General features: G+C 36.6%; 3 protein-coding genes across 3 annotated transcripts; 2 read left to right on the top strand and 1 right to left on the bottom strand.

Moving 5' to 3' along the window:
• The first annotated feature begins 10,412 nt into the window (after positions 1-10,412).
• On the top strand, positions 10,413-19,690 carry LOC107791624 (protein disulfide-isomerase 5-1). The gene is made up of 5 exons (XM_016613716.2): positions 10,413-10,669; positions 12,101-12,159; positions 14,585-14,760; positions 19,041-19,146; positions 19,362-19,690. The coding sequence occupies exons 1-4, from the start codon at positions 10,550-10,552 to the stop codon at positions 19,133-19,135; spliced, it is 450 nt and encodes a 149-aa protein (XP_016469202.1). The 5' UTR covers positions 10,413-10,549; the 3' UTR covers positions 19,136-19,146; positions 19,362-19,690.
• Positions 19,691-25,116: 5,426 nt separating this feature from the next.
• Positions 25,117-27,780, top strand: LOC107791623 (elongation factor 1-alpha-like). The gene is made up of 3 exons (XM_016613715.2): positions 25,117-25,273; positions 26,039-26,517; positions 26,596-27,780. Exons 2-3 carry the CDS (start codon positions 26,056-26,058, stop codon positions 27,475-27,477), a joined length of 1,344 nt encoding a protein of 447 aa, XP_016469201.1. The 5' UTR covers positions 25,117-25,273; positions 26,039-26,055; the 3' UTR covers positions 27,478-27,780.
• Positions 27,781-30,069: 2,289 nt separating this feature from the next.
• Positions 30,070-40,227, bottom strand: LOC107791621 (ABC transporter G family member 3). Its single transcript, XM_016613714.2, has 12 exons — positions 40,068-40,227; positions 38,169-38,794; positions 37,996-38,075; positions 36,983-37,269; positions 35,120-35,291; positions 34,287-34,400; positions 33,849-33,977; positions 33,267-33,458; positions 32,834-32,920; positions 30,870-31,142; positions 30,458-30,565; positions 30,070-30,357 (listed from the first exon to the last, which is right to left on the bottom strand). Exons 2-12 carry the CDS (start codon positions 38,638-38,640, stop codon positions 30,100-30,102), a joined length of 2,172 nt encoding a protein of 723 aa, XP_016469200.1. The 5' UTR covers positions 38,641-38,794; positions 40,068-40,227; the 3' UTR covers positions 30,070-30,099.
• Between the last annotated feature and the right edge of the window lie 20,721 nt (positions 40,228-60,948).

The following is a 60,948-nucleotide window of genomic DNA, read 5'->3' as shown; positions in this document are numbered from 1 at the left end:
CACCGACAATGCCACCAATCTCAACAGTGATATGATGAAGGCTATATGTGAGACTTTCAAGATCAAGCATAAGAATTCCACAGCATACATGCCGCAAATGAATGGAGCTGTAGAAGCCGCCAACAAAAACATCAAGAAGATATTGAGGAAAATGGTAGATAATTACAAACAATGGCACGAGAAGCTACCATTTGCTTTGCTTGGATATCGTACCACGGTTCGCACATAAACTGGGGCAACTCCCTACTTATTGGTCTACGGTACATAAGTGGTTATTCCTGCCGAAGTAGAAATCCCTTCTCTAAGAATCATACAAGAAGCTGAGCTCAGCGACGCAGAATGGGTACAAAGTCGCTATGAACAACTGGCCCTCATTGATGGAAAGAGAATGAATGCAGTATGTCATGGTCAACTCTACCATAACAGAATGGCAAGAGCTTTCAACAAAAAGGTCAGACCAAGGTAATTTACACTAGGGCAGTTGGTGCTAAAGTGAATTTTCCCGCATCAAGATGAAGCTAAAGGGAAATTTTCACACAGTTGGCAAGGTCCCTACATGGTTCATCGAGTATTAACATGAGGAGCACTTATACATGCAGAAATGGACGGGGAGATTTGGCCAAAACCTATCAACTCAGACGCAGTCAAGAGATATTATGTTTAGGATTGTTTACATTTCTTCATTTGATATAACTAAACTACGCTTGACCTGATTCCCTTTTAAGAGGGGATACGTAGGCAGCCCTGTGGGTTCGGTCACATATTAATAAAATCTTCACTTTGCCATGATCAGAAACTGAGGCAGAATTTTGAGGAGGGCCCTCAAAATTCTAAAGCAAGTCCAGCCAACTTCGTCATATGCGAAATAGCCAAAGTATTGTCAAAAGTATTGCATTTAAACTGGGGCAGAGTTTTGAGGGTCATCTCTAAAATATGTCATAGTCATCGGTTCATCTAAATTACTTGATATCGCATACTACTACATTTTCAAATAACTATATTTATCAAATGCATGCATATTATTTTTCGAAAAATTTATTTCTATGACAACCAGATGTTAACTAGGGTAACTCAAACAGGATCTCAAGGCAGAAGCAAATATAGAGCAAGAAAACAAAAGCACGAACCAACCTTCCCCACAGAACTCATAATTTTTCTTTGGATGCAAGCACGATAAGACAACATTATCCGCAGATACATCAAGTCACTACCTTCATGACGACAAATTACCTAGCGCAAACACCTCCAGCTAAGAAATACTTTAGTTTCTCACTGTCACTCATCGTTTTCTTGCATAAGGCTAAGCGTTGCCTTTCTTCGCATGAGACTAAGCATTGTCTCTTCTTCTTGCATGAGGCTAAGCATTGCCTCCCCAATTGCATAAGGCTAAGCAATGTATTTTCCTGCATGCGACTAAGCATTGTCTCCTTTTCTTGCATGAGGCTAAGCATTGCCTCCCTAATTACATAAGGCTAAGAACTGCCTTTCCTGCATAAGACTAAGCATTGCCTCCTCTCCTTGCATGAGGCTAAGCATTGCCTCCCTAATTGCATAAGGCTAAGCACTGCCTTTCCTGCATGAGACTAAGCATTGTATCCTCTTCTTGCATGAGACTAAGCATTGCATCCTCTTCTTGCATAAGGCTAAGCACTATCTTTCCTGCATGAGACTAAGCGTTGTCTCCTCTTCTTGCATAAGGCTAAGCATTGCCTCCCTAATTGCATAAGGCTAAGCATTGCCTTTCCCTGCATGAGACTAATCATTGTCTTCTCTTCTTGCATGAGGCTAAGCATTGCCTCCCTAATTGCATAAGGCTAAGCACTGCCTTTCCATGTATGAGACTAAGCATTGTCTCCTCGTCTTGCATAAGGCTAAGCATTACCTCCCTAATTGCATAAGACCAAGTATTGCCTTTCCCTGCACGAGACTAAGCATTGGTCCCCCCCCCCTTGGCATAAGGTTAAGCATCGCCTTTTCCTTGCATAAGATTGAATACTATCTCTACTATGCTACCTAAGACCTAGCACTATCCCTCTCTTCACCTAGGGCTAAGCACTGCCCTCATCTTACACAAGACTAAGCCTTGTTTTGTCTCACATTCGCATGTGACCAAGCGTCATATTTTTGCATTTCATGGGCTGAAACATTGCCATTTTATCCAAAGGCATCATCCTCATAGCCGGGAGACACCATGCCATGGCCTGAGGATCTCTCAATATTGCACATCATTATTCAAAGGTGTCATCGTCCAGAGGCACCATCCTCATAGCTCGAGGACACCATTTCATGGCATGCGAATCCCTTGTCATACACTTCATGGCTCAGGACATCATGGTCTGAGGACGTCATTCTCACCGTCCAAAGACAACCTTCATGGTCCAAAGGGAATTTTCATCACGTTTATATTGTCGCAATAACCCATATATATTCGCATGCGCCGTGTTTTAAGTTTTGCAGGTAACCCAGGAAGTAATCGTTCTTCGAACAGGAGCAATCTTCGCTTCGGTTTCCGTTCATAACGTTCACATCCTGCAATTGGTTCAACCATAACTGACCACCATCAATTACCTGCCTTTTACTATATGACCGTTCAGATATTTGCTCGGTGATACATCCGTAACGTTTCAAATTCACATTCATGACTCCGCAAAAAATTATTTGATACTATCCTACCCAAAAGAACCCTTTCCGAAACATACGACAATTCCTATAGCAACTCTATCGGTTTCACTCACCGTTGGATCCAGAACTACACACGATCTGATTCCCGTAACACCAGGGATATGTAGGCAACTCAAGAACCAGGGTTCGTCCCCCAATTTTTAAAATCACATCATTCTTCACTCAATTCGGCCAAAATTGGTCATCATTTTCTTTACCTGATAACTCTTTCATCATTCCCGGGTAAAGAGGGGCAGCTGTTAATACCCAATTTTGCCCTTGTATTTTCTCAAATAATATATATACTTTCAAAACATCATTTTTTGTATCATTATTTAACTTACAAATCTATACCAGCATTTTGTTTTTATAATTTTTCATAATTTTTAGAGCTTTTAAATTAATTTTTCTGTACTTAAATTACTTGAATAATTATTAATTACTCGTTCAGATTATTTTGTGATGACCTAGTTACCTAAAATTATTATTTTGCACCTATAATACACGTTTCATATATTTTTACTTCATTATATATAATTACATTGGCATTTTTAAGCTATTTGCATAATTTTATAGTAATAGCCTATACTCATCCATAATTGCTTTTATTATGTTATTTGTGTCAAAATAGCATTTTTATATTTTTATAACGCTAAATTATTATTTATAATTATTTTAGTGCATAAATAGTATTTTTATCTATTAATCATTTTTTATAAATTATTTTTAATAAATTTTGCATATTTAAATAGTAGCCCAGATTTAAACCAATTTTTTCGGACCAAAATGGCCCAGCACCTTAGCCCAATAAACCCAAAGCCCAAACCAGGCGACCCTTGTACCCAACCTGGTCGTGACCCACTTAATAACCCGCCCTACTTCCCCGTTTGATCTTGGCTGTTGATCATAAATGATCAACGGCCATAATTAACTTACTCGTTCCTTTATATTACCCCTTACCCAAAACCCTAACCCATTTTTACTAACTCGCCACCCCTAAACACTCAATCTCCCCTTCACTCTTCTGAAAAACCCTAGCTGCCTCCCCTTAATTCCCTCTCCTAATCCCAGTGATAATGGGATTCCCCCATTATTTACTTACCATATCAATGTTCCTTTGTTACTAGGTGTTTATTCATGGTGTTACATAAGTACTTGCTCTATTTTGTCAAGTGTAAACCTCCAAATCAAGGGAGATTAGCTTCACCCTTCAATATCTAGATTTTATTCCGTCTATATACATTCATGGCAAGGCGATATAAAGCCGATTCACCAACTCGATTCCTTGATTTTTGTCGAATTAGGGTTCAGAATTTTTCACTTTTCCTTTTACCCATTCCATTACTGATAGCATGTGGTACTTTCTTTTATATTTACACTTGATTGATTGTTTCCTTGTTTACTTGTTCGATTTTTGTCACTATATAAACCCCTCCCTATTCCCCTTTGAGAGGGAGCCGAATCGCTAGATTTTTACTAAAAATTGGAGCTATCACTTTATTGTTCTCTCGTTCTCTTGTTCTATACCTTGATTCTTGGCCGGCTGAAAGCTAAGGCCCCCCGAATTCGACTTTTCAACCTTTTCTTGGTGCGAGCACTGCCCGGGGTTCCTTTGAAGCCCTTGGGAACTTTGACGCATTGAGATTATGGGTTTTTGTTCTTTGTTGATACTCAGAAACATTGTGAAATTTGTTCTTTCTTATTGTCCGTTTAACTGGTAAGTCACTTGGCTTTGCAATTTCGTTCTTATGTGTTTATGATTGCACATTCTTACCTCTGAAATTCATGGCTTAATGTGTTTTTGGGCTACTTTTGTGTGCAACTTTGATTAGTTTTGCATTTGTTTTGAACCTCTTTAGCATTTAATTTTACCTGATGCTGCCAATTCTGATACATGTTTATGCTTAATCTGAATAATTTGAACCCTCTCAAGTGCATTAGTCTACTATGTCAATACCTGAATGCCTATGTTTGCTGTTTGACACGAGCTTGCTTTCCCACTCTGTTCTGAATCTCTGTAATGACAGACTTGCACATGTAATGTGTTCTAATCTATGTTAAGACCTTTTCTATCAACTATGATATGCTCCCCTGTTGATGTGTCTCACGGCATGTCTCTGTTTTGCTTAATCCTATATCCTTAGTAACTGTTTGAAACCTTTAGAATGGTTATATTAGTTTGCGTTTCCATACCATGTTTGATACTTTTCTGCTTCATGATATAAGTTAACATGGTTGTCTTATGATATTGTGATGAATCCTTAGCATAATTTGGACCTTTAAGCTTTAAACCTTTTAAGTTAGTGCCCCACTTAGACTTGTTTGATAATATGCACCTTAGTATGATAATCTAATTGATCTTGTAATCTCAAGGAACTTGATTCTCCTCCAACTTCCAATGTGCTTTTTGCCAATATGTTATTTTTGCTAAGTGTTGCACCTGCTTCTAAATCTTCTTGACCTTTTTGATTAACTGTTTTGTGTTCTCAACTTTGCTATGTCTGCTTTCTAAACTATAAGTGTATTTCCTCAACTTCTGTCCCTTCACCACTGTCCATTCCCTCTTATTTGTTACATGTGCTATTCTGAACCTATAAATCTTGACCGGATGAAAGCCAAAGCCACCAAGACTCTTACTACTGACCTCCCTAGTGTGAGCACTGCTCGGGGTCTATTTGAGACCCTTGTGAACTCTGACACATTAGGATTTGGGGTCTTTTAGCCACTCTCTTTACTACTAAGACCTGAGCTATCTCTGACACTCAGCTATTTCTTCATACTATCTACTGAATATGTAAACTGGTTGGTTTAAGTGATTCAATGTCTGGGTAATATTGGTCAATCTATGGCTGTTTGGTTTGGCATGAGTTCTCCTATGGCTTATGGGTTGTGCTGATGAATATAGTTCCCTGTTGGGAATCTGGGTATGCTATGTGAGAGTTGTTGAAGGCCCAGACAATGCTGGGTATTTCCTTTTGGGCCCGCTATGGCCTACTATCATTGCTTGTATAATATTTTGTAATTACGTTTATCACTGGGTTTGTAATAACTCTGTAATGAACAATTGGGGTGATAGTGAAACTAGGGAACGAGTATACTTTGATATTCGTATGCAAAGATAGAAAATATGCCCATAGGATTCATGTGATTTACTTGTTATCCGACTTGTTGTATATGCAATTTAACTTCCACTAGTAGAAATCATGCCTTTAAGAAACTCACACACTTACATAACTTGTCTACCATCAAAGCACGGGTGCAAACCCTCTATTTATTCTACTGCTATGTGCTACTAGACAACATACATGAAATAAATGCCAGTGAACTTTCTTTAGATTTGTATGATTATAGCATATTCATTAGATACCCTGCCTATAGGATCTCACTAGCTTATGTTCTATTTTCACTTAGAAATCATGCCTATAGGACCTTTACTAGTCAATTATCTACTGTTATTGTTATTGCTCCGCCTAGATAACCTGCTCATGGAGGTAAAGTGTTATAAAATCAAGGTTTGATTGTCAATTGTTAGAGATCTTGCCTATAGGACACTGCCATTCGCTTAATATTATTTATCCCCTTGTCAAGGCTGGGTTCCCAGAACTATTTTCATTTGCTTAACTATGCCAATATTAGATATCATGTCTGTAGGACAATGTCACCTTTCTAAAATTGGTATCTAAAACCATCGTTAACAACAAATGGTTTACTGCTTCCTCGTCTAAGCCACTAGAAGTAGTAATGTCATATATGCGCGTTTGAATCTAAGGTCACATAGAAACCATGTCTATAGGGCTTAATGGTTTCTAATTGGCTTCAGTTCTGAAACTGTCCAATGCTCAATGTGAGAACCTATTTTACGTGCATTTGTTGTCTAAGTGTGAAGGCTAAGTTGAGCCTTTAACTGCTCTCATTTGAAGTCCAATTTGTTTTGTATGTCGCCTAGTTTTATCATTTTGAGCAGCCTAAGTTAAGTCTAGAACCACCCTAAATAGAGGTCCAATACCTCATGGACCATAGGTATGTGACGAGTAGTGCACGCATTGGGCACGACTTAGAATTGAATTAGAGCGCTTAGGTAAACAACTTTAATATAGTAATCGGGTAGTAGGAGATGATAGTCTGTGCCCGCTGAATAATATGAGTAATTTCCTACCTCAAGGGAGTTACGAAGTATTATTTATGTTGTATGGGGTAATCCTTTAGGCTAAAAAACTTAAGACCCCCTTCTCTTCTTTATTCGTTTAACATATAATATAGGTTTAATAGTTATATCCTTGTAATCCTTACTTCTCATTGTGTTAGTAAATTCATTTGACCCGTACTCTCTTTGTTTGTCTTGCCTAATTATAATCCACATAGTTTTAAGTTCGGCCGGGACCCACAGTTGTGGACCTCAAAGAGTGCCTAACACCTTCTCTTTGAGGTAATTTGAGCCCTTACCCAATCTTTGGTGGCGTTGACTAGTCAAACATAGTTATTTGCATAATAGGTGCCCAAACGCACCTCAAAATCGTTAGGTGGCGACTTTTCTCTTTAACACTCTATCTTTCATTTAAAAGTGTTGTCGCACGTCGAAAACCCACTTTCGTGAGAAAACAGAGCGCGACAACCTACAAATAAAGAAAAGTAAGTGAAACTTATGCGTGAAAAAATGCTTGAACGGTAAGCAAATCGGTGAGCCAAGAAGACGGTTTACCATGAGTACGAGCCTCCCACCGGCCCTTTGACAAATCGCGCCATGCGCGCTCGGCATATGTTGACATTGAAACCAGACTCCTGACCCAGTTCTCGAGATGGGGAACCGTACCCGGCATCCAAGCAGCGGTTGCATCAAGAAAAACAGCGATAAGAAAGAATGAAGAAGTAAAAACAACAAAAACTAAAAACAGGATCACACTTACGGTTCATATTCCATTTATCGGGAAATGGCATACTCTCAGCCGGGATTAGGTCCGAGGTCTTCACTTGAACGAACCGGTCCATCCAACCTCGATCTTTGTCTTCATCTATGCTCGAGGCTAACGCCTTGGTGGCCCGGCGTTGAAGCTTTATCTTCCCACCTCGGTAAAGTCGAGGGCTATATAATCTTACGAGGTGGTCGAGGGTGAAGGGAAGCCCGTCGATTTTGCTCACAAAGAAACAAAGTAGTTTTACAATCCTCCAGAAAGAAGGGTGAATTTGACCGAGGGTCACCTGGTATTTCTTGCAAAAATCGACGATGACTGAATCGAGGGGACCCAGCATGAAAGGATAAGTGTAAACTCTCAGGTCCCTTCCACGTGGGTAGTGATCGCCTCCTCCAGTGCCGGTATCACAACCTCTTTATTTTTCTAATGGCAGTCTTTTTTCACCAGGTCAAGAAGGCTTTTTGGTATCGAGCATATATATCTCGATACCGGCTCGCATCGACCAGCAACCGAGGAGGGTTTCTCGACCATAAAATCGGAATCAATAACGCACTCCCCGGGAACAAGCTCTTCAAGGCGTTGCTCCACCACTGTTTTCTCGCCGGCCGGCCGAGATGAGGAAGCAACCTCTTTCTGCTGAACAGTTTTAGATATTTTTGCCATCTAAATTTTTATGAACAAAGAAGAAGGGAGAGTGAAGTATTTGGTGTTTTGAGAAGAACAAGCGAAGAAATTCCAAAGCCTGAAAATAGAGAGCTTTGGGGAAGGCGAAGAACTGTGAAGATTGGAATGAAAAGAGATTTGAAGGTAAAAGTTTAAAATAATGAAGAAGGGGGCTATTTATAGATTTCATAGTGACGGTTCAAAATTGACAGTGGCCGACCATCGACTGACGTGCATTTAATGCCTTGGTAACTGGACCGACGAGACATTTGTCACATACATCACATTCGGGCTCGTTGCAGACGTCAATATGTATCTAGTCAGAGGTTGAAAAATTATATCGTTTCTCGCCACCTTCTTTCCGAGAAACGAGGGGACTATCTGTATACGGTCAAAACCGAGTTTGCCCTTCGTGCGACTAATCAAGATTGGAGCATGATGGACCGAAATTCGTCATTATAATATCGAGTTGTGATGTGAAGTTGGAAGGTCGAGTTCGAGACCCAGAAACCGATCAGTACCGAGATCGAGTCAAGTTCGAGCTCGAGACCCATAGACCGATCAAATACCGAGATCGAGTCAAGGTCGAGCTCGAGATCCAGAGACCGATCAAATACCGAGATCAAGTCAAGGTCGAGCTCGAGACCCAGAGACCGACCAAGATCGAGACCGAGCCAAGGAATAACAAAGCCGTTATAGCCGCACTTGGGAGAGAGAATCTCGACTGAAATCACGACTTGAATCAAAGGAAAAGCCAATTAATTAATCTATTGTGGGATCTCCACTATGTGCTTTTAATTATATCCAAAGTAGAATTCCTCCACTATATTAGGAGTGGCTAACATTTGTAAAGGGGAGATTGATATACATTCACACATTCTCACATTCAGAGATTATTGAGATTTACATAACATCTAGCAAATATTATCCTTTTTTGGGCTTTTGATATTGATTCATCTTGTTCATTTATCAATCATTCTCTACTCAATTAGGTCTTTGTATTCATTCCTTTTTACAGTCAATATTCAACATATCCCTACTTATTTTTTCAATTTGTACCAAGTTATACCACGTATTCTTAGAATTACGTATAATTTCAACTATATCTGTTTTTCGGATAAACATACTGAAATAAGTTATGTCAAATAAGTTGAGATTGGCTATATACATCATCACTATTCATATTTCTTCATTTATATATCGCGGTGCACCAATCAATGAGATATGTTGTTGCTTTTCTTTACATTTTGCTCATTGATTCTTGCATTTGTTTCATTTATTACGATTTAATTTTAACATTGTATGTGTCTATTTAACTGGATATTTTACCATCCACAAGAATCATTCTCAAGTTTTTGGGCATTTTTCAACTTGTATATAATTGAACATTCAAACTCTTTCAAGCAGTTAATGATTATTATATTAAGAATTTATTTTATATTCACTACTGATAGTACTTTTACACAATTAGTGTATTTTAAAATACTATAAAAAGTACTTTGACTTAATTTTAATATACTATATATATATATATATATATATATATATATATATATATATATATATATATAGTTATAGTTATAGTTTATTACCTTTAAAGCACATAATAACTAACAACTTATTTGGATGGTTGTACATGTTATATTATATTGTATTGTATTGTTATTTTAAATACGATATTTGTTTTGATTGTTACTTAAATTTGATTGTATTGTATCATTAAATCCATCGTTACGTAACAACGAAAAAGTGTCACTTTATGTAACGACCTATTTGGTGCGGTCACATCATTACCTTATTTTTTTCTCTCATCTTGCCATTTCTTATAATTAAATAATTAAATTTTATCCTTTATCCTACCTTTTTATATAATAAATTTATCTTGTACCTTATTTTTCTTTATAATATTGCAAGTTTATTCTTCATTTGATGACGCATGACGTCACAAAACGACAATAAATAATACAATCTATCCAAAAATTATATATATTAAAACGATACAAATACAATATGATATAATACATTAAGAAACGATACATAACAACCGTCCAAAGAAGTTGTAAAAGACAAATAATTTATTTATACTTTTTTTCATTAGTCAAAACTTAAAGGGATCAAACTCGAAAGTGAAGTTCACCCACAAAAGAAACAGTATAATTAAAATGGCCCATAACCTTTTGGAAATATTCCCAAACATCCTTCCCTTCCATTCTTTTTCCCATTTCTCCTTTTAATTCCTCATTCCCCAGCAATAAGTTGGAAGATTTTCAGCTAAACAGAAATTTCGATTTTTAGAATCAAACTCTGGTGCTACGATGAAACGCTGTACGCACCCATTTGTCTCTATCTTATTGTGTTGCTTCTTTTTGTTAAGTTCGATATTTATCGCCAGAGCTGAAGTCATTACCCTCACAGCCGATACGTTTAATGACAAGGTAAATAAACTTTTTTTTTTTTTGCTTCTGATAAAGCTGCTTAGTTTCTTGTTCTTAGATCAGAGATCAGATTTGCCTTCTAGAAAACTACTAGGGTTTATACGACCTGTAACATGTACATTAGAGTTTTCAAGTAATTATTGTTCTTATTTTACTGTTTGTGTTTTAGTTTGGAGATGATATTTCATTGGTTATTGAGTAGTGGTATCTAACTTTGATTTGGTTTATTGTTAATTTTTATAGTTTGTTTGATTTTTTGGTTATTTTTGCCAAAGTAGGAAATTGAATGTTTCCATATTGGGTAACCGGTTATTTGATCTAAATTTTAAGAAAAAAAATTCGTGAAAGAATTAGGAGCATCATAGGGACATTTGCGTCTCATACTATCTCAGCCAACAACAACAACAACTACGCCTCAATCCCAAGCTAGTTGGGGCCGGCAGTATGAATATCAATCTCATACGTATTTTTCTTTGTGTAATATGATTAGAAGTTGGTAACAACAACAACAACGACGCGTCAATCCCAAGCTAGTTGGGACTGACTGTATGAATCCTCAACACTCAATATCATAAATGCTTTGTTTGGTTCAATAATATTTCAATATTGCGTACTTAAGAATTATCTAACACTAGGGATTCACTAATATACTCCAGTCGTTATATCACTAATATACTAAGAGTCTTCTAGTAAGCACAAGTGTTCTAGTTGCTATCACCTTTATGGATTTTCAACTTCCATTATTATCTATCTTTTGCTAGATCTACCTGGAGTCTCAGATATTCTAAATCTTTTGAGACAACTTCTTTCCATGTGATTTTAGGTCTCTCTTCATCTTTTTAACACCTTCAATCATCATGTTTTCACATCTAAAAACCATCTGAAGGCCTATGTAACACGTGGGTGGCTAAACCATTTCAGCAGCAGGAGTTAGTAACTCAAAAGAAAAATAAATGAAATAGGAAAAAGAAAACCTTTTTCACTTCCGGTCTGGTTGATGATTATGATATTGGTTATGTAACACGTGGGTGGCTAAACCATTTCAGCAGCAGGAGTTAGTAACTCAAAAGAAAAATAAATGAAATAGGAAAAAGAAAACCTTTTTCACTTCCGGTCTGGTTGATGATTATGATATTGGTGGTTTGCACGTGGTAGGTAATCTGTAATCTCTGTTCATCCTGTTGCCGTTGATCTGGTTTAGAAGAGTGATTATCCATTGGTGGACGTAGAGTACATGTAGCTAATTTAATCAGCCACATAATTAAATATTTAAGTTTTCTTTATATATTCTGTTGATTTCTTTTACATCAAGTAGTATTCAACATTGAATTGAACAATAGTTGCAGTCTTGAGTTAGCTGGTGGTGGTTTTGTGCAACTTTTTGAATGGTGTCCATAGCCATACTCACATGTTCTTTTGGGTTTCATTTAGATAAATGAGAAGGACACTGCATGGTTTGTCAAATTTTGTGTACCGTGGTGTAAGCACTGGTAAGTCTTTCAAAACTAGTCTGCTTTAGTTTTTAATGTTTTCCCTTTTCCTCTTGTAGAAATGGTTGGCTAGTCTGAATTCTCAACTCAATTTCCAGTTGTGCCTGCTAGCTACTTTTTTGGTTCTTTAATGTGAGGAAAATTTAGGAAGTTCTCGGTAATTTTGGTGTCCAAACTGCCATTGTGAATGCGTAAAGCCTTCTCTATTAGTAGCGTAGATAGATACTCTGTGATATCCATGAAGGATCTCATTTTCCAAATTCAAATTGCTAAAGGTGCCATGATGCTTTGAGAATCTTGTAGTGCATGAATGTGGCTTGCCTCTTCACTGCAAGTTCAAGCATATTCTGTAAATAGGTGGGCCTGATTATATCTGTGGCCACAGGGAAGAGCTATGTTAAAATGATCCAATATTCTATCATTTCATTGTCAAGATTAGCTAATATGGAATCCCATTTACACTATCATCTAGTAGTACAAGGAAAGGAAATTTCCAAGATTAATGAACATTCCACGTTTCTCAAAAAGAAAAAAAGAAAAAAAATGCTAAGCCAAAGTCTCTTGAAGGAGACAATTTCATGCTGAGAGGTAAAATAAATCACCTATAATGCTTTGGCTCTGAAGACTACATTAGAAAGTTACTGTTGATGTATTTGATATGACTAAAATCCACATAGTGATAGGAATGCCATGTGAAGAAGCTTGTTTGATATTTTCATATTGGATAAAATTGAATCAGTATTTTCCCCATTTTAAAGATTATACATGTCACGAATTTGAACTTAAAGATAGTTTAGAGGGCTACTCTCACTCTATGGTCTTCTTGTGACCCATTTTCGATGACATATGCCTATCAGGATATGAATGAAATTAAAGGGTTGGGGGAAGGGGGCTTAAGTGTCACTGAACCACATAAAGGGTCAGTGTTAAGTGGAGGGTGGTTCACTGAAATATCCCTTATTCTAATTATTTACTCTTATGGATCAAATTGAGAATTTAAATTCTCTATTTTGTTCTTCTCGTTCAATGACTATTGCCGAGGTCGCTCGAACAGTGGTGCCACTGGTCAAGGAAAGGGCACCAATGAATGTTGGTTGTTTGGTGGGAAAGAGATTTGGTCGTTTGCAGATTTGTTTGGGTCAACTCAGAGGATGGTAATTGCATTAGTGACTCATGTCAGCATGCTGATACTATTCAACCAATAATTTTACCTTCTAAAGCATCCAGATGCGGGAAGCGCGGCTTAGGTGGTTTGGTTATGTGAGGAGGAGGAGCACAGACGCCTCGGTGAGGAGGTGTGAGAGGTTGACATTGGAGGGCCTACAGAGAGGTAGAGGTAGGCCAAAGAAGAGGTGGGGAGAGGTGATTAGGCAAGACATGGAGCAACTTCAACTGACCGAGGACATGACCCTTGATAGGAAGGTATGTAGGTCGAGTATTAGGGTAGTAGAGTAGGTACTCTAGAATGCTCATAACAGTAGTATTGGCACGCAGTCTCGCTTTCTGTTGGTAGTACGTTTTTATGACTAACCGTTGTTTTCTTTCATTGTTGATCACCTTACTGTCTTGTTGTTTTTATTCTGCTTTTATATGTCTTTTTGGTACTGTCCCTTCTTATCTATATTTTCATTAGTGTGGTGCTTATGCTTTCCTGAGCCAAGGGTCTATTGGAAACAACCTCTCTATCCTTGCAAGGTAGGGGTAAGGTCTGCGTAAACACTACCCTCCCCAGACCCCACGGTGTGGGATAACACTGGGTATGTTGTTGTTGTTGTAAAGCATCCAGGCCAGTGTGAGATAGGGACACTTCACGGTGCTGCTTCAGAGCGACCTGAGTGGTGAAGTACCTCTGGAACCACTGTTAACTCAAACTTTTGCGATGTCTTTAGTGTTATTACATCAAAAATACAAATTAGTTAGATCTTCATTATTCTTAGAACTGATGATAATGAAATGCTGAAAAATCTAGCAGTTTTATATCTAGTATTTTACATACTGACACTCTTCTTTAGTTAAAATTTTCACATGTAGCTTTTGGCATTTTGACTTGTAGCTAACTAATATTTTTGGTTATATATGGCAACTGGTAAGAGAATTAACTGGATGATAGACCTAATAGTCCCAAGTGCCAGTACCATACTTTTCAAGAGAACAGGCTAGTCTTATGTTCATAATCATAGATGTCCAAGGACTTTAAAACATACTTACTAGTCCATCACAAGGCATATACCTGTCTGTGACTGGCTTAGTTAACTGAAAAAACATGATTCCGCAGCCAATATGTATTTGGTAAGATAATGTTGAGTTGGGTTCATTTTATTTTTTAAATTTTGTTATATATCACAAAATTAGTCCTTGATATTTCCATTGCTGTATTGTCCTAAGAAGGTTCTTTCGTTTTGCTAATTCTGAAACCTTTTCTCAGCAAGAACCTGGGAACACTTTGGGATGATTTAGGGAGAGCGATGGAAGGGGAGGATGAGATAGAGGTGGGACAAGTTGATTGTGGTACACACAAACCAGTGTGTAACAAAGTTGATATCCATTCATATCCTACATTCAAACTCTTCTACAATGGAGAAGAAGTTGCAAAGTACCAAGGTAGGAGTTTTTTCTTTGAAACATCTCTTAACTATCTCATAGTCGTTTTAAAATTTTAAGTTACAAGGATGCATAATTTAGATTTCTTTTGCTACTCCCAATTGTATCTGCTTTTCTAAATTGACCTGTGATTATATCAGTGCCCGTAGAATTTCTTATTAAAAAAATCAGTCTGTGTAGAAGAAATATTAAAGTTAGTGTGATAATATAAGGATTACATCATACTTTAAATTTGGTTTGTTCAGTGAATGAATTTTTGAACAATGTGAAATTATTAGGATAATAGTGAAGCTGTGTCAACTCTAAAACATATTTGGGGTGGAGGCAAGTGACGAGCGCAAAACACAACACGAAATTGATGTTCGCTAGTCAAAGATAGTATAGTTTAATTATCGTCTCCTCAAGGATTGGATTTAAACAACGTTCAAGTAATTTCTAGCTTAACGCTATTCAGGATGATTAACACTTTGGTTGGGATGATTAATAACTAAAATTAAACTAAAACAATTAACAATTGATCACAGAAAGACAAGAATTGAGCAACACCGAAATAATTAATAGGAGAAATAAGGGTCGTGACAGGATATGTGCAAGATGGCTATTCGGGATCTAACTCTAGTTCAATTCACTCTAATGTTCTAATGATTTTCACGAATTCACTCGATGATTAGTTCAAACGTGTAGCCAAGACTCCTCTCTCTTTAAATCTTAACTCTACGAGGTGAACTAATATAAGGCACTGTGAAACATGCAAGAACGCGTTAATGGATTAGTCTTTAGGGAAATGTCTCTCGAATATTCTCCTAACTTGATTTAATTAACAATTCAACAAGCTCTTCCGATTACTTAAAAGAGTCACTGACTTAAACCAAACAAAATAATGCAAAGATAATAACCAAAATATTTCTCTTTCGATTAAATAAACCGGTGAATAAAGTTGCAATCAATTCAAAACTCAGTGAAGCAGGCACTCGTCGCTTTTTGTCGCCTCTTGCTATTCAAAACACTGTCTCAAACAAGTTATTTTTATTTACATGTAGAGAGGTACAACCATATCATGGCATTCAACAAAGCAAAACTATGGTTGCTACTTCTTCAAATTATGCCGAGATAATAGCCATTCGTGATGCAAGTCGAGAATGCATTTGGTTGGGATCAATAACTCAATACATCCAGGAAACATGTGGTCTTCCTTTCAAAAGGAATATCGAACTACATTGTATGAAGATAATGCTGCATGCATAGCTCAACTAAAAGGAGGATGAGATAGAATAAAACATATTTCACCAAAATTCTTTTTTACTCATGATCTTCAAAGGAATGGTGAAATTGATGTTCTACTTTTCAAATGATAATTTGACGGATATGTTCATTAAAGAATTGTCAATCTCAACATTTGAAAAGCTGATATACAAGATTGGAATGCATATCTTTAAGACAATCAGTAATGTTTACCCCTTTACTATCGAAAATAAGTTATATATACCCTCTGTTTCACTTTCTTAATATTCATACCCCTACCCGTTACACTTCAACAACAACAACAACAACAACCCAGTGGAATCTCATAAGTGGGGTTTGGGGAGGGTAGTGTGTACGGAGATCTTACTCCTACCTATGAAGGTAGAGAGACTTTTTCCGAAAGACCCTCTGCTCAAGAACGTAAAAAAAATGGAGTAATAAATAAACAATAGCAACAACAATGTAATAAGATAGTGTAAGCAAATAATACAACGAATAATGATGGAGATCCAAGGAAATGAAACAATAAGAATAGTGCCAATCTCACTGCTAATACTGACATACCGTATATAAACAAGGGACTAGGAATAGGAAGGTACCTGGCTAGTACAACTACTACTAGTAAGACAAGGCAAACTCTAGACTGTCTATCAACCCACCACCCTAATTTTCGACCTCCACACCTTTCTATCGAGGGTCATGTCCTCGGTAAGCCCTCACCCATTAAATCCCCTCACCCGTTAAATCCCCTCCACACCTTTCTACACCTGTGGGTTCAAAATACCCCTCACCCGTTAAATCCCTCTCCAAAACTTAAAAACGACATGTGGCACGCCCTGGTTGCACTAAAATAACCTGCAACATTTTTTATTCTATTTTATAAACCCCACCCGACCCAACTTCTTTACTCACCTCCATCCGAATCCCCCTTATTGCAGCAGATGATGCCTTTGTTTTGGGAGAAAAAGAAATTGGAAGTAATTTGTTGTATTTCAAAATACTAATACTTCAACTTATTCACAAAAAAAAAAGAAAAAAAAAGAAAGAACTTAAACTTATCCCAAAGAATGATGGATGAGAAATATGAGAATTAAACTACACAAGAACTTCGCTTACAAACTGATAATTTCATAAGTAGAAATTTATAAAACTTATTTTCATATTTTTCTTGAATTAAAAAAAATTTAAATCCAACAACGAAAAATATATCTAGATTCAAATTTCTGAAGTCTTTCTTCCTTTGAAGGTATCGTAAAACATTCCACATTAGAGCATCACAAACCCAAAAAAGCATTGTGGAATTTCTTGTCATCAAAAGGAGAATACCAAGGCTTTAACAAGAGTACTAATGGGTAGTGAAAACAAAGAAGAGGAAAATCAAGAGAATCTTCTTTATCATCAGCAGCAGAAGAAGAGTTCATTAAGGAGTAAACAACACACTTTGTATCAAATGTTGCTACTGTTATTCTGAATCATCACTGAAATAAAACAAAGATAATAAGGGGGTGAGAATGATTTAAGTACGGGGGATTCGGGCTGGGGTTTGCCTCTTTTTCATCTCTTTGTGCCAATGGTCTTTCGGAAACAGCCTCTCTACCCCGGGGTATGGGTAAGGTCTGCGTACACACTATCCTCCCCAGACCCCACACGTGGGATATTACTGGGTTGTTGTTGTTGATTCGGACGGGGGTGGCCGGGTGGGTAAATAAGTTGGATCAGGTGGGGTTTAATAAAAAATAGGGCGGGTTATTTTAGTGCAACCAGGGCGTGCCACATGTCATTTTTAAGTTTTGAGGGATTTAACGGGCGAGGGGTATCTTGAACCCACAAGTATAACGGTAGGGATATGGATACTAAGAAAGTGAAACGGAGGGTATATATAACTTATTTTGATAGTAAAGGGATATATATGACCCTTTTCCGTTGAGTTTTTCTGGTAAGGTTTTTAATGAAGCAACATGCAATGTATATTACTAATAACTATGTAGTATTACTTTTCTTTTACTAGAATATTTTTGCAGTGGGTTTTTTTCCTAGTATGGTCTTAACGAGGCATATCTTTCTTTTTCTACATGGCCATTCAAGGAGGAGTGTTGTAAATAATTTATGGATGGATTCCCATGCTATATGTCCATCCTTGTCACTGTGCGATGGTGATTCTTACAAGCTATCTTTCACCTTTCTTTCCTATAAAAGGCCTGATAATTGAGATAGGCAGAACACACATTTGAAAGAAGAAAAGTTACTTTTTTGTGCTCTTACTAGTATTTATTCTCTTTATTTTTTAAATTTTTGTTAATTGCTTAGTTCTTGTAATGTTACTATTGTTTCACAACAATGTGGATGTGTAAGCTTAGTCGTCAAAAAGAAAACATGATAGATGGAGATGTGACATAGACTTAATAATATGGTTGAAATGGAAGAGTGCTATACGATAAAAAGCTAACTTAAAAAGTGAATGACAACAACAACAACAACAAACCCAGTGCAATCCACACAGTGGGGTCTGGGGAGGGTAGTGTGTTCGCAGACCTTACCCCTGCCTTATGAAGGAATAGAGGCTGTTTCCGAAAGACAAGTTCTATAAAAAGGTAGTGAGAATATCAACGTTATACGGGAATGAAAGTTGGGCGTATAAGGCTCAACATATCAACAAGATTAGTGTTGTAGAATTACGGAGGTTAAGATTGTTATGTGGTCACACAAGATTGGAAAATGTTAGAAATAAGCACATAGGGCGACTTAAGATGGTTTGATCATGTCTTATACTGAAGCTGACTAAAAGGACCCAAGGATCTTTTAATATCAATGAATATTTTGCTAAGTACTCACTGCTACTTCATCAAAAAGCTGTAAATATAGGTAAGACAATTGTTAACATATATCCCACTTGTATCAAAACATCCTTTTAGCTCCTTTAGCATCTATCATAACGTTAAGACAGTAATACCATAAAATGCGATAAGCTGGTCTCGCCACTGCATGCCCATTAACTTGTATTTGACCTGAAATCCTGTATTTTACATCTGTTGCTGTAGGACCAAGAGACATTGAATCGCTGAAAATTTTTGCATTAGAAGAAGCAGAGAAAGCCGCCACAAAAGCTGAGGCTGGTGATGATAAAGAGTTATAACTTACTGTCAGGTAAACTCTAAAAGACGGAAAGCTCTAAATGCCTCCGTCTTCTGTATGGCTAGATGCAGGATCTCCTTTTTATCTGCATTTCCATCTCAAAACGTTTGTTATCAGTGGAAAAGCCATGTATACCATCCTCCTCCCTTGTGGAGTTTCTCTTGTAATATTATTTTATTTATACACATTTGCAAGCTTCCCACTGAAGTTTGGTTTAATACTGATAGGTAAAGGTGCAGCTTTTCCATGTTTCACCAGGACTGTTCCCTAAGCAAAATCCAGAAAACGCTAGAATGGATGAAGATTGACAGCGAGTCTTCTTTTATAGTGGCACTGGATTGGTGATTCCTTCTTATTCTCCTAGTTTTTGTTGTCTAGGATTTTGTTAATCTGATTAGGCTGACATTGGCTTGACGAAGAAGGAGCTAATTTGTTAAAATGATTACTGTAAACTCTAAAGATACTCGAAAGAAAAAGGAGATTACGCGGAGATATTAGACATGAAATTTTGTTATTCTCATTTTTTGCAATGAGCAAAGAAGTCATTTTTAGCTAATGTAGTGGTAATGACAAGCCCACAATATAATGCTCTCTTTGCGTCCAGGAACAACATCAAGGGGATAAAATTGTCACAGGACGAAATACAGAAGAAAATGACAAGTAAATATTAACACAATATGTGTTTCAAGATATTATTCTGAAAATTTCATTTTCCATCTCCTTTTTTCCATATAAAAGTGAGGGATAACTTGCTGTAGTTAGACCAAAACTAATAATGTTGGTGTCTGCTCGTCTCCTCAGCATCCAAACCCAAATCCCTTAAATCTCTCCTTTTGATGGCCTTGACTTAGCAACTGCTATTTGTTCTGCGATTTGTTTCCTTAAAACAAAAGCCCTCCTGTAACATTTTTGCCCACTACTTAAGAAAGATACTTAACAGATAATAAGAGTATTTGTCCGATTATCATTTATCTCTCTTTAAACATTTCACTTAATTAACACTTCACTAGTTGAAACAACAATGGTAGTTTTGAAGAAAAAAAGACAATAATAAATGATTTTTTGTTTTTCTAAAACGTCAAATATTTTAAACAAATTCAGTTTGTCAAAATTACTAATATTTAAAATAGAGAAGAGCAGCATTTTTTAGTCAAGCATAGAGTACATATTTAAATTTCTTGGTTAAGGATCAATGTGTAAGCAACCGAGCATTCTTGTCTCACATGAGCAGACATTAATAGCTACATATTGTTTGCTTAAGATACACGCATGTCACTAGGAACTGTAGGAAGTAACAATAAAGATCAAAATGTTTTGCTTGGGTTTGCTTAACTTTTACGTTTGATACAGACCTCATTTAGGGGAAGTGAGTGATTAGCAGAGAAACAAGGAAACATTCTAGGAATAAAACTGCGGGATCTCAGGGTTTTGTTCTAATTAAGCACAGATTAAGAGCCCTGGACATAAGAGATTTTTCCTTCTTTTTTTCACTTTTTTTTTCTTTTTTCGAAATCAGTATTTATTCATAAAATTTTCAATTTTCACTTGAATATGCATTTTGAAAATTTTAAAAACTCCAAAATGTTGTTTTTCAAAATTTTCACTCAAATCACTCACAAAACTTCAAAAATAACCCAAAATTATATTCATGTCCAGACACAACTTTAAATTTCAAATACCATTTTCGCTTAATTTTTTTTTTTTTCCTATTTTGGAATTTTATAATTGTTATGTCCAAACCCCGCATTAAGTCTTTCATTGCAAATGTTGCTGACAAATGAAACATTACCTACAATCTCATGCCTGCCAAACATGATGTGTCTTTACCGAATCTTGAGCACTAATTTGATTAAGACTGTAATGTCTGTTTATTCTGTGTATATTTGTTGGCTATTGGAAGAGCCGACCAAGTTTACCGTCCTTTAAATTACTAATTCTTGCTTATCTTTTTCTGTATTATAGTTGTCCTTTTTTTAACAGAAAGAATATAAAAAAAGAAAAGAAAAGGATCAGTCTGCTTGATTATTCATTTTATTTCACAATTAAATAAATTAAAATGGGGGACGTGCTGCTTTCCACTTAAGATTCCAGCTCCTCCATTTTAGAAAGAAAATTGCCATTTCAAACTCTCCATAGATTACAATGTGAACTCTTCAATGACCTATTGACCTACTCTTTGTATATTTTGTAGAATTTGGTTTGGTTATATCTTTTCTTACCTTACTATCATACACATGCTAATGGTATGCTCTAAGCGGCTAATAAATTAGGAGGAGAACGATAAGGTCTCAGGTTGATTTTAACGGAGATAAAAATATTAAATAATCTTTTTTCATTTACAATTAAGTTTTGATGGACAGAATTATCTCGCAATTTATTAGTGGGAGATAGCACGTACCTCACGAAATAGTCAAGCGATCTTTATACTGATAGAAAGTAATAATCAAAGTGTGTGCATACTGACTCGAATAACATTGTCTTACGAAAATTGTCCCTAGCTAAGGGATAGTTCAAGAGAAAGTATTTCTAGTTGCAGCACGAATTTGAATTTTGATAATCTCTTGATTGTTATTATCCGATGGATATATTATTATGTTTACAAAAATATCTTATCTTATGTTTGCAATAATATATTTGTAGTACAAAATTGTCAGAAGATGTCGACATCATAATGGCATGAAAAGCAAAATGTGGACATAGAATATATTGCTACGACGCAATGTTTTGGCTTGGAGGCCAAGCAAATTTGATCAATTGCGTTCAAGACCTGATGCTGGAAGGGTCAATAGTCCACCTGATATATATTAAAAAGAAAAAAATTATATTTTTTAATATATATACATTGAAAATTTCTCGGCCAAAAAAGTGAGAATAATTAAAAAGAAATCATTCTTTTTGAAAGAAACTTAAAAAAAAATTACATGCCATTGGAACAGATGGAGTAATAAATAAGTACGAGTAGCACATGAAGTAAGTAACTTAGAAAAAGAACTTGTAATTTATTGAAGTGGTACACGAGTAAATTATATTTTTACATAGTAATTTAATTATGTAAATAAACATTTTTTAGTGGTTTAGAAAATGTGAAACAATCTATATACTACTATATTAAAAGCACGAAGACACTTGACGAAATGTCGTTCACCTTTATTGTCATTTAAAGATAGATTTTACACTAGACAAAAATAGTAATTTAATATAGTTAGGTCTTTTTATTTTCCTAATATTTAGGACTTTGAAATCAACTAAAATTATAGTTATAAAATATTTCCTTATTTGAACTATTTAGAAAGTCCTAATATTTAAGAATTTAAATCAAGTAAGCTTTTATTTATGTAAATTCTTTCCTTGTTTGTATCGAATAAAATAAGTACTAACATATAATTATAAGTATGATTCTTCCATATAGATTAAATAATCCTAATTCCACTCAAAGAACGTTTGTACAAAATTAACTTTGTAATTATGAGTATGTTTCTTTCTCTAGATACAAACGAACCAAAACATTCTTATAAATAATGAAGCTTAAAATAAAATAACAAGCCAAATATTGTATTTATCGAAAACAACGAAGGTTTTGGCTTTAAAAAAATTAGTTAGTGTTAGTTGGAAGAATTATTTTGAAAACTAACATTTTGGTTAGTTGTCATGTTTTGAATTTAAAAATAAATATTCTGAAAGGATAAAAAGTAATTGCTCATGTTCAAGAAAATTAACATAACAATAAGTATAAGTATTTAAAATACCTAATAACCTAAAATTTTAAAGAGAGAATTATATAGAGTTAACTGTCACATAGTGAAAATTGATCTATATACCAACTTTTATACCTTTTGAAAAACTAATTTTTTTCTTCAATAAGTAAATCCACGTTTAAAATATTTGTCTAACTTGTAGAACTAAACCTTATTTTAATTTTAACATGTATTTTATATTTTTACTGCTTCTAGAATAGTATTAGCATAGTCTTTTGGGAACCCGTGAATTGCATATAATTTTATTACAATCATAGACGCTAGGTTCTTTACTAATTTATTGAAAACAATTAATATATTTTTTCTTATTAATTAAAGTATATAGCACAATTTGTATTTGCGAGAAAAAAGGCATATTTTGTCAGTTAGTTAAATTATTTGTCTTTTTTATAATGAACTTAAGAATACATAACTTTTCAAATAAATTTTACATAATAATTTAAATGCTCAAGGATTAATGTGTTCTTGCTAAAACTAAAAACGAAGAATGATAACTTGTGAAATTAATGTAATCATATTATAAAAATTTTAAGTTGAATATATTGACTGACATGATTGAGGGCTTATATGGGGTATAGTTTCTTTGCTTATTGTGTTAACTAGATAGGTTCAACAATTACTATTGTTAAGAACTTATATTTTTCTACAACATTTATTTTATCACTCAAACATAATTTTTAATAGAATAATTATGTAATATTTTAATAGTTTATACTCATCTAGATAGCGTTCACGCGCAATGGTTCGTATTTTTACCCTTTAATACTAGCTTTCACGTTGGACAAAATAATAGTTTAAGTTATTTTCCTAAATTGTAGGAAACGCCATTTAATTATTTTTCTAATATTTAAGAATAATCGCTTAATTATTTTTCTAACTCTTAGGACTTTGATCTAAAAAATCATGTTGTTTAATTGGAGTCCTTCATATATAAACTCTATTTAGATTTAAGGTATTGAATTCTAATCATTTCGCGAGTATTTTTTTATATTGGGTTTACGAGTATTTTTTTTGTTATAAAAATTTATGTTTGGTAGTCCTTATTTTCTTTTTCTTGGTGTATGTGTCCTTATTTCCTCTCTTTTCCCCAAAGTTTTAGGAGTACTTGTTAAAGATGTACGAGTAATTCTTTTAAATAATAAAATGCTCATTGAATTATTTTCCCCGTAGTTAGAATTTTAACATATATCCACTAAACTCTTGTTATTAAATATACTTGGGAGTAAGAATAAATATCTAGCAATCACAAACATAGTAATCTCAATCAGTTCTAATTTTTTTAAAATTGAAGTATCGAGCTTAAATAAGAAAATATTTTAATTTTAAGAAAATAAAAGAAAGAGAAGTGTTGGTTATAAAGTCCAAAAGTGATGTCATAGCGATTTTTTATTACACTGAATGTAGAATTCTTATTGGATAAAAATTATAATTACAGTTTTATATTTTAAACTTTGGATGAGCTAATATTAATATTTCAATCAACAAAAAAAAAGTATTCTCTTTAACGTTAAAAACAATCCTAATTAACCAAAAAGTCTTTGATTTAATTAATTTGCGTTCTTTTCAAAATTTATTATAAAATCGATTATAATTTAGCAGTAATAGTCAAACTGTAAACAATGCAAACGTTAAAAACAACAAAGATAAACCATTAGAAGACAAAATACATTCTAAGTGAGTTGCCATTAATTAATTTTCTTTCTTTTTATATTCATTTAAATAAGTGACAACTCCCTATGCTTTTCTAGGTATAAAGTTACTTATTTTAAAATATTAACTTATTGTCACATTTTAAAACTTAGCATTTGATAACTCGATTTACATGTTACTCGTATAATCATATTTTATTGATTGACGCTAAGCACACGTGTAATGCACGTACACTAAAGCTAGTAATATTCAAAAGTATGGATTTAGTGATCAATAAAATCAATACAGTAAAAGGATAATCATAAAGTCTCAGGTTAAAAAGTTTCAACAAAAATAAAAAAAAAAATTGGTGATTTTTTCTTATCCGATTAAATAAAAATAGGTAAATTAACATGTGTTAGCGGGAGAAAACAACTAACGAAGTAACTATTGGAATAGTTGAGGTGGCGAAAACACGACATGTAAAAAAATTTGAAAAAAGAAAAAGAAAATGTGGAAACAAAAAACATAGGTTAAAAAAAAAGACGCCGCCGTTGATCATTTAGGTATAAGAAAGAAAAAAGATCTGAGGGGTAATTAGGTAAACCGACTAAACTGCGGCACTAAGAGAAGCCCTAGCTCCACTCATCCTTCGCCTATAAATAGTCCCCAATACCAACCCTGAAACCCTAATTCTCTCATTCATTTTCGCCATCTTTCTGCTGTGCGGCAACAGATCTATATTTGCTTTTAAGGCTAGATCTAATCCTCTTTCGTTTCTCTTTAGTTTATATAGACTTGTTGTTAGCTTTGATTAATCTGATTCATTCATATCTGTTTGATGATATCTTCATATGTATGTTTTATACGATTGTTAGTTTAATTTTAAAAAAATATGCGTGTTGTATGATTGGTGTGGTAAATTGATTACATCTAGACTTTTAAGTTCTTTGAGTTTGATGTGTTGTGCATTATCAGATTCTATAATTCGTTGATTAGATAGTAAGTTTTGATTTTTAGTAGGCTGTTGTGGTTGATTGTTTCTCCATGAATCAACTCGATAATTGAAATGGCTCTATCGGACTTTGAAACTGGCTTGATTTTGATACTTATTAGTAATATCTGTCTAGATTTTTCATGCTTTGCTGTGCACGTATGATCTGTTTATGATTCGTGGATTAAAAGTTACTCACCTGTTTTTTACACCAATCCAATGACATGACATGTTTCTTCACATACACTTTTTTCACTTAACCGTAGTTGATAAATACACATGATTACCATAATTTTTTACCTTAATTTATTCCTTGTCAATTTTTACATATTTTTACAATTTTTACTAATAAATTTTTTACTCAACATCCTATGTTAGTTATTCTTGTTTCCTGAAATGTATGTTTGCTATATTCTGTGTGATTTGTTATATTGTTGTGGACACACATCACCCATTATATTGTGGCTGCTTTGGACACATTATACCTGTGTGTATTAACTTGGAGAGCTTGTGTTTATTTTTGCAGTCCTTTTTTCAATTAACATGGGTAAAGAGAAGGTTCACATCAACATTGTGGTCATTGGCCACGTCGACTCTGGTAAGTCGACTACCACTGGTCACTTGATCTACAAGCTTGGTGGTATTGACAAGCGTGTCATTGAGAGGTTTGAGAAAGAAGCTGCTGAGATGAACAAGAGGTCATTCAAGTATGCCTGGGTGCTTGACAAACTAAAGGCTGAGCGTGAGCGTGGTATCACTATTGATATCGCCTTGTGGAAGTTTGAGACCACCAAGTACTACTGCACTGTGATTGATGCTCCTGGACACAGGGATTTCATCAAGAATATGATTACTGGTACCTCCCAAGCTGACTGTGCTGTCCTGATTATTGACTCCACCACTGGTGGTTTTGAAGCTGGTATCTCCAAGGATGGACAGACCCGTGAACACGCACTGCTTGCTTTCACCCTTGGTGTCAAACAAATGATTTGCTGCTGCAACAAGGTTTGCTTTTATTTGTAGTGGCTTTGTAATTGAAGAATGATGTTGTGTGTTTGCTGATCAGCTTTATTCCTTATGCAGATGGATGCTACCACCCCCAAGTATTCCAAGGCTAGGTACGATGAAATCGTGAAGGAGGTTTCTTCCTACCTCAAGAAGGTAGGATACAACCCTGACAAGATCCCCTTTGTCCCCATCTCTGGTTTTGAAGGTGACAACATGATCGAAAGATCAACAAACCTTGACTGGTACAAGGGCCCAACACTTCTTGATGCTCTTGACCAGATTAATGAGCCCAAGAGGCCCACAGACAAGCCTCTCAGGCTCCCACTTCAGGATGTTTACAAGATTGGTGGAATTGGTACTGTCCCTGTTGGTCGTGTGGAAACTGGTGTCCTCAAGCCTGGTATGGTTGTTACTTTTGGTCCCACTGGTCTGACCACTGAAGTTAAATCTGTTGAGATGCACCACGAAGCTCTTCAGGAGGCACTTCCTGGTGACAATGTTGGATTTAATGTCAAGAATGTTGCGGTTAAGGATCTCAAGCGTGGGTTTGTTGCTTCCAACTCCAAGGATGACCCAGCTAAGGGTGCTTCCAGCTTTACCTCCCAAGTCATCATCATGAACCATCCAGGACAGATTGGAAATGGATATGCTCCAGTTCTTGACTGCCACACCTCCCACATTGCTGTCAAGTTTGCAGAAATTTTGACCAAGATTGACAGGCGTTCTGGTAAGGAGATTGAGAAGGAGCCCAAGTTCTTGAAGAATGGTGATGCCGGTATGGTTAAGATGATTCCCACCAAGCCCATGGTTGTTGAGACCTTCTCTGAGTACCCACCATTGGGACGTTTTGCTGTGAGGGACATGCGTCAAACTGTTGCTGTTGGTGTTATCAAGAACGTTGACAAGAAGGACCCAACTGGTGCTAAGGTCACCAAGGCTGCTCAGAAGAAGAAATGAACGTTGCAGTTCAATTCTGGTGTTACTCGTGATATCTACTACAATAAAGTGTGTTTTGGAGACATTGTTTTCTCTGCTTGTGGTGTTTTTGTACGGTCTTTAATGTGGTTCTTAGGTTCTTGTTTTCTGCTGTGTATGTCTGGAACCAGCTCTCAGAGCTGGGTGCTTGACAGGCGGTGGCGAGGAAAACTTTGTTGGCTGTCTGTATTTTCTTTTGAGGTACCTTGGTTATCCAAGGTGGCTCGGAAGTTTTGTTTGTTATGTTGCTTAAGATACTGAATTCGAACTTATTTTTGTGTTGAATATGTTTTTCTATTCCTTTTTTCTGGTAGTTGTATACCTATAGCTTTAAAGGACCTTGCTTTCTCCATGATCTTGGTTTAAACTACTTGTTACCTTAGTGTGTGTTTGTAATTTCAACCTCTGCTAGAAGAAATGGTATCTGTTAAAGGGATCGTATTTATAATGGATTGGAACTCTAGTCCCAAGTGTTGATGCTCTCCATTGAGTAGGGTTTATTTCTCCATTATCTTTTGTGTGCATCGCCTTACTGAAAAGGTAAATTAGTTGTCCCTTGTTCTTTTTTCTTTTGCTAATTTGTCTTTCTCGTTTTCCTTCTCTTATCCGAATATATGTTCCAGATATCTTCATTGCTAAATAGAAAAAGCCTAGAATATTTGATCCGTCTTCTGTTTCATTGTTCAAGGTCAGGCAATTGTATTTGTGCTAATGTTGTCCGAATCGTTGGATATGCATTTGCTGTTTCAGTTAACAGTGGCTCAAATATCATTGTACGATGCAATCGAGAATAGGAAATACCTGCATGGATTCTATGTTGATTTGAAATGTTCATGAATATATTGCTATATTTGGTTGAATAAATTTTTCGGTTCGACCAAAAAAAAAGATCATGAACATATACTTTGAAATTGAAGAGGATTTCCCATAAACTTAGCCTTGAAGTGACCAGTGCCGTACAACTCTTTCATTTGATCTAAGAGAGCCATATATATTTCTGTTTACAACACGTTTAGCAAAGGAGGATCTTGGAGAAAACCAGATTAAGAGCATAAATTCTGGAGATGTTATGAACTCTATTTCTTTAGCACAGTCCAATGCTGAACGTATATGTGGCTCGAGCATCTTTTCTGGGTTTTGATTTGAGGCTATTATTGCCCTATATAAAGTGTGCCTCAAGAATGATACAAGATGATTTTTACTCCAAATGAAAGTTGAAACTGGATGGTAAAGTACAAAGAAAGTGATGGTCTGGGAATTAAGGAGCCAACTTTTAAACTTTCGGAAGGGTACGACGAAAGTGATGGCCTCATTCTAGGATGTTAGTCTTTCACCATCTAACCTGTTTAGTCTCAAACTATAAGTGATTGTTTGACCCACGTACTAGTAATGCAGGGAATTTTTGTTATTTACATAGTGAAGTTCCTTCTATTTTTTTCCCTTTCTTAATTTTTTTTTTTTTTTTGGGGGGGGGGGGGGGGTTCTCTAGTTATTCTTATCTAGGGTCGTTATATAATACATGTATTCTTATTCTTACATAATTTATGCAGTTATAAGCAATATGGAGTTCAGAATGAGGCCAGCCACACGATATACTAAGTTACGCGACAATTGTTTTTTCTTGTACGACCAACTAAACATCGTAAAACTTATGTGGAATTTCATGCTAAGATATTTCTTTAATGCGGTAAATCAATCGACCCCTAGAAGTTGCAGTTGAGTACTATCCTGAATATCTTGTTGATGTTATAAGCAAAATTAAATTATGGTAGATGTCTACTCTTCACCATTATCTCCATAACTCAGTCTCACACTACGCTAATACTTGTGGAGTTATGATTGTAACTCCATAACCTCCCCAATGATCTTCCTCTCAAATGCTTAATGACATGTTCAATGACATATTTTACAATAGTGATTCTTCACTTTTCATGCCTATATAAAGGCCTTGCAATAGATAGGAAAAGACACACAACTGAAGAAGAAATAAGAATCTCTATCTCTTTCTCCTATATCTCTTAGTTTGTTTTTTCTTGTTATATATTGTTACTTTGAGATATATTTTATAACAGTTAGAGAGAATGTATTCATGTAGCCAGATTGCAACAAACCTGGTCCAACTACAAGCCCAGGCAATCCCATTGATCATTTTCTCACATGTTAGAGCCCCATGAGTCGAGTAACAAAAAAATTCAACCTTAGTATCAAGATAGTTTTTGTTCTTAGATCAGAGCACAATAATTATGCGCGAACTGTTTAGGAGTGAATGGTTAATCAGTTTAACAAATTGGGTTTTCCCAAAGTAGCAGGCTACAGCCTAACAGGTAGTCACAACTAAGTATGATTTTTGAGTTCTGGGGGCAGAACTAGGTAGGAAAACTTCTTAGTGGAAATGAAGAGAAATTATTCTGACTGTTCCTCATCCCTACAAGTATATGCTTAATAATTCTAAATCCGGGCACGAGCTCAAAGTTAACAACAAGGCATTACTGACTGGTTGAATGCACAGGAGAACCAAGGGATATGGTGAACAATTATTTACTTCAACATTGTATAAGCTATGAAACAACAAACTGAAGCCAATAGTTGGGAGCAGTATAGTATTTATCTTGGATTCCTTGTGTTTTGCTTACATAGAAAAAGTTTGCGGACAAAGATGTTTTTCCTCACACAAAACTTGAGCAAAACAAAAACAACAACTCTGTATGCGACGGCCATAAGAAACAATACTAACAAATTTTTCCACTTAGAGTTGTTGTCAGTAGATATGTCATATACATTTTGCAAAGCCTGATTTCCAGATATGGTCCTCACCTGACCAACTGCGAAAGAGGTTTCAATGTACTCGTTCTCCAAGAGTCCCTGAAACAAAGATACAGATCTTAGATATACAAAAGAGATGACCAACTGACATGCATTTGAAAGAATTTATAGCCAACTATTCAGCCGATATCAAACTTACCTGGATAGAGTAAGTATGAAAAGCTAAATAAGAAATGGGGTACATCCAAACTGGTCCAGGCAAAGCACTTCTGATTCTTAAAAAGCCAGCGGAAAGAATCATTATCACCTGAAATAAAGAACACCAGAGCCGTTTGAAAGAAGCCAGATGTGAAATCAAATAAATCCTAGACAGGGAAAGATCTCTCTTTGACAGATGAAAAAAAGGAAAGATCTCAAGTATAAGAACCCTATACATCAGTAAACTTGAAAGCAATAACTTCAGATAGAATCCAACTCCCCTGATTCCCTTGTCAGGACTAGAACCTTATAAAGTAGTAGAAACTCATACAGCCTCCATCACTGAAATATGTAAACTTCATTCCAGGTAAATAGTATCTCTTCAATATATTAAGTTTTAAGATGGAACTCACATGTATGGACACCAAAGTTAAGATGCTCCAGAAGATATCTTGCCAAATGGAAGTAACAGCCAGTACCAATCCTTCATTTACCAATAGACATGTGAAGAAATTCAGCACGAAATACATCAGCAAGCTGAACACATCCCGCAGCCCAACAAGAAAATAGAAGACGAGACTTGATGAAATGGAGATGAGAAACAAGAAAGGAATGCTGGCAAAAAGTTGCCCAAGTAGGAAAAGAAATGCCCCAGAATGCTGGTTTGATTCTTCGCAGGCATACATCTGCATGTAATGGAAACAACTTGATTAGCTTTTTGCTTTTTTCATTTCTTTAGAGCCTGATGGCCAAAGTACAAACTGCCATACATCAGGATGAACAACAAAACCAAACTTATACAAATCAAGTAAAAAGTGATTAGTTCAATTGAAGGACAGGTTAGATACGCACTTTACTAATTATCCTGCCTCCAGGGAAAATAATTAAGACCTTAATGCCACAAGGCCTTCGGCCTTACCAATTGAGCTCAGTCTCATTAGTATGTGATTAGATTATTAATCCACACAATGCATGTGTGATACAACTCACATAAAAGCAATGTTTCCATGAATGTACTACATGGAAATGAAGGTATAGTATTCAGGGGCGAAGGCACGTTGAGCCAAGTGGTGTCAACCAACACTGTTTGGCCGGAATTTTTATTCATTTATATACATGTAAATAATCTGCAAAAGGAAATACTTCTAAATATAACTAAATACCACCACATAACATAAGAGCTATGTTGGCCCGCTGGTGAAATGCTCCAATTTCTACTTGTGGGTCAAGCGTCCGAATCCCCGCTAGGTTAACGATTTTCTTTTCTTAATTTTTTAGCATTCTTCTGGAAAAATATAGGAAAAACCAGCAGGCAGCAGGCCTTGAACCTTCAACAGCTTACCAAAAAATTATTAACTAGACCAACCTAGCCACCATCCATTATGTGCATGTCACTGCCAGGAATAAACAAAATCTACCAATTTCTTACCTAAAAAGGAGTAACTGAACAAACTGAGAGGCCATGAAATTGAACAAAGCAAGACTTATGGAATCGAATGGATGATGAGGAGTGTATGTTTGGTGTCTTTTACAGAAAAAAAATTTTTTAGTGATATTTCTACTGAATCTATGGATACATTTCAAAAAGTAAAAGCTCGTCACGGAGAATTGAGTAGTGTATTTGAATTGTATTTTTCTAAAATATGATCTTGTTAAAGTGATCTATTCATTTGCACTCTTTAAATTTCGACAGCGGTTACAAAAAATCCTGCGTACGACCTGATAGTATTGTTCTTGAGTACCATACTGTTCTAGCTGCTTTAAGGATGCAAGTTCAAAAGCATTCTTGTTTGGCCTGATGAATTTTAGCCAGGAAATTGACTTAAAGCAACATACCGGGAAAGTTTATATTGTTAGAAGAATATATGGAGATACTTCACCAGGCGGAGAATCCTAGTTCTGAAATTTTTAGTCGAAAACCTTCGAGCAAATATTTCTTGATATTATTCCCCCAAATCTTATACAAGTATATCACTGGAGCTCATAACTTCACAACTTTAAGCGATCATTTAGTTTGCATAAAGATGATAGAAACGGTGGAAAATAACCTCTAGCATTTCGAATACAGAGATTGAAACACAGAAATAAAAGAAAACTATAGTGTTGGGTCTGTAATATTGAACTTGATAGTCCAGGGAATTAAAGAAGGAACCAGATTAAAAATTACTTGTCTTGACGAGAATGGCAATGGCCTACTAAGCGACCACAAGAGGATTATTACACTCTACAGTTTCCCTATCATGCAGCCCCTTATGTTCTGAGGACATGCATTTCTCGTATACATTTCCAACAAGAAATCAGTATATGTGCAATAAGTTCTATAAGTATCCTGGTGTGCTATCCACCAAAAGAAACACGGAAAAGTTATTGGAATCACCTTGATTTCCTTCATTTGTGCAGGTACACCGGCAATGCTCAATAGAGAGGTGAATGAAACAAATACAAAAACTGCAGCTACTCTTGTCTGCATGGCAATAAAGAGGTCAAAGTTTAAATTAGAAAAATAAGAAAGATGAATAGCAAAAAGTTATCATGAGCAGAACATCTAACAGCATAACGGAGAAGCACAGTCCATAAATGAACAAGTAATCGTGGTTTTGGAGAAATACATGCATTTCTTGGACTACATAAGATTATATGTTTCAATAAGACATAGTAATGGAAGTTGCATTGGCAAACAAAACGTAATATTTTAGGTAGCCAAACTTCTTGGAAGATGACATGCCCATATATCATACAACGCACCACTGAAGCAGGAAAAACAAAAGGAGAAAAGGACATATCTAATGTTTTGAATATTATTAGCTTACCACAACAGATGATAAGGAATGCCCCAATCCAGAAAATACAGTGCCAATGCAAAGTGCGAGAAGCATATAGAGAATCAACCTAAGCCAATAATATTTCCACTCCCTTGACATAATCAATAAGGATCTCCAAGTCAACACAGCAACTCGCATTATGTTGCCTACCCTTCCCTTGCTTTTGAGAGATGGACCTTCCTGTGCAACAATAGCAAGAAATCAGAGAGTATATTGAAGTTCAGGCGCTAAACCTGCGATGTCATTTGTGTGGCTATAAAAGCATGCCATTATGAAGAGGGAAAAAAAAAAAAAAAAAAAAAAAAAAATGCCATTATGGGTAAGATGGAAAATTTACACTTAGATTGTTTCTAGATATAGAAAGGTGCCATACTTTTTGGAGTGGACTAATAAGGAAATATATGAAACAAAAGGAGTAACTGTTTTACATAATGTGCATAATTTCATTGTCAACTGAATGAGTTACATATGTTAGCTTTCCAGATATGTATTTATACTTCATAAGTAGAAGTATTAAAATTTTGAGCGAAGTTCATAGTGACAGATATCAGATCTCCTGTAAAATCATACCTTCTCAGTGAGCTTCACTATCATTGTCTCGAGAGCAGCAGCATCTGTCGATGATCTATAGGTTGCTTCAAGGGTACGTATAGCAACAGCAGTATCCATGTTCACAGCTGACATGTCTCCATGGTCATCCTGTCCAGACAACAAGTGCAACAAACTTAAAGGAAGACTAGAAATTCTTTTTCTTTTCTTTTTCTTGAGGGCTGGTTGGACACTCTTATGGTAGCTTGCCTGAAATCATGACCTTTTTTGAAGAATTGACTCTAAAACAACAGACAGCAGCATGAGTGAGTCTTGAAGAATGATGATAGTTAACTCCACAAAAGTAGAACGGTAAAACTGTTCTATTTGATATTATTAGTTAACAAACCAACAACAACCAGTATGATTGAGTTTCTAAAGCAACAAAGTAGAAAAGTTCAAATAGTTTTATGCAATTACCTGCCAACTTTTGCACATTGCAATAATCCTGTCGAACTCTGTGTTTATGGCACGCAAGAAATGATCCGAAGGACTTTGCATGATTGGGCAAGGAAAACCAGCATTTGAAAAGTGCTTCATTAATAAATAATATGTCAGTCTCTGAAAGTTATCCGTACCGAGAAAATAATGCTGATTAAGGAAACACAGCTTCCCCACCCACTCCCACACCCTTTATTTTATAAACGCATTTGCTTCTTTTCCCCAAAGCCCTGTGATTCTGAAATATAAGCCCTTGGGAAAGTCTGGCCCCAATATTTCAAACATATTCTTTCCTCCTATTGATAATGAAACTGTATAATGAGCCATAGAAAGCTTTAACTGGCAGATGCTTGTATGCGAGCCACTTTTGGACTACTAAAATCCAGATGCTCAGTGTTACAAAATAAGTTCAGCAGAGACAACATTGCATCCACAGCTCAATAGTAAGAGAAGCATGCAACAAGAAGGTAACCACCCTAGCTATGAGTACCTTTGTACTTCAAATAATTAGCACCCTTAAATGAATGGTAATCCATAAAGCATTTATGCCTCAACTACAGGGCCACTTTTATCCTATAGTAGAGGATGCCATCTGAATTAAACATTTGGCTTCTTTGTTTTCAATAAGCCACACCCCTCAACTGTCTGGGAGTATTACATACAAGAAAAGAGCAACCAAAGCCCATCACAGCACCAATGTATATCACTTAGTATATAATTCTTCTATTTGATGCACTCCTGATTGCTAATAAGAGACACTGTACAAGAATCAAGAAGGGTATAGTGTATGGAAGCATACTCAGATATATTACCTGCAAGCAAGCCAATGTTTCCCCAAAAAACAGCGTATTTCCATCGGAGAGGAGGCAAATGCGGTCAAAAAGGCCAAAAACTTCAGTACTGCTTTGGTAAATGGTGAATATCAGAGTGCAGCCAGTACTTGCGAGCTTCTTCAGTGTAACCATCATCAGAAGTGCAGAAACACTGAACATGACAATTGATTAAACATCAGTAACTAAGAGGATGCATTAACAACATATATAATAGAGCGAAGAGCCTAAAACACCAAGTCTCAATCATAATGAATCACAAGTAAGATTATGTTGGGATAATTGATAAGACGGAAGAGAAACTTTAGAGAGAAGCATAATAGGACATTCATTTGATTGAAGACCCCCATAATTATTTCCAATATTCCAGAAAGTTATCAATTTTGACGCTGTCAGATGGAAAAAAGAAATGCAGTAACCATCAACCATATCTCCGTCAACTCCTAAATCGATGCTTCTATGTATGACAAAAAATAATTTCACGAACCATTGAACAAAAGCAACGGGTTGCATTTTTTTATGGATGATTGCGAAACTATTGAGCTCCATGTAGAAATCTAGCAATCCTAGATTCCATCATTTTAGTCTTTTGGAAATTAGCATCACTAAAGCTAAAATGCTTGCAATTGTTTTACTAATTGACCTTTTCAAGCATTTACTGTCAGAAGATTCATAGAATTCAAATAACTTGCACTTCTGTTCATAACGCTTCAAAAGCACCTGATCGATGCACAAACAAAACCTATTATATCATGCATAGCATTTCGATCCACTACTCCTGCAAGCTACCAAGCAGTACCTCAAATTCCTAAAGTACTCTAAAGCTATGGGAAATTGTTTTCCTGCAGTCCTTAAGTGATAGGGGGAAGTCCTCTTGCATTCTCTCTTAGGTAGGTCACTCCTGTATCTTCTGTCAGTGATCAGATCTGCTAGGGTTTTGTCATGCCATTAAGTAGTACGTGTGAATTTGTTCTTCTCAGGGGGGAATTTTAAAAGAAAAGAAAAGTTTATGAGTTACACTACCAGACATATTCGAGGCAGTCTATTGTGACCTGCTTACCTCTTTAGGCAAGAGCTATAACAGCTAAAGAATGATCGACAATAAAAAAAAACTTTTATCACTGATTAGTTTCTTAGATTTTTTCTGTTGGTTTAAGTTCTAGTCCAATAATCTCAGAAGACAAAAATGGCAACAAGAAATATAACAAAAGGTCCTAAAACTGCTAAGACAGGTTGTCAATGAGAGCTCCTTGGCCTAGGTAGCAGATTTACAGGCAATAGGAAGTTCAAATTTTCCTACTGGGAACAGACTTGGAACATACCAAAACAGCCACATATTTGATACTTTGTTTTCCTACATGCTATCTAAAGTAGATGAACAAAACGCCTCTTATAGTATGAGTTTAAAATACATTATGCCCTACTTTTTTGTGCCACAGACTATCCATCTGAAATGTTCCCAACAGTAAACAGTCAAATTCATTAAAATTTCGAACTGGAAGCTCGATTTGATATTTTCCATCAGACCAACTCTACTCAGATACTTCAATAGCAAACTCAATCTTTTTGTCTGCCACAGCATATGTAACATATACGACCGGCCAACCCTTGCCCATTTAATCCATGACATATTAGAGAAGACAGCTGTAAAATGCCTCAACTGTAACGTAGAGAAGATAGAACACGTTAAAGACTGGATTTTGTGGCTACTAAAAAGGTATAGCACACTACACAATCTGACAGCTCTCTTTAGCTAATTTAATTCAGATCTAGACACTGAGAAGATTATTTAGTGCAGTTACCGACAATGAATAGGTTAATATAAAGTTGGTCTAACAACTAAACCTGTCAAGTCGATAAAGGGGTTCATCTATAAATAAAATGTGTGGTCTCATAACAAGTTCCCTTGCAATGCTGACACGCCTTCTCTCGCCCCTTCGAAGACCTTTCATGTAGCAGTGGCCACCTATAAGTTTATTAGCATAATCTCCCAGTGACATAGAATCAATAGCGTCCTCCACCACACTCCTTTTCTGACAAAGGAAACCAGGAAGCTGAAGCAATGCTGAGTAATAGAGGAATTCACGCACTGTCAACGTTCCAATAAGAGTAGTTTCTCTGTCAACAAATCCCTGCAGACAAAACAAGCTCCTTATCAAAAGGCAAAGCTGATAAATAATAGCCAAGTTTCTCATCTCTAAAATCAAACTGAATAAAGTTATACTATTCTATCGTTTCTTAATAATACTGCATTACATTTTCATTAAGCTACTCACCGTTATAGTAATGACTTATGAGCTATTGTTTGGGTTGTGTATGGAGAGCATATGAGTCGATTCTAGTAGGTTTTCTCCAATATGGGTATAATGCGGATTTTATACACCCTTGAGCAAGGACTGGTGGTTATGATAAGAGAATTTCCATCTAAGGGTTAGGAACACATATGGCTTCACACACTAAATTCATTCAGGCAACTACTAATTCAACAAGGAAAAAACAAGCCCTCTTCTCACTATTAAAACGGTATCTACAATGATGGGATGGAGGGATTTCTTCCAACATTCAGTCAAATGCTACTATTGCAGGCCATCAGGGTTGTCGCATGAGAATCCTATTCTAGTTCTTGTTAGAGTCCAACTTCGATTGAGGGTATAGGTTGTACTCAATGAGCGCACACCCTAATCATGTACAGAGACGTTGAACTTTTATACAGCAAGACAATTAAACCACACAAATTACAATGTAAAAGTTCATGAAAGATAGGTTCCACATAGGATATTAAATAACAATAACCATGGGCAGGCATTTGCCTACTGTGAACAGCAACTCAACTACATGTGACAAAAGCATAGACTTACATAGGAACCATAAGGCATGCGCATTTTCGTCCCATTTACAAAAACCTCACCATACATTCTGGCTGAATTAGGCAACCTTCCTAAGGAAGAGAAACCAAAATGGGTTAGGAACAATTCATACGGATTGATAAAGGCAGTCAAATTAAATAGATGTTTGCCTATACAACACAAACCTGCAAGGGCTCTCAAGAGCGTTGATTTCCCTGACTTGGCAGGTCCCATAATTACAGTCATTGTTCCGGGCAATGCATAACCATTTGAACTCTTGACCACCTTATCAGAGTATCTTCTTTTTCCCTTTATAGAAACAGTCAAGTCTTTCCAGGCAATCGATGCCCCAGCAATTTTCCTTGTAATAACCGCCCCCTCCGGTAAAGGTGGAGACGGCAACGAACCACTATTAATCTTTGACAGGGAAGGTGAGGCTGGTGTAGTTGCAGCATTGATGGAGTCGCCTCCTTCGTCCACTTTGACCTCAATATCCGTGTCTTCCCAATCAGGAGAATCTTCAAATGAAATTGGTTGTCTAAGTGAACCAGGTTTCCTCAAGTAGAAGAAATTACTTGACGGCACCCTACTCGCTGGACTACTTGCTGAAGAAGATGAAGACCTGTAATGATCCAATTGGGACTGTATTTCTTCCATTTCTTTTCAATTCTCTAATTCTGCTCAACTATTGGAAAAACGGCACTCCGAACTGCAAATTCACACGGAAGGTGAAACACTGCAAGTATTTTTTACCAGTTCCTCAAAACTTCTTCCCCTTGACATAGCAGCAAGTAACTACTCTATAGATAACCTGCTACATATCGCCGTAAAATTTTAAATAAATGAAGAAGTTACAACAACAGTAGAAGTAACCACATTCAAGCAACTTTGAGCATCAAAAGGGCTTCCATACAGAATTTTTTGCATCAAACAGAATCCATAGCTGGTTGCATAAACAAGAGCTATTTCAAATTTATATCAATCATTCAATCACCAACGCATCCATCCCAAAGCTAGATGGCGCAACTACATGAATCTTCTATAATCCATCCACTCTATTTGGACCGATTTCATTTCACTACTTTAATTTGTTTTTTGTTTTTTTATAATCGTGGTGTCCGAGCCAGCTTGCGCGCACCTCGACTAATTTCACAGAGTACCTGCTACCTCCCACAATATAAGTTTCAGGTAACTCTGTCCATCAAGGCTTGGACATATACTTTAATTTATTTTTAAAATGTAAATTTAGGTGTTCTTTAAAACTAAAGGTTCTCCGCATATCACACTTAATCATACACTAACATACAAGTCCTGACCCCATTTAAAAAAGACTTCTGGCAAATACAAGACAGAGTGTAAGTTTAAGAAAGAATTTTTAAGTTTAATAATCTGACAGTGTAAACGTTTTTTCACACTACAGTGAATTTTAACATGTGATAGTAAAACCATCTTTACCAGATTAACAATTACTAACATTTACCAAGAGAGTCACCTCTAATTATTTAGTATGTGATTTCATTGTGTAGATATATTTTAACAGTCAGTGCATACAACTTAAAGTAATATCAGTTAAGATTTAATCCTTTGCTTCCATTTGTTAAATCTTTCAATTATATTTTCAAAAAAAAAAAAAAAAAACAGAATAGTAACTGGGTATAGGGATCAGAAGAGCTAGAGAACCTGTATAAATCTTTTTAAGCCTGAACATTTACAGAACCCCTTTTTTTCTAGAGAAATGCTTTATAGTATCTAATTTTATCCTATTAAAAATGAACAGAAAGCACAAAACTTTTGAGCTCAAACCAACACTCACCAGTATTTACTTGACAAATTAAACCTCTCGACTCACATAACGCCAAAGCTCACACCCAAAAACAAAGTAGAAATAAAGAAAAGTAAAAGCAAAAACTACACCAAGAAAATATATTCAAGCACGAATCGATTAAACCACAGCAAAATAGGTGGAGCAGAAATGATAACCACCCAAAAGGCCAAAAGCTGTGACAGAGATTGAGCTACCAAAATGAAAAAAAGAAAAAAGAGAAGCTACAAGCCTACCAGTAGGGAGAAGAAAGAGCACTAACCTGGATCTGAACACTGAAGAGAGAGAGAGAGAGAGAGAGAGAGAGAGAGAGAGAGAGAGAGAGGAGACTTGAGAAAGAAAAAAGAGTATGAAGAGTGCTGCTACTGAAGACAGTGAATACTGAATTGTCATGAGACTTGACACTCAAGTGTTAAATCTATAGAATCTTTTTAGCCCTTTTTTCCGGCTTCAAATTTAGCTCCTTCTCTTTCTTTTTTTTCCTTTTTCTTGTTAACATTAGCTTCTTCTTTTTTCTTTTAATTAGTATGTACTTTTTGTTATTTTAAAATTTAGAGTTTTGTTTGGACATGAAGATAATTTTGGGTTATTTATGAAGTTTTTGGTTGATTTGAGTAAAAATTTTGAAAAATAGTTTTTTGGAGTTTTTCAAATTTTCGAAAATTTTCAAAATGCATATTCAAGTAAAAATTAGAAATTTTATGAACAAACGATGATTTCGAAAAAAAATAAAATTTTTTTGGAAAATGGGGAAAAATTTCTTATGTCCAAACGGGCTCTTAGTTCTTACTCCGTATAAGGTACCCTCACGTCCACTTTAAGTATTTTTTTTGGCTCATTTTACACATATTAAGAAATTTACCTTTTAATATTAATTAATTAAATTGACCATATTAACCTTAATTGACTTATTGAAAATATAACAAACTACTATTTAGGCTTTTTACTCCAAGGGCAACTGTGGTAGGAAGAAGTTAATTCCTCCTTGATATCTGAAAAAATCAAATATTGTGGACCACAAAAAAAATCAAAAAATTATTTAAAGTGGACCGGAAGGAGTATTTATATTGGGATCTGATTGAAGTTTTATTCGCGCCTAAAATTCCTATATTTGAGGGTAATGCATTCCATGACAAATATGTAATTTGAACTCAAGACTTCTGGTTAACGATTACGGTGAAGTAATATCACTTCACCATAACTCTTGTTGGTTACAATTACATTAATTATTTGTGGTTACAATTACATGATTTCATTGTCTTTTTTCCTAATGGATGGTATATTTTTAATGTTATGTTATTCTTTTGTCATTTTAGTCGAATAGCAAACAGTAATTACAAATTTATTGCATTATATTTGACCTCGATTAAAGAAATTCATTTGCCAAAGTTTTTCAGTCATCGTTATATTTTAATTCACATGTTTTTTCTATGCAGCTTATTGATAAGTATGAGTGTCAATTCAAATGAAGAATTGTTAGTATTGTAATAATACTATTGTGCGCTCAATTGGTAATGAAAATAAGTTAGTACTAGTAGTTACTAGTTAGTACTACGCTATACGTGTTAGAACTTGTGAATTATTTAAAGAATTATTAATGGGGAGAAAAAGTCAAAGTAGAGAGGGGAACACAAACCTTTTCTTCTTTTTTCTTGAAAAGAAAAATGTGTTAAAGAAAAAGATACATCTGCAATTTGAATTTAGTTGAGTAGAAGCTAAGTGTCTTTATTAATAAGATTAATGATAATTATAATTACAACCCCCTATATCATAATTAAAGAAATGGTTAGTAGTATAATTAAAGTAATTACTTTTTCTTTCTTTCTTTTTCCAGCTTGGATCTTTCATGATTAGGGCATGTTTAGACAAATACCAACTCAAAAAAATTATCAAATCCTTCTGCACATTTTTTTCTCATCTTTTTCCTTTCTTCCTTTGTGCTGTCTGGAATATATTTCCATAAGATTTTTGGGTCCAAACCTTTTCCTTGCCTTGTATAAATAACATAGGTATATTTAGGTTTTATTTCAAAAATTCAAATTGCCTTTAATCGAACATAAATAAAGTGAATAAAGACCTTTGTTTCAACTTATTTAGCAACGGCTATTATACTGTAAACTACCTCTTGTCCCAGCATTTCTAGGATATTTATAATTTTAGGAAGTTCTACGCCCACTTTTAGCAAAGAATACGTTCATATCATATAAAGGAACTATTCCATCTAAAATCTTAACAAATAGAATTAATGTGCGCTGTTCTGCAAACTCCATTTTACAAATTATTGGGTAACTTTACTAAATGATGTTTGAGAAAGTCTGCATGCTAATTATCATCATTGTAAGAATTATTACTCTTATTAAGAAGATCGAGATGGACGAGGAGAAGGAATAAGCAATATAATTAAGAAAATAGAACAGCAAAGAGGAACGTTCAAAATTTGAAATTAATGAATTCTGAGTAAAAGTAATTTATTTATTATCATTAGTATTATATATAAAATCTTGATATTTTTTTCTCCAGTATGTCACTCCGTAAAGCATAGCAAGAAAAATAATTGAATTCTTCTCTTTTTTTAGGAGAAATCCTTTGATTGCATATTAAAAATATAGATCTTTGTCTCTTTTGTTCCACTAATTAAGACAATTTTTCACATGTTCGTGTTGGCTCCAGACCAAGTGAAGGGTTTATCGATTATTATTATTATTATTATTATTCAATAAATAACGTAAACCGGCATTATTATTATATTTTTTTTACGAATAAAAAAGCGTAAACCGGAAATGGTCCTACATGGATTCCCCGAATCAAAAGGAAGAGCTTGTATTTTGTCTTGCGATTGAACCAACTTTTGACCATATATAGCCAGAGGTTGTGCTCAAGTCGGCACCATTATGCCCCCACGCGCCTTGTATTCACGTCAACTAGCTCATGTGTTTTAGCTATTTTTTGTTTCTATAACTTATACATTTTGGTCGGATGGACATAGTTTGGACAAATTCGAAATTCGAATTGTTTGAATTTTTGAATTATGGATTGGATTTCGGATTTAATTTAAAATTTTTGGATTTTGGATTAGATATTAGATTTGGTACTTCATTTTTTTTGATATCCGAAAATTCAAAAATTTTATATTTTATATTTAGTCAATTATTCATATGCCAATAGTAACAAGTCTAATATTCTAATCATGAGACATAATCTTATATATTCAATAGTAATTATTAAGTTACTATGAGAATACTTCTATCTGGATATGATTTTACTATTGTTATTTCTTATCGGCCTTACTAATGTATTTGTTGTATTTCCTAGACGATGATTTCATTACTTGAATATTTTATTTGGATGATTTGCGGTGAAAATGAAGAACTTTTTAGTCAATTTAATATGAATACCTCATTTGGATGCTCATTATCGTAGAAAGAAGAAACCTCACAACTTATAAGCTCAAAATCAAAAATTCAAAATATTCAAACCGATTAATCCGAATTCAAACTTAAAATATCATATCCAATCCAAGTTTATTTGGAATGAATTTGGATTATCATTTCTTCAATCCGAAAATAGAAAATCTAAATCGAAATTTCTATATCCAATCCGAATTGCCCGAACGATCGGCCTTAATTTTTGTTGATCAATATTTTGAATGTAAAGTATTTTCAGATAAATGAATACACGATCGAAGACACAAGAAATATAATGAAGTTACTTGCGATCTTTTAATGCTTTTATACAAGACATTTAGCTTAGACAGATTTTTTTTTTTTTTTGGGCAATTTGCTGAGATATGAACCATTCTAATGGTCCTTTCTATTTCTATTGATCTCTATGCCACAATGTTAGATGTTTCAATGCTAGTTTGATGCTAGTTTGAAATAATAAATCAAATGATATACTACTGTAGGCATGTAAAATTTATCGGATTCAAATTCAATAAATAATTTGGATTATGTTTTAAATATACTAGTCCAAATTAAAAAAAAAAAAAGAAAAAATTATGGGCTAATATAATTGGATTGATTAAATAAGTCCAATATAGATAGTTAAATAAATAAGTCCAAACTCATTAGACTAGCCCATTTAATCGGGCTACAAGCGATGAGCCCATTTCATTAGGCCCAATATGTCATCTTCCTAGAGACCCAGTGCCACGTGTCAAATGACGTGGCACGCTAAGTCAAATGGAAGAGCCAATAGAATCATGCCACGTGTAAAAATGACAAGGTATGCCAAGTCACATTAAAAGGCCATTGAAACTGCGTCACGTGTGCAAGTGACATGTTCTGGCCAATCAAATGCGGCCTTGTCACACTTCGATTTGAATGGTTGGAAAGAGTTTGTTCTTATCATAACTCTTCCCTCCCACAACTATAAATAGGGGTCTTCATAACCCCAAAAAGACACCAGGAGTTATAACAAGAAACAAGAAAGAACTCGTGGATCAAACGCTACAAATTCCTCCACAAGTTTCAAGCTTCAAGCAATCAAGTTCAAGTTCAACAAATCAAAGATCAAGCTCAAGAACGAATAACAAATCAAGTTCAAGCTCAATAACGAAGAACAAATCAAGATTCAAGGAGTACGAGTTCAAATCAAAGTTCATGCTAGTTGAATTCAAGATCATCGTTCGTGACAACAAATATAGGTTCAAGATCAAGCTCGAAGACCCTTGAATTTATTTACTATTGGAAAGAAGAATTGGAGGATTCATAGAGATTTTATACTCAAATTACTCGAAATCAAATACTATGATTGTTGCAATATTTTCCAGTCTCGATTATTTTTCTGACGCAAATTTATTATCTACAAATTCTGGCACGCCCAGTTGGACAATCTCTACCTCTCATCTCAACTTTTCAATCATCAAAGTTCAAGAACATTTAAATGGCTTCAAAGAAAATCAACTCCAGTTCAACTTCCACCAAGGTTGCTAATTTCAAGTTTTATGCTGATGTGGAAAGCATCATCGATGTTACCTTTGGAAGCTTTGGACCAGTTACGAAGAGCAAAGCAAACTCATTAGGACAACAAGCACCCTAAGTGTCGTCCACATCAACCCCTATTTTTGGATCTTCATCCTCAAAAAGAGCAAGATCTTTCACAAACGTACCCGAAGGAGGAAGCGATGTTGCTGAAAAGATCAAGAAAACTCTTGCTCTGCTTGACCTCTCCGGATCCAAGAACTCGGTTGTGAAGGAAGATGATGATGCTTCAAGTGATGGATCCTCCCCACTTACACTGCGTAGCGTGAGCCATTCGAGAATCAATTTGTGTGTCAATCCATGCTACTCCCTATCATCTACATGGTGACAAACACTTCATCTATGGAAGAGCAGTTGGCGAACTTAACGGAAGCAATCGCTGGCTTGACCAAATGCATGCAAAATCAAGATGCTAGAATTGTCAAACTAACAGACAGGGTGGGAATCTTGGTGGAAGAAGAATCCACCCATGCACCTGGCAAGCTCCCAAAAGTTCCAGAGATTGATTATCCCCTGATACGAGTAGCATCCGCTAAGGCTATCCTTGTCTCATCTGAAGGGATGATTCTCATCGATCAATTCAAGGAGTTCATTGAAAGAACTATTAAGAATAAATATGAAGTTGTTACCAAGTCATCCCTTACATACGCAAAGCCGTACACTGCAAGGATCTATATGTTGAAGATACATGATGGCTATCAACCTCCAAAGTTTCAACAGTTTGATGGTAAAGACAATCCAAAGTAACATGTGGCGCACTTCGTTGAGACATGCAACAATGTTGGGACTTATGGAAATTACCTTGTCAAATAGTTTGTCCGCTCGCTAAAATAAAATACTTTTGATTGGTATACAGACCTCGACGCGGGATCTATTAATAGCTGGGATCAACTAGAGCAAGAGTTCCTCAATCGCTTTTATAGCAAAAGGCGCACTGTGAGCATGGTGGAACTCACAAATACTCGTCAACGGAAGGGTGAACCAGTTATTGACTTTATCAATCGTTGGAGGAACGCAAGCCTCAACTATAAAGACAGGCTTAGTGAAGCTTCTAGCATAGAAATGTGCATCCAAGGCATGCATTAGGGATTGCACTACATCTTGCAAGGTATCAAGCCTAACACATTTGAAAAACTTGCAACTCGTGCCCATGACATGGAATTGAGCATGGACTCCGATGGAAATGAAAGGCTGCCCATCTACGAACCTCGCAAAGGGAACGACAAGAAAGAAGTCAGAAAATGGAGTAAGTTTGTACCAAGATCTGAAAACAAAGAAGCTATGAATGTCAACACATCACCTGTGAAGTTCACGACGAAGGTGAGCAAGAAAAAGAGTATGAAGTCCATTTTGTTTCAAGATAAGCCAAGTGGAAAGTTGACTCTAAAAGAAATACAAGAGAAAGAGTACCCATTTCTAGATTCTGATGTGCCAACCATTTTCGAAGAACTCCTCGAGTTAAATCTCATTGAGCTTCCGGAGATGAAGCGGCCAAATGAAGCTGGAAAAACTGATGACCCAAATTACTGCAAATATCATCGACTTGTGAGCCACCCTCTGGAGAAGTGCTTTGTCTTCAAGGACAAAGTTATGGACTTGGCTCGTGAAAAGAAGATCGTGCTTGAAGATGAGAAAGCAAGTGCAAACCAAGTCTCTATCACATTTGGCTCATTCAGTCCAGACGAATTATGTAGTTTTAAAGAAAATAAAGATGAAGAATTACTGGATAACAACAAAGTTGAAGATGATCAACCTGAGGATGATGAAGGTTGGACGTTAGTGACTCGTTATAGGCACCATAGAAGGAGCCTACGAAAATAATCAGTAGAACAACCAACAAGGAAAATGATGGTAAAAAGACCAAGGAGATGGAATCCAGTTAAGCACTTAAAAAAAGCAAAAGTTGAGGTGCACCACCCTCAAAAGCCACGACATCCAGTGACATTGGAGGAGTTTTTACCAAGTTGGTTCCGCACGAAGATTTCCCATGGGGGTATTGATGCCTCCTGTTGTCGTGCTGACGAAGGGGAAGAAAAGAGTGATGACCTACCGTTGGAACCATCTTCAGAAAAGCTCACCGAGTCCACTCCTCAAGAAGTTAATGCTTGTGAGGAAAAACTTACATTCACAAATGACGATCTTCTGCTATGTGACACTATTCATAACCGCCCATTGTACCTGGTTGGCTATATGTGTGATGAAAGGGTAAATCGAATTTTGGTTGATAGAGGATCCTTAGTGAATATTTTGCCAATTCACACTGTGAAAGAACTTGGTATTCCTATGAACGAACTCTCAGAAAGTTGTGTGATGATCCAATGATTCAACTAGGGGGGAAAAGAGCCATATGTGCGATGAGGTTGGGAATCACCATTGAAGATATGAAATCAAGTGCATTGTTGTATGTGATCGATGCAAAAGCTCCATACAACGTCTTGCTCGGAAGGCCTTGGATACATGAGAATAAAGTGATTCCATCTACCTACCATCAATGTTTGAAGTATTACGAGGGTGAAGTCGAGAAGAAGATAGTTGTTGATGATGAGCCATTCACCGAGGCTGAGTCACACTTCGTCGATGCAAAGTTTTACTTGAAGAACCGCATTGTGAAGGAGCTAAAAACTGATGATGGCATGAAAAGCAAGAATGACGAGCCCACAACTAAAAGAGCTGAGGTGATTACTGGTAGAGCCAAAGCTGTTACTGAGGAGGTACAACCCAATGCGAATAAATCTCATAGAGGGGATATTGCGTCTTATGGCAAGAAAGCAAGTCATGCACTCTAATATGTCCCTAAAAGAAAGAAAGATGAAGGCGAATCATCTAATCTCCAAAATAACTTGCTAAAGGAGTTAAATCTTTCGGTAAAACAAATTGAGGCAGTAAAGTTGTCCTCAAAGCCACTTGCAGGGTTTGTAGCCCAAAATTGTTTGCAGAATGTGGCACTCCCTACAAAGAGAACAGATGAAGGTTTTGATCATAATGCTTACAAGCTATTTGCAAAAACTGGATACAATCCCAATGAGCCGTCAAAGTTAGGGAAGCTCCCATCAGAAGATGCGATGAGGCAACCACGTGAAGAATTAGGATACAAGCAACTGTCACGAGTGCACATCTCCATAAGAAGGGCGAGCAGCAATTATATCACTGTAGAAGACGAATATGCCGCTTCTAACAGGCCTTATGTCTTTGATCGACTTGGAAAATCAACTGTGAGAACTTCTGTATTTGAGAGATTGGGTCCATTAAAGAAGGGGAATAAGTTCTAGAGAAATTATCGAAATACAAAAACAGTCATTTTGCCCCAAATTCAAAAGATCTCTAAAGATTTCCAAAGTTTGGTTCCTTTTAGAATGAAGCGACAAACAAAAGTCATGGTTTCGTATGATTAGGTACTGAAGGCGAAGCCATACATTGTGGTCTACATTAAAGAACGTGATGAAGACAAAGAAAGTATGGGTTCTTCGTATCATGTTATTGCACAAAGCGAGCATGGTGTTTTATCTCTAATGGAGGATGACGATAAATTGGACGATGTTTCACCGTGTTATCATATATCCTTCAACGATGGGGACCCTCAAGAAGATGAAGATGCGAAAGATGCTCCACCTGAACTTGAAGAAGGAGTGAAGACTACAATTGATGCCTTAAAAGAAGTTAACCTTGGCACCGATAAAGAACCAAGACCCACCTACCTAAGTGTTTTATTAGAAGTGGATGAAGAAAGCACTTATATTGAGTTACTCAAGGAGTTCAGGGATGTCTTTTCTTGGAGCTACAAAAGAGATGCCTGGCTTGGACCCGAAAGTAGCAGTCCATCACCTTTCCGTCAAGAATGGTGCTCGCCCTGTTAAACAAGCCCAAATGCGCTTTAGGTCGGACTTGGTTCTTTTGATTGAAACCGAAGTTAACAAACTCATCGAAGCTGGCTTTATTCATGAAGTTAAATACCTAACATGGGTTTCAAGTATTGTCCCTGTAAGGAAGAAGAATGGCCGGATTTGAGTGTGAGTCAACTTCATGGATCTCAACAATGCGTGTCCCAAAGATGAATTCTCGCTTCCTATTCCAGAGCTGATGATCGATGCTAATACTGGTATGAGGCAATGTCATTTATGGATGGTTCGTCAGGCTATAACCAAATTTGCATGGCACCAAAAGATAAAGAGCTTACTGTATTCCGCACCCCCAAGGGTATTTATTGCTACATGGTAATGCCTTTTGGCTTGAAGAACGCTGGTGCTACTTATCAAAGGGATATGCAGAATATTTTTGACGACCTTCTATACAAAAATGTCGAATGCTATGTGGAGGACTTGGTGGTAAAGTCAAGAAAGAGAGGTGACCAATTGAAAGACTTGAGAATGGTGTTTAAGTTGCTCCGGAGGTACCAACTTAGGATGAATCCATTGAAATGCGCCTTTGGAGTTACTTTTGGAAAGTTCTTTGGTTTCATTGTCCGACATCGAGGGATTGAAATTGATCAAGCCAAAGTAGATGCAATCTTGAAAATGCCTGAGCCTCGGGATATTCACAAATTGAAAAGTATGCAAGGAAAGTTAGCGTACCTTAGGAGATTCATCTCAAACCTAGCTAGGGGGTGCCAACCATTCACTCGCCTTATGAAGAAAGGTGTTCCTTTTAAATGCGACCAAGCGTGTAGCAATGCCTTTGAGAGCATTAAATCCTACTTGATGAATCCTCCAGTTTTGGTAGCCCCTATACTTGGAAAGCCGCTGATACTATACATTTCAACACAAGAAAGGTCTGTTGGAGCGCTGTTGGCCCAAGAAAATAGTGAAGGGAAAGAAAACTCCCTTTACTACTTGAGCAGGATGATGACACCAAATGAGATGAATTATTCGCCAATTGAAAAGTTATGTTTGGCGCTAGTCTTCTCAATCCAAAAGTTGAAGTACCACTTTCAAGCTCATGTCGTTCGTTTGGTTTCTAGAGCAAATCCCATCAAGTTCGTGATGCCAAAACCTTATCCTTAGTGATCGACTAGCAAGGTAGTACCTCCAGTTTCAACAACTTGAAATCATGTACATCCCTCAAAGGGCTATAAAAAGACAAGCATTAGCGGACTTCTTGGCAGATCACCCTATACCTGATGATTGGGAGCTAACTGACGAACTACCTGATGAGGACGCAATGGTCATTGAAGTTCAACCTCCATAGAAGATGTACTTTGATGGTGCTGCACATCGCGGAGGAGCTGGTGCTGGGGTAATATTTGTCACTTCTCAAGGTGAAGTTCTGCCCTACTCTTTTACGTTGATGCAACTCTGCTCTAACAACGTTGCTGAGTATCAAGCACTAATACTTGGGCTTGAAATGGCTGTCGAAATGAAGCGGTTGTAATTGCAAGTATTTGGTGACTCTCAGTTAGTGGTCAATCAGCTTCTAGGTAGTTACGAGGTCAAAAAGCCTGAACTACATCCATATCATGATTACGCTAAAAAATTAATGGGGTGGCTCGGTGATGTGACTATTCAGCATGCGCCAAGGAAAGAAAATAAGAAGGCTGATGCTTTAGCTGCCCTAGCTTGGTCGTTAACCCTGTCTGATCAAGTGCAAGTTACTGTCTGCCAAAAATGGGTAGTACCGCTGCTAAATAAGGCTGAAGGTGAAGAAAATGAACTCAAACATCTTGTCGTTGTTTCTAAAGTTGAGAAAGAAGAATGGCGACAACCCATTATCGACTACTTATGCTATGAGATACTTCCAGAAAATCAGAGGAGAAGGACTGAAATTTGTCGTCGTGCACCTCGCTTCCTTTACTACAAAGATACTCTATACAGAAGGTCATTCGAGGGAGTACTCTTGCGATGATTAGGGGAAGAAAAAGCACTCCAAGCTTTGCAAGAGGCACATTCTGGGGTATGTGGGTCACACTAGTCTGGACCAAAGCTCCTTTTCCATATTAAAAGGATGGGATATTATTGGCCAACGATGGTAAAAGATTGCTTGGACTACGCTCGAATATGCAAGGCTTGTCAATTCCATGCGAATTTTATTCATCAACCTCCTGAAGTGTTACACCCGACTGTGGCATCCTGGCCGTTTAACGCTTAGGGATTGGATGTTGTTGGACCACTGTCAAAGTCCTCTGGTGGGCATTATACATCTTGGTTGCAACTGACTACTTCTCAAATTGGGCTGAAGTTGTTGCTCTTTAGGAGGTAAAGAAGGAAAATGTTGCAAGTTTCATCCGAGTAAATATAATCTATCGCTTTGGCATTCCTCGTTACATAATAATGGATAATGGAAAGTCATTCGATAATAGGTTGATGAACAAGATTTGTGATCTCTTTGGCTTCAAGCAACATAACTCTTCGATGTACAATGCTGTCGCCAATGGTCTAGCTGAGGCATTCAACAAAACTCTATGCAACTTGTTAAAGAAAGTCATCTCCAAATCCAAACGAGATTGGAATGACCGTATGGAAGAAGCTCTATGGGCATATAGGACGACTCACCGCACGCCAACACAAGCGACTCCTTATTCGCTCATTTATGGAGTCGAAGTTGTCTTGCCACTTGAACGTCAAATACCTTTATTACGACTGGCTATTCAAGAAGGGATCACTGATGAAGAAAATGCTCGACTTCGCTTAGCAGAGTTGGAGGCTCTTGATGAGAAAAGGTTGGAAGCTCAACATAGTCTTGAATGTTATCAAGCTTGATTGTCTCGCACCTTCAATAAAAGAGTTCACCCGAGATCCTTTCAAGTAGGAGATCAAGTCCTTGACATACGAAGACCCATTATTACTTCCCATAAACCTATAGGGAAGTTCACTTCAAAATGGTATAGGCCATATGTCGTACAAGAAGCTTACTCAAGTGGGGCTTACAAGCTGGTTGATGTAGATGGCATGAGAATCGGCCCTATCAATGGAAAGTTTTGAAGAAGTATTATCCTTGAAGTTGTAACGCTCCTAGACGCATGAGCCTAAACTGCATGTTCCTACACTCCTGGCCTGCATGAGTCTAAACTGTGTACGGCCCACACAAAAAAATGTCGCTAGGTTGAAAACCTCGAAAATGGCGGCCTAAACAAAAGTTAGGACATAAAAAAAAAAGTCTGCTAGGTTGAAAACCTCTAAAGGGGCGGCCTAGGCAAAATTTAGGACATAAAAAAATATATAAAAAATAAAAAAATAAAAAAAAACCCATTCTGAACTACGATATGACTTGATCCTCTTCACCGAGGTACGTAGGTAGCTTAAAGTTTCATTCTGAGTTCAGTCGCATAAGTTCAAAAGATACATATTGCCCTAGTCGTTGTCCAAATGAAGTATGATGGAAGTAATTCATTCAAACAACACTTGAAAATCAGGCTGAAATTTCATTCTTCTTTTGAACTTTGGATCTCATATGACTTAGAGGGGGCAAGCCTTCATGATAAACCAGTGTCTTCAATAGGGCGATTTTAGTCTTTTAGGAGGCTACAAAGTATTTGCACTGAAGTTCAGGGATTTACTATGTCTTCATGTTCACCTAATCTTTAAGTCCTCCGGACTTCAAGTTTGCTGCTCTTCAAGTTGAAATGTTTAAACCCTCCAAGTCTCCAAGTTGAAGTCTTCAAGTCCGCTAGTGTTCAAGTTGAAGTCTCCAAGTTGAAATCTTCAAGTCTATCGGTCTTCAAGTTGAAGTCTTCACATTCGCCACTCTTCAAGTTGAAGTCTGCAAAATCCGCCAAATCTTCAAAGTTTCCAAATATTCAAGTCAATGTCGTCAAGTCCACGAAGTCTTTGAGTTGAAACTTTATAATTTTCCAATCTTAAGGTAGACATATGAGTCCCTTTGTACCTTAAGTTGGCCTCTTCATGAGTTTCTCCTTAAAAGGAAACTATAACTTTCCAATCTTAAGGTGGACATATGAGTCCCTTTGCACCTTAAGTTGGCCTCTCTGTGGGTTTGTCCTTAAAAGGAAACTATAACTTTCCAATCTTAAGGTGGACATATGAGTCCCTTTGCACCTTAAGTTGGTCTCTTCGTGGGTTTGTCCTTAAAAGGAAACTATAACTTTCCAATCTTAAGGTGGACATATGAGTCCCTTTGCACCTTAAGTTGGCCTCTTCGTGGGTTTGCCTTAAAAGAAAACTATAACTTTCCAATCTTAAGGTGGACATATGAGTCTATTTGCACCTTAAGTTGGCCTCTTCATGGGCTTGTCCTTAAAAGGAGACTATATTTTCCAATCTTAAGGTGGACATGTAAGTCTCTTGAGAGTAATATCTCCGATAGTCGGGGTACATTGAGAGTAATCTCTCCGATAATCGAGGCACATTGAGAGTAATCTCTCCGATAATCGAGGCACATTGAGAGTAATCTCTCTGATAGTCAAGGCACATTGAGAGTATTCTCTCCGATAGTTGGGGCACATTGAGAGTAATCTCTCCGATAGTCGGGGCACATTGAGAGTAATCTCTCCGATAGTCGGGGCACATTGAGAGTAATCTCTCTGATAGTCGGGGCACATTGAGAGTAATCTCTCCGATAGTCGGGTTATTTTGAGAGTAATCTCTCCGATAATCGAGCCACATTGAGAGTAATCTCTCCGATAGTCAAAGCACATTGAGAGTAATTTCTCCGATAGTCGGGGCACATTGAGAGTAATCTCTCTGATAGTCGAGGCACATTGAGAGTAATCTCTCCAATAGTCGAGGCACATTGAGAGTAATCTCTCCGATAGTTGGGACACATTGAGAGTAATCTCTCCGATAGTTGGGTCATTTTGAGAGTAATCTTTTCGATAGTCGAGCCACATTGAGAGTAATCTCTCTGATATTTGTGCGGGGATAAGTACTCATCCCCTAATACCCTAAGATTGTCTTCATCATGCATGGATCATCTCGTTAAACAATAAAATATCCTTCTCGTTTGGCAAAAAAAAAATGGGGAAAAATAAGACAAAAAAGCACAGAAAAAAATTCACTTGTAAATGACGGAGTAACTTGCAAACGCTGCCGCTCGATACCAAATGAATGAAAGGCACAAGGCTATTTATAGAGTCAGTGATATAATTACTAGAAAATTAATAGCGATGTGGGACTGCACATTATTAGAGTTCAAGAAGAGCTAGGTATCCTAATTCAATTGTAGAAAGAATCATTCTACGAGTTTGAAGGAGCCGACAACAGTAGGAGTCCTCATAGCCAAATCCAATGTTTGTTTGGTTTAGTAATATGTGGTGATTTGCTTGGTTCTTTCAACGACTTATCTCCAAATCAAGTCAATTGCATGACACGTGGAGAGCAAGTTCCTATTTGAATTAGATTTATTAAATAAATATGGCCATTGGCTCAAGAATAGGAAAGAACATTTGTTTGGAAAGGAAAAGAAAATTCCACTTGATCTTATGTGGACAAAGATTGTGAGCTTAAAGTTGGAGTTTTCATGATTACTGTACATTTAACAGGAAACCGACATATGTTGAGAATGAATGTACTTTACAAATGCACAAACTCTCCATGAAGAAATGTTGGAAAGTATAAAGTTTGATAGCTTTCGTCATCTGGTGAGCATATTGCAATTGGCTCAAACGCTCAATTATAAATACTTCAAACCTTGTCTTTGAAATTCAAGAAGTCAACATGTAGACAAGTTTTGAAGTATAATTTGTAGGCATGTAAAATTTATCGGATTCAAATTTAATAAATAATTTGAATTATATTTTAAATATACTAGTCCAAATAAAAAAAAATATGGGCTAATATAATTGGATTGATTAAATAAGTCCAATATAGATGAGTTAAATAAATAAGTCCAAACTCATTAGGCTAGCCCATTTAATCGGGCTACAAGCGATGAGCCCATTTCATTAGGCCCAAGATGTCATTTTCCTAGAGGCCCAGTGCCACGTGTCAAATGACGTGGCATGCTAAGTCAAATGGAAGAACCAATAGAATCATACCACGTGTAAAAATGACAAGGTATGCCAAGTCACATTAAAAGGCCATTGAAACCGCATCACGTGTGCAAGTGACATGTTCTGCCCAATCAAATGCGGCCTTGTCACACTTCGATTTGATTGGTCGGAACGAGTTTGTTCTTATCATAACTCTTCCCTCCCACAACTATAAATAGGGGTCTTCATAACCCAGAAAAGACACCAAAAGTTATAACAAGAAGCAAGAAAGAGCTCGTGGGTCAAACGCTGCAAATTCCTCCACAAGTTTCAAGCTTCAAGCAATCAAGTTCAAGTTCAACAAATCAACTTCAAGCTCAAGAACGAAGAACAAATCAAGTTCAAGCTTAAGAACGAAGAACAAATCAAGATTCAAGGAGTACGAGTTCAAATCAAAGTTCATGCTAGTTGAATTCAAGATCATCGTTCGTGACAACAAATATAGATTCAAGATCAAGCTCGAAGACCCTTGAATTTATTTATTATTGGAAAGAAGAATCAGAGGATTCATAGAGATTGTACACTCAAATTACTTGAAATCAAATACTACGATTGTTGCAATATTTTTCAGTTTCGATTATTTTTCTGACGCAATTTTATTGTCTACAACTACTATGCTTTTGTAGTTTTGCCTGTTAATGAGTTACCACATAAATTGTGTTGTTAATTGACTTCATTTAAATTTATTGACCTAAATTAGAAAATTCGCGAAAAGGCCTCTAATTAAATGTTGTCAAATGTAGTCACTTGCCGTTATCAGACCAACGTGTTATTTCTTTTCATGGTTTCTCTTTTATAATTGCGTTTTCTTTTCATTTTCCTATCATGGCTAGCTTGAGTTTGAAGTTACCTTAGCTTTCACTGCAACGGTAAAAAGAAAAAAAGGCTGAATCTCCACACAATGATTTAGATCTTCTCCACCCATATATGTCAATGCCAGTGAGAGCATTTTATATAAGAAAGATTTAATTCAGAAATGATTTTAATTTTCAAAAAGTTATGCATTATATATCAATACATGATAATCCTACTGAAAATTACAATAAAGAAACAGAATCTTTTTTTTAACAAACATATATGGACAAAACAAAACAAGCAGCTTGCAAACAAAAGTTTTTTTCCTCCTTGGCTAAACAAGAAACTATTCAGGCTATAACTTAAGTAGTAAGTTAATTAATTAAGGTAAAATACAAAAGTGATAAAGCATTCCAGAGTTTCTAAATTCTCACGTGTTATAAAGTAAGATTGGTTAGATTTATATACTTAGGATTTAGGATCAAGATTTAAAAGGGCAACAATACTTATCATATTAATAATTATTATTCCTTCCTGTTTAAAAATATGTAAACATATCTCGAGTTCCGAAGCTTGATCACTGTAGTACCAAAGTCCAACAAAAAAAAACAATATTTCAATTTCTCAGCTGGAACTTAAGTTGTATGATTACAACTCTATCCTAAACTGTAATTAACAAGGTATGGAAGAATCAAATTAGTATATTTTTGTATATAACATACATAATATATATATATATATATATATATATATATATATATGCTAACTAAGAAAAGAAATAAAAGAGATCCCTACAAATCTGCTATCTATATATGAGTTATGTACACTACTAAGAAACAATCTATGTTCATTGTGTAAAGTGTGTAGGTTCATTATGTAATACTCCCCTTAAGCTAGAGCATATATATTGATCATGCCCAACTTGTTACAAAGGTAATCAAATCGAGTGTCATTCAATACTTTAGTGAACAAATCAGCTAGCTGCTCTCATGTCTTTACGTAGCCAATGGAAATCAAGTTATTCTGAATCTTCTCACGAATAAAATGACAGTCAACTTCAATATGTTTGGTTCTTTCATGATACACTGGACTTGAGGCAGTATGGAGTGCAGCTTGATTATCACACCAGAGTTTTGATGGAGTAGGATGCTTCAACCCAATTTCAGTTAAAAGGTGATGTATCCACATTATCTCACATGTTGATTGTGCCATAGCTCTATACTCGGATTCTGCACTGGACCTAGATACAACATTTTGTTTCTTACTTCTCCATGATACCAAGTTTTCACTAACAAATACACAGTAACCAGTAGTAGAGATCTTCTATCAATCTTGGATCCAACCCAATCTGCATCTGCAAAACAATCAATGCAAGAATGATTGTGATTGCTGTATAATATGCCAAGTCTAGAAGCTCATTTTAAGTAATATAGGATCTACTCCAAAGCCTCCCAATGTTTAACTGTGGGCACGGACATGAACTGGCTAACCATACTCACTACAAAAGCAATATATGGACGAGTCACATTGAGATAGTTTATTCTCCCAACTAACCTCATGTATCTATCTGGATCATTAAATGAATCGCCATCATCTTTCATAAGATGCAAATTAGGAACCATTGGAGTACTGCAAGGCTTGGCGGCCTACTTATCAGTTTTCTGCTAGTAAGTCAAGAATATACTTTCTCTGAGATAGAAAAAAATTCCCTTCTTGCTTCTAGTTATTTCTATTCCCAAGAAGTATTTCAGTTGTCCCAAGTCTTTTGTATGAAACTTAGTATGTAAGAAAGACTTGAGAGAAGAGATTCCTCCATAATCACTCTTTGGGATAACAATGTCATCCACATATACAACAACGAGAATAGATCCAGTTGTTGATTGCTTGTAGAAGACATAATGATCACATTTTCTCTTTTTCAGCCCAAATTCTTGCTTCACTAAATTTATCAAACCAAGCCTGGGGCCTCTACTTCAAGCCATATAAGGATTTCTTCAAACGACAAACCTTTCCATACTCTTTCTGAGTAACAAAATCATGTGGTTGCTCTATTTATACCTCTTCATGGAGATCACCATGAAGAAAAGTATTCTTAATATCTAATTAATACAAAAGCCAATTCTCAGAAGCAGATAGAGAAATGAACAAGTGGATATAAGTAAGTTTGGCAACTGGAGAGAAGGTATCTGAATAATCTACCCCATAAGTGTGAGCATACCCCTTGACCACAAGTCTGGCCTTAAGTCTCGTCATAGAGCCATCAAGATTAACTTAGACCGTGAAGACCTACTTGCATCCCACTACTTTCTTTCCACTGGGTAAATCCACTAAATTCCAAGTGTGGTTTTTCTCTAAGGCATGTATTTCCTCAAGCATTGCTTCAGACCATCCAGGATGATTCAAAGCCACCTTCACCGTCTTAGGTATAGAAATAGAGTCTAGAGACACAATCAAAGATCTAGATGCAAGAGACAAGTGGTCGTAGGAAACAAAATTAGCAATAGAATATGTGAATTTGCAAGTATGTATACCTTTGCGAAGAGCAATTGGAAGGTCAAGGTTTTCTGGAAGGTCAGATGGAAATCTGATGATGAAGGAACTGATGACGAAGGAACTGGTGCAGAACATGTATCATTCGTTTGTTGCCTCCGCGAGTAAACTTGAATAATTGACAGTCTTGCTAACATAGTTGGAGCAGGTGCTAAAGGCAGAATAGTGGATTGGTGCTCGATATAACTAGGAAATGGAGGAGTATCATCTCGTTGTTCTGTCAAAGTACGAGTAACCCGATATACTATCTACTCATCTTCCTCCCCCTGACTTGTAGAAATGGAAGGTGCATAGAATAATGGTGTAGTATCTAAAAATATCACATCAGTTGACACCAAATATTTGCCAAGTTTAGTAGAATAACACCGATATCCCTTTTGAAGACAAGAATATCCAAGGAAAACACACTTCAATGCCTTGTGAACTAACTTAATAACAAATGGTCGAACACATCGAACATAACATGTGCTTCCAAATACCTTAGGTTCTACCGGAAATAATGCCTTGTTTGGAAAAAGAACGTTGTAAGGCACATTACCCCCAAGAATAGTAGACGACATGCGATTAATCAGAAAGCAAGCCGTAGAGACCGCATCAGCCCAGAACTATTTAGGAACCTTCATTTGGAACAAAAGTGCCTGAGATGCCTCAAGTAGATGGATATTCTTCCTCTCAAAAACTCCATTTTGAGAGGGTGTATCAATATATGAAGACTGATGCAGTATACCATGTTGTCTCATATACGACTGAAATAACTCTGACATATATTTTCCGTTCTTTTTTACCATCACTACGTTGGCGATCCACTTAGGGTACTTTGGCTCCCTGATGGAGCCGTTCTTTGAGCCTGACTTGTCTCACTGGGGAGTGGAACATGTCAATGTTTAATTTTTGTGTGGTGATTTCCCTTGGGATGCCCGGCATATCTGCATGGCTGAAGGCAAACAAGTTTGCATTAGATATTAAGAATTGACTGAATTTACCTGGTTCCCGGAGATTGCAGCCAATATAGGCCTTTTTACTATGGTCTTTGAGGTCCAATTTAATGGGGCCGAGGTCTTCTATATTCGAATCTGCAGCCTCGACCGTGTCGGGATCCATGATGACGTCCACGGTCTCTTCTTGCGTCGACGTCGATCCTGTTGATTTATATGCCTCTTTTTCTTTGTCCTTTTCTGTTAGGTTGTCGTGTTATCCAATGCAATACAGTAACATTCCCGGGATGTGCATTGTTCCCCGCGTATGCTGAATATTTCCCATGGTGTTGGGAATTTAATTACTTGGTATAGGCTGGAGGGGATGACTCTCATGGGATGTATCCATGGTCGTCCCACTATGGCATTGTACGTAGTGGTCTGGTCCATGATGTGGAATGTCGTCTCCAAAGTCACGCCGCCGGCCAAGATGGGGAGTGTAATTTCCTCGGATGTCCACTCAACTGCATTATTAAAACCGGTTAGTATGATGCAGCGCGACACTATCTTATCTTCGAGTCTCATTTGGGTAAGGACTCAGGGATGGATAATGCATACACCACTTCCATCGTCCGCCATGATGTGTTTGACATAGGTATCTAAAATGTGTAAAGTAATAACGAGGGCATCATTATGAGGAAAAGTCAAATCGTTGGCATCCGGCTCATCGAAAATGATACTTTCTTCGAGTCTGTCGTACCGTTCACGGGTGATAGACCGGTTGAGCTTATGAGTGGTGGTGAACTTCACGCCGTTGATGGAGGCATCACCGCCACCACCAATGATCATGTTGATAGTATGAGCTTGCGATGGCGGCTTTGGCGGGCCTTGATGTTCACGCTATTTGGCGAAGTTGGTTCTCCCCTTATCGCTTATCAACTCCTTGAGGTACCATTGCCGTAACATGCCTACGACTTCTTGTCTGAGGGCAACACAATCTTCTGTTTTGTGCCCACGTTCCTGGTGGAGCTCACAGAGGGCGTCGGATTTTCTGGTGTTCGGGTCCAATCTCATCTTCGGCGGCCACTTCATCTTTGTTCCGAGTTTCTCAGGAGTGTAGACTATTTCTGTAGGTGACACACAAAAATTGTGAGTAGATAATAAATAAGTCATACCTCTTTCATTCTGTGGCGAGTCCATGTCCTTGGCCTAGACGGGCCTTCTTCATATCGGAGGGAAGGTATGGCGGTCGCCCTGATATATGGTTGGTGTCGTTCCCTGTTGGGTCGCGGAACCGGGCGATTCCTCCTGATGTTGTCTCTTTGTTCCTTTCTGGATTCAGTTTGCACCGATGTTAGCCGATGAGTTGGTCCATTGAGGTCGTCCTCGTCTGCTAGGACCTCCGCACAATAAGCATTATGGGTTTCGTCCCAAGTGGTTGGGGGATATTTCATCAATCGACTCAACAGTTTTCTAGTTTCTCTTGAACCACCCCTACTCAGTCCGTTCTGGAAAGCGACAACCGCCATACCTTCGGATATGTTCAACAGAGTCATCCTTACACTGTTGAACTGGGCGAGGAAGTCCCTTAGTCCTTCACCGAAGGATTGCTTAATATCGAATATGTCTTTTACTCTTCTTCGACCTTCTTGGCTCCGGCAGGGGCGATTGCGAACTTATCAGCCATTTCCTCGAAAGTTTCTATAGAAAGGGCTTGTAGCTGTGAATACCATATTTATGTCCCTTCCGTAATGGTTTCACCAAACTTCTTCAGCAAAATAGAGGACACATGTTCCTTGGCGAGGTCGTTGCCTTTCACAGCAGTGACGTAGTGAGTCATGATCCTCGTGATAGGTCGTTCCGTCGTATATTCTGAGGTAGGGCGGCATTTTGAAGGTCTTTGGTATGGCATACAGGGTTGTATCATCGATGTACGACTGCTCTACAAACCTGTCGGCGTCCCTTCTTCGCAACAGCTTAGGGGCG

The sequence above is a fragment of the Nicotiana tabacum genome, chromosome 9 (assembly GCF_000715075.1).
Source record: "Nicotiana tabacum cultivar K326 chromosome 9, ASM71507v2, whole genome shotgun sequence".
Taxonomy (NCBI): domain Eukaryota; kingdom Viridiplantae; phylum Streptophyta; class Magnoliopsida; order Solanales; family Solanaceae; genus Nicotiana; species Nicotiana tabacum.
Note: the sequence above shows the minus strand (reverse complement) of the source record. Positions and strands in the feature narration are given on the sequence as shown.

Excerpts from the sequence above, each read along its gene's own strand:
- LOC107791624 (XM_016613716.2), top strand. The coding sequence starts at position 10,550 with ATGAAACGCTGTACGCACCCATTTGTCTCTATCTTATTGTGTTGCTTC. Across the intron at positions 10,670-12,100 it reads CCGATACGTTTAATGACAAG|ATAAATGAGAAGGACACTGC; the intron begins GTAAATAAACTT and ends GGTTTCATTTAG. Across the intron at positions 12,160-14,584 it reads GTACCGTGGTGTAAGCACTG|CAAGAACCTGGGAACACTTT; the intron begins GTAAGTCTTTCA and ends ACCTTTTCTCAG.
- LOC107791623 (XM_016613715.2), top strand. The coding sequence starts at position 26,056 with ATGGGTAAAGAGAAGGTTCACATCAACATTGTGGTCATTGGCCACGTC. Across the intron at positions 26,518-26,595 it reads TGATTTGCTGCTGCAACAAG|ATGGATGCTACCACCCCCAA; the intron begins GTTTGCTTTTAT and ends TTCCTTATGCAG.
- LOC107791621 (XM_016613714.2), bottom strand. The coding sequence starts at position 38,640 with ATGGAAGAAATACAGTCCCAATTGGATCATTACAGGTCTTCATCTTCT. Across the intron at positions 37,270-37,995 it reads GCATGCCTTATGGTTCCTAT|GGATTTGTTGACAGAGAAAC; the intron begins GTAAGTCTATGC and ends TTTTGTCTGCAG. Across the intron at positions 32,921-33,266 it reads ATTCCTTATCATCTGTTGTG|ACAAGAGTAGCTGCAGTTTT; the intron begins GTAAGCTAATAA and ends ATTGCCATGCAG.